Below are 71,413 nucleotides of genomic sequence, written 5' to 3' on the forward strand. Positions count from 1 at the left end.
TCCCTGACCTGAAGGGCCACGCCCTTACAAACACTAGGTGGGGATGCCTAGTCAGGCACCCCATTGGCGGTTGCCGCAGCCCGGGCACGCTGCGTTAAGGCCCTTTGGGCCTGGAGGGTGCTGCAGCCGGACAGGGTCGCCTCCCAGTCCTCTCGGGTGGGGTTTGGGATAGGGGGTAGGGATGGGTTCTGCTGGCAGGCCCACACCATGTGGTAGGTGTCCGACACCTCCCCACAGTGTGAGCACCGCCCGTCGAATTGAGGATTGAAGTTCTTTAGAGTTGCCGGGCACAGCATCGTGTTAGTGAGCAGGCGCAGGAGTACCCGCTCGTTGGCCTTCCCCAGCCCTTTGCAAGGAGTGGGAAGAGTTTGGTGGGTGGATTTGTTGTAATCGCATATTTCCTTAAAAGTGTAAACCGGATTTAAATCGGAGTCCTGGTCATCGTCGGGTCCCGAGGGAAACGCCCGGAGAGAGAGCGCGCGGGCGGCGGCGTCGGCTGCTTCGTTTCCGTGGAGGCCTTGGTGACCTGGAGCCCAAATAACAGATCGGTGCGCAGGATCGGAGTCTCGGCTACAATTTTGATAGATGCGATAAGCCAGGGGAGTAGCCCACCCTTGCTGGACGTTTCGACAAGCCCCTCGTGAGTCGATGATTATATATTTGGAGGAGGAGTCGGAGGCTGCCAGGGCGATGGCGACCTCTTCTGCGTGAATTGCTGACTGGGCCTTGAAAGTAAGGGCGTCTACTGTTTTGCCCTCGTGGACGACCGCGGCCGTGTACCATCCCTTGGGGTCCGGGCCGGAGGCGTCCACGTAGAAGACTCCTGGTTTATTCCCAATATGGCGGTCCAAGGCTTCCGCCCGCGCCTGGCGCCTGCCATTATGGTCCTCTTTGGACATGTTGGTGGGGAGAGGCCGCACGTGGAGGGCGCGTCTCCAGTGTACGGGAAGGCGGCATCTCTCCTCTGTGAATTGGGTGTGCTGGATGTGAAGTCGGGCTAGAAGGCGCCGACCTGACCCTGTCTTTGTGAGACGAGTGTATTGGTTGGTGAGCTGGGCCTCCCGAAGCTCCCTGAAAGTGTTCACCATCCCCAGTCCCATGAGGTGGCTGGTAGCCGTGGTGTAGGGCTCCGGAATAATTTCGACCACCTGGGGATCTTTAACGTGCACTGACATCGCACAGCACACGGGCGCCTTAGCGTTTTTCCTCCATAAAAACGGATCTGCCGCAGTCGGGCGCCATTTTCTTCAAAAACCAATTTTCAATACGCCCGCGTGCTGTGTGGTGTCAGTGCACGTTAATGATGCCCAGGTGGTCGAAATTTTTCCGGAGCCCTCCACTACGGCAGCTCTATTGTCTTTTCTTCTTTCAATCCGTCATTTACCCCTCCGCTTATGGCGCGGTTAAGGTGTCGGCCGATATGGGGGAAGTATACTGTGCCATTCCCATTCCCAAAAAACCAATTTTCAATTTCCGAACTTAGAGAAGGCGGGGGGAGGACACTACCTTTGCCTTTAGTTTACTCAGCAGAACCCTTTTTATGTTGCTTTTGTAGTCGCTGTTAGCCTCCAATATTTTTACTAAAAACCTTCTTGTCCTCGGGGCCATAGAAGCGCCGTTATGAATACGAACTGTGATAAGCAGGAGGAAATAGCTCCCGTAAAACTGAAACCAAAACGGGTATTTTCACCAGCTTAATAAAAGATCACGTGCTAGACTTCGAGATCTATTCTTGGCTGGTCTCTTGATAACGGTTTTCTCTTTCTGAAACAAAGAACTTGGCGCAGCTTTCACGCGTATCAGCACACCTTCGGTGGCCAGGCATGACGACTTCTCCAGTAGTACAAATGTAGCGCCGGCTTCGAAAGCAGTGAAGGTTTTCCAACTTGTGGTCAATAAGGTTCCAGTTCGCATGTGACAACACATTCCAGTTGGCGTTCATTCCGCTCGCCGCCACCGATCTTTCCCCTGTTCTCACTGTCGTGATGTACGACTGCGGAGACTGGGGACTTGTGCACGCCTTTCTTTAGTCCAGGTGGGCAAAGTGAAATTGATTTTTGAGCTTTTACGAGACCACCACATAACATATCAATAAATAAATTAATACATCATTCATTAATTCAATGAAATAAACACTCCGTTTATTTTTCGCGAAAAAAAAGGTGTCAGGAGGAGGAGGAGGAAAAACATTTATTCAGAGCACAAAAACTGGGTGGGTTCAGTACGAGAACCCATTGGTCGTCATCATAATCCGGCCCCTCTCAACCAGCGATTTCTGGTCCAGTGGGCTGTGGCTATGAAGGGTTGCCTCCCAGCGCTCATGAGTCGGATCGGGATTGCGGTCCAAGTCTGGGTTTTCTTGACATTCCCAAACCGCGTGAAAGAGTGTGCCAATTGCTCCACAGAAGGGGCAGGACGAATGGTAGGTTTCTGGGTACCATTTACTCATTAGGTAAGGATTATGCAGAGTATTAGTTTGTAGTCGCCTGATTGTGTGCTCTTCATATTTACTTAGGGTTTTGTGAGGAAGAGGATATTTCCTTCTTGTTATCTTATAGTACTCCGTAATTTCTGCGTAGCTTAGTAAGGTGACTTAGTAAGAAGCGAAGCACTGGCGGCCCTGCCGATGGCTATGGTCAGCATAGTCGGGTCCGCCGTGTGCAGAACGGTCTTCCGTCCTCCCAGGTCTTGAGGTACTCCAGGTCCCCCCGCTGGAGAGGGTCTGCCGTGCAGAAAGGGCGCATGAGGAGGAGAGAGGCCAATTGTTGAGGGTATGTAGGGTCAGGCAGGAGTGGGGAAGGAGGTATGACAGTGAAGGGGGCAATCAGCAGAGGTGGACAAATGCCCTCATTTTTACTTTTCCTCCCTCACGTTTGAATCCATTGCCCTGCTTCCCTCGCCCTCATTTAAAATGTTATTCGGCCGTCCCTCAGCCTCTTTACTAGAAATTTGCTGGCCTTCCCATCGTCGGCCTCCTTCGCCCTCACCCTCAAAAACAGCCTTTTTGAAACTCGAATTTTTTTTTGTAGTCGGCAACTTCCGGCGATATTACTGAGTATGATTATCAAACTTTAAGAGAAGCCCTCAAAGCACTATTGGACGTGCAGCTAGAGCTTATATTGCGTGCGTGCGTACACGGGCGCGCGCGCGCGTGCGTGTGAACGCGTGTGCGTGTGTGTGCGTGTATATGCGTGTATGTGTGTCCTGTGTGTTGAATGAGCTTAAGCAATCGACAAAACCGAGACAGTTACTAGTTGAGCCCCAAAATATCGCTCTACCTTTACTTCTGACAGGCGTGTACCGAATCATACAAGTGCCCTGCACTTACAAAAATTCAGTGTTATCTATCTGTTATGATCCATAGCGCAGCCACAAAACAGGGGACAAACACAAGCGTTAAACTTCCACTACGGATTTATTTGGTGCATACAGAATTTATACATGAAGAAAAGAACGATACTTCGCAGATTATAATAGAATATTTCAGATATAATAGAATATGTCAGATTAGAATATAATATATTCTTTTCTTCATGTATAAATTCTGTGTGCCCCGAATAAAGCCGTAGTGGAAGTTTAGCGCTTGTCTTTGTCCCCTGTTTTGTTGCTGCGCTATGGATCATAACGCATACCCACTAGCCCGAACCATCACCTTGTTAAGTTATCTATCTGCACTGCAAAAAGTATCACCGCGTTGTGTCTGGGTACAGAACCTAATGTACGCCAAGAATATATAGGAAACAATGCAGTAGCATTTACCACAAAGAATAAAATAATTGGTAAGCATAGAATACACTCAGAACAGGGAATGTTCGTAGGCCGCTTAATTACCATTACTAGATAATATTGCAATACCACTGGGTGCTTAATTTAACTATTTCTGATACCTTGCCATTTCTTGCGGTTTCCTGCATTCTCGTCTGATGAAGCTGCCAGGCGCAAAGATGAAAGATGATGAAGACCAAGCTTTCAAACTCCTTCAAGACAGACTCGCAGATTATGTTGTTGTTGATGTTGCACCAACAACATAACACACTTCAACGCGGGTACGTGACGAAGACGACGACATTGCAAGCACAGCTCGAAACTTTGTGCAGGCGGCAGGGTGTTAAGTTTTTTCCCAAATGATTTTTTTAGAAAAGCGTGAGAGCTGATCGACTTTAAACTGATGTAGCACTCCCTCTTGGTGATGAGCTCAGGCTTATCTCGCGTCTAGTGACCTGTATTTTTGCTATGTCTGTCGTGGCGTTTCCTGAAAGCTACGGAAATAATTTTCTTGATGTAAATATACTTTCAACGCAATTGAAAGTCATGCTTTAAGAAATCCTCTGGTGATGGCATAATGGTCTGAAGCATACGGCCAGCGGAATTGATTTTTTAGCGGCGCCACTGGTTCGGCTTCCGCTCCACTAATTATAAGTTTATTATACCGGCTTTCCGCTGCAGTGAGGTTCTTATGCTGTCGCTTAAAACAGAAGATTATTTAGGTCACTTGAATAAGAAACGAGTCGATGAAATGAAGCATTTGACCTGAATAATGGTAATCACTAAATCCCCGAGTCTCGAGTGAACGATTCGTGTGGTTGCCATTGTAGTGCCCAAGAACTTCAACTTTGTAATAATAATAAATGGTTTTGGGGGAAAGGAAATGGCGCAGTATCGGTCTCATATATCGCTGGACACCTGAACCGCGCCGTTAGGGAAGTTATAAGGGAGGGAGTGAAAGAAGAGAGGAGTGCCGTAGTGGAAGGCTCCGGAATAATTTCGACCACCTGGGGATCTTTAACGTGCACTGACATCGCACAGCACACGGGCGCCTTAGCGTTTTTCCTCCATAAAAACGCAGCCGCCGCAGTCGGCTTCGAACCCGGGAACTCCGGATCAGTAGTCGAGCACCTTAACCACTGAGCCACCGCGGCGGGTTCAACTTTGTAAAAAGCGGTTTTCTGTCCGCCTGAACCCTGCCTCTAGCACGCGGGCCACCTTGGTCACGTGACGTTGTGACGGCATCACAAGCTGGACACCGCATTTTGAGCGAACTGTCCACAGTGGCGGTTCAATTAATTATTAATCTCAGCAGTTTCCTCAGGAACAACATGGGTCACACAAGCCCCACCAATGGCAGCACCTGCCACTGCAGGGTAGTGACGTGTAGCTTAACCGGTGCACCTCTGCGCCAGGATCTTTCGAAACACAAGCTTGTCTTCTATAAGGTTCTTGCATGCAGTGAATCTGCATATTTGCATAAATACTTGGAATACATATCTCAAAGGTGGTGGTGGTAGTGGTTTTATTAAAAAAATAATAGTAAAAAGGAAGGAAAAGAGTTTTGCTAGCCCCGGCATCTGCCATCGATACTGAAGCACCTGAGCTGGGGCAGCGGAAATAAAGGACAGCAGGCAGAATGGAGAAATGAAATGAAAGAGGTGAGGGGACAGGAATAGAGGACAGGGGGAGAAGTAATATGTACAAACTATTTACACAATAAGTAATGTGTCCAGGTTGTGCGCGTGATTAGTTCATTTTAGAGGAATTAAATCACACACGCGCACAGCACTGTGTAGGTTACAACTGGAGTGGGGCGTCCAGTTATTAATCGTTCAAGGTAGAACTCGCGGAGCGTTCGGTCACTGCGTGTAACTACCTGACGGAGAACAGACGGGACGTCAAGCCCGTGTGTTCGAGGAATGCACAGAGGCTCACCAAAGTTCGCTCACGAGTGCGCGCACTGCCCTGCGGCCACAATAGCGTCTTGATGGAGTCTGGTAGAATGCCCTGCGCCCTATAGGCAGCGAGCATATCGCGACGAGCATCGGCGAACGCGGAGCAGCGAAGGAGCAGATGTTCTAGTGTTTCCACTGCACCGCATCCGTCACACACATCACTCGTCGCGATTCCGTGACGCACCCGTCGTTCCCCGGGCCACACGCAGCCAATGCGCGCGCGGAGGATCATTGCACGTTGCGCCCGTGTAAGTGCGCGACAGCCGGTGACACTGTCGATGCGCTCACCTCCCGCGATGCGTGGGTCGGGGTGCTGCTTTCGGAGATGGTCGTGAATGGCCGCACGCACGTCCTCCAGCGCAAGGGGCAGATCGCTGGCAGGTAGTTGGTGTGCAGCGGTCGCGAGGTCGTCAGCCTCTTCGTTGGCGGCGATGCCGCAGTGACCGGGCACCCACTGTGCACGCACGGCACAACCTCTCTGCACGAGGCGCTCGATGCGCGAGCGAATTTCCCGCACTAGTGGGGTACCGCGGCCGTTAGATTGCAGGCGGCTGAGGGCGGCGCGGGAGTAGCACAGCAGAGCACTCCTGGGCGGCGGAGGGCCGAGGGTGAGCAGCAGGTCCAGCCCGAGCCGGATCCCCATCAACTCCGCCGTGGTGGAGGAGCCCAGGAAGGTTGCGTGTTGCTGGCTGTGCAGTCGCAGGGCGGGGATTGTGGCCGCCGCAGCAAGGGAGCAGCTGTCGCGGGCCACTGAGCCGTCGGTGTACACGAGGAGATGGTCCTGGAGCTCCTCGTGAATGACGGCTCTGGCCAGCTGCTGCACAGCGCAGAGGGGTGTGCTCCGCTTTCCCGCGATGCCGACGATCTCTCGCTGTACCTCCGAGGCAGCAGGCCAGGGCGCGCAGGAGCCGTAGGGGGGTGAGCCTTGGGTCAATTGCTCATACTCGAGCAGCGCCGCCCCCATTCGTGAGCGCGGGTGCGAGCGCATACGCTGGAGCAGCGAGCCGCCGTCCGGTGCGCGGTGAAGCCGGTCGATGTGATTCAGTGCCCTGCGCGCTGCTTGGAGCTCAAGGGGCCACGCTCCTGCCTCGGCCAACGTTGCGGCGCACTGCGAGTTTTTGGGCAGGCCTAGGCACACGCGCAGGGACTTGCGGTGCTGAAGCTCGAGCTTCTTCCAGCACGGCTTGCGCACCGTGACGAGCGGCAGCGCATAGAGCACCACCCCCAAAGCTGCGGCATTGTATAGACGCAGCGCGGCTTGCTGCGAGATGCCCTGGCCTCGAGCGGTGAGCTTGTGCACGGCGGCGGTGATCCTCTTCATCTGCAGACAGGCCTTGGTCGCCGCGGGGCGGAAGGAAAGGCGCCAGTCGATGTCCAGGCCAAGGTACCGCACCGATTTACGCCAAGGAATCGGAGTCCCGTCCAGTGACAGTGGCGCAAGGTGCGCGCGCGAGCGCGAAACGCAGGCCATGGCCACCGATTTGTCCGCGCTCAGCGACAGACCAAGGCCGCGCAAGCTGGCACCGATAGCGGTCAGGGCTCCCTGAAGGCACCCCCGCACGCGGAACGCCTCGCCCGGTGGCCCCCGGCACCACAGAGCTATGTCGTCTGCATATATGGACATGTACACATGGTGTCGCCCGCTCGTGGGGAGGGAGGCCGGCACCACCGACATGGCCACATTAAACAGAAATGGTGATAGGACAGAGCCCTGCGGCACGCCCATGTCGACCGGGCGAGGCTTGGAGAGCTTACCCCCTACTCGTACGCGCATGGTGCGCCCGCTCAGGAAGCCATGAACGTATCGCAAAAGGCGCCCGCTCACACCAGCCCCCTCAAGCACCGCGAGAATTGGTGCGCGGTGAACGTTGTCAAAAGCGCCCGAGACGTCCAGTAGCAGCAGCAGCGCAACCTGGCCTGCTGCCCTGGCATGCTCCAGCGCGGTAACAACGTCCGATATAGAATCAGCCGTGCACCGCATCCCACGGAAACCCGTCTGCCGCTCGTCAAACAAATCAGCCTCCGCAGCCCGCTCGTTCAGACGCTGCAACGCCATATGCTCCATGAGCTTACCTGCCGCCGATGTTAATGCCACTGGCCGGTATCCGCTCAGCTCCGTAGGTGGGCGCCCTGCCTTTCGGATGGGACAAACGACCGCGGTTCGCCAATCCTCCGGTAGCTCCCCGCGTTCCCACACCAGGTTGATCTGCTGCAGGAGGATCTGTCGTTGCTGCGCATCCAGGTTTCGCAGCATTTGGTATGTCACCCCGTCCGGTCCGGGCGCCGAGCGGCGGCGGCAGCGCTGCAGCGCATTGTTCAATTCCGCCGCGGTGAACGGCGCATCACATGGACCTTCCGAGGCGACGGGCGAGGGACTGGCGTCGCCTCTGGGGCTCTCAGGAGCAGCTATGTTAGCGGCGTTTTGCGGGGCTGGGCGGCGCGAACCGATCGGCAAACCGCTCTGCCAATTCTTCAAAGCTGAGCCCGCTCGAGATTGCGAGGGCGGCCAGCGGTTGACGGTTTGCCTGTGGTTCGGTGATGCGCCGCAAGGTGTCAAACAGCCTCCGCGAGCTGACATCTTCCTCCATCCTTTGGCATAGTGAAGCCCACTGACGGCGGTATAGCTTTTTTGGCGTGGCGGCGCGCTGCTGCGTCCAAGCGGTTGTAGACAGTCCAGTCGGCGGCTCTGTCAGTCCGTCGCGCCCGTCGCTCTGCGCGATCTCTCTTCTCGCGGAGATTGAGCAGCTTCATATCAGGTGTGGGCTGTCCTGCCCTTACCTCTGCTCGTTGGGTGGCTGCGAGAGCGCTTCGGACTAGACTTAAAAAGAAATCTGCGGCAGTGGCCGCCGCCTCGTCGACCGCCCGCCTGAACGCACTCCAGTTGGTAATGGAGTAGGCACGTTTGGGGCGCGCCTCCATCGCAGTGGGTTAAATTAGGATGGAGTAATGATCCGAGCCCCAGAGAGATGGTGATCGGCGCCATGTCGCCTCGATGCCTCTGGATGCGAAGGCAACGTCGATGCAGGAGCCGGGTGATCCGCGTCGTCGAAAGGTGGGCTCGCCGGTGTTCAAAGGGGTCAGTCCCAGCTGCGTTGCTGCGTCTTGCAGGTCATCTCCACGCGCAGAGTGGCGCGCACTGCCCCACGCACTATGGTGGGCGTTAAAATCACCACAGATGATTTGGCGCGGGGCACAGCACGAAGACACAGCACGAAAACACAGCGCGTTCCACGCGACAACTGGACGCACATAAACACTGGCCACCGACGTGGCAACACCACCGACGCGCACTGTCACCACCACGCACTCCTGGGCGTCAGATGTCGCCGCCGCCGAGCCGACGACGGTGTGCTGGACGTCCTGCCGCACGTATATCGCGCACCTTGATTTCCCGGGGCAATGAGATGTGACACAACAGGGCACTGCAGCACAGGTGGGTCCCTCGCACGTGGTGGCTGAGTGGTAGCCAATGTAGCCAGGTAGCCGCATCTGGGGCTCCCCGTCATGTGAACGTACGTACGTCTCCTGCAGCGCGATAACTTCCGGCGAATCCTGTGCGATGCGAACTCGCATTTCGGCGTACCGCGCCGCAAGTGAGCGCACGTTCCACTGCAGGATGGATGGTATGCGGGAGGGAGTCCGGCGGCTAGCCATCATGCTGGCTTATCTGTGCGGGAGCACCCGCTGCTTCTAAGCAAGCCCGGTGTCCATCGGTGCCCTCCGGGAAAAGTGCGCTGAGGGCGCGCAACGCCAGCTTTAGGCGCGCGATCTCCGCGTCCCGTGCGTCAGGGGGCTGGCCGTGAGAAGCGGCTGCAGGCTCGGGCCGCGCTGTACGGGACGCCGGGCAACCGGATCGCCGCTGCCGCTGCCGGCGCTGCCGTTGCTTCTGTGTCTGCTGCTGCTGCTGCTGCTGCTGTTGGGGTGTTCCCCTGACGACCTGCGCATAAGAAAGAGCGCGCGGCGTCTGCTGATGTTGCTGGGCTGGGGCCGCTGTCTCAGCCTGGACGACGGCTCGGACAACCCGCCTGGACATCGGGGCCATGGATGTGGCCATTAAAGTGGCCACGTGACGCTCTCGCTGCCAGTGCGGGAACGCTGGGTCAATGGCTGAGTGCCGCCCCCCGCAGTTAATGCAGCGGGGCTTGCTCGCGCAGGTACCAGGCTCGTGTGGCCCGCCGCAGCGCGTGCATCGGGCAGGAGCATGACACACCTCAGTGGCATGCCCCAGGCTGGCGCACTTGGCACACTGGAGCGGCCGGGGACGGCAGGGGCGGACCGCGAGCCTGCGCTTGAATATGGTGATGAACGCCGGGGGTGTCGGCGCCGCAAAACGGAGAGCGAGTGTGCTGCCCGACAGAGACGCCGACACCATCGGTACCGTTGACTCCGCCGCCGCTAGCAGCTCCTCCGCCGTCCTGCGCCCGTCCACACCGAAGACCAGGCCGGAGCTTTGATTCCGAGGAGGAGGCTCTTTGGCGCAGACCGGCAAGCCGCGGATGACGGCCGTGGCTAGCAGGGCCTGGAGAGCATCGCTGCTCCCCGCGTCCACTGCCACCACATTCCGCCGCATGTTTACCCGGACGGCGAGGACGCCCGGGCGGGATCCGATCTCCTCGGCCAACTCCCAGCCCTGTTCCCTGGTGAAGGCGGTGCTCCGGTTCGCCGGCCGAAACAGCACCGTCCCCACCAGGCTGGACGGGACCTCCACGACAGCCGCGGCTCGCTCCAGGGCAGCTCTCCGACGCCGCTGCGCCTTGGTAGTGATAATGCGCCACGGGACCAGGCTGGCCCCAGCATCAGCGTCGCCGCTGCCTGCGGGGCATTGCCGCGGCGCTCCGCGGAGTTGGGCTCGCTCGCTGCCAGCAGACGAAGCCCCAGCTGCAGCCTGGTCTCGTGCAGCGGGATTTGGTGAGGTTGCACCCGTTTTTCTTCCGGACGCCGTCGCCCCACCAGCAACAGCAGCAGCATCAGCAGCAGGCTGGAGGTGGGCTCCATGGACCTCCTGCTGGGAAGGCCCTGCTCCTTCGAGTGTGGAGGGAGAGGGAACAGTGACGGTGGGGGGCCTTCGAGCTTCCCGCTTGGCCACCGCGATGTCCCTTTTGGTTTCCGAGTCCCTCTCCTCCTCGGACCCCGTTGAGCGTCGCCGTTTCCGGAGAGCAGACTCGTCCATTGGGGTGCACATGCTCTCCTCGGCTGCAGGTGTCCGCGGTGAGCCCGCAGCAGCAGCATCAGGGGGAGAGGGCATCACAGCCGGTTCCCCAGGAGCAGCAATGGCGGCAGGAAGCGCAGGGGTGGCCAGAAATGGCGGGGAGGGAGCCGCCATGGAGTTTTGCGTCTGGTGAGCTAGCGCCATGGCGTCCCTCAAGGCTAGAACGCGTGGGTCCGCCGGCGACACGTCCAAGGTCCCGATGACGGACTGAAGGTTCTCCGAGGTGGTGATGAGCGCCGCCGTCAGGCACCTCACCGTGTCCCGCAGATCAGCGATCTCGGCCTGCATTCGCCGAATGGCGCTGGACGACCTTCCTCTGGACGGCGTTCGTCTCCGTGATCGTGAGCGTGACCGGCCTGCCCTGCGTTGCTGATTGTCACCGGCGAACACAGGCCTTCGCTCGTTCACGGTGTCTGTGGCCTCCATGGGGAGACCCCGCAACGCCGCGAAGCCTTAGGCCCAGCGTCCGAAGGAGCAGAGAGCTAAAAAACACGTCCGCTCGCTTCGAACGCCCACCGAAGAAAAAACTTTCTCAAAGAAAAAAAGCCGTTTTTGTGCTACCTGCGCAAAGGCGCTCGTGCAAGCGACTTAATGCGGCAAAGAACGTTCGAAAGACATGCGGCGCGCTGGTGGGGATCACATAGCGGTGAAAAAATTACTGCATTTGCAGTTTTTTTACTACTTTGTCTGGGGATAGCGATTCTAATGCATCACTTTCATGGTCGAGCAGCTTAGAAATTTAATGAATTACTTCATAACAGTAATTTGGCACCACAACTAAATAATAGCTTCAGAAATTACTTCTTTTATTAAGGACGGCTGCCCTTTTTGTCGGCAAAGCTTTGCTCTCTTATATGCTGAATACGGCGCATCGAAAGCAGGAATGATAAGCGGGACGCCTAGGCCAGTGCATCGCCAGGAGTGCACGTGCTACGAGAGAGAGAGAAAAACTATATTGTTGGAGAGGAAGTCGGGGCACGCCCCTGGGTCTCCGCACGACCCCACTGCACTCAAGTGCTTATGTTCCTAAGGTCCATAACACTGGCAGCCCGGCCGGTGGCGATTGTCTGCACGGCCGGGTCCTCCGAGCGCAGCAGGGTCTCCCAGTCCTCCCAGGTCTTGAGGTCCTCTAGGTCGCGCAGGGGAGGGTCCGCAGGGCAGAGGGAGAGGATGTGGAGGGAAGAGGCGAATGGTTCTCGGCACAAGGTGCAGGCAGGAGTGGGGAAGGAGGGGTGATAGTGGGCTAGGTTCAGGGGTGAGGGGAATGTGTGTGTCTGTAGTTGCAGGCGCGATATCGCATCTCATCCGCAGAGTTTCGGGCCATCATAGAGGCATGAAGGAGCGCGACCTCTGTCGCCTCATTCATGCCATTGTCCTAAGCCGTGTGCTCTACACTACCCCATACCTAGAACTATCCAAACACGACATAAATACTTTGGATGCCTTGATCCGCAAGGCATTCAAAGTCGCACTTCATCTTCCCCTCAACACCCCCACAGACAAATTACTAGGCCTGGGCCTCCACAACACGATCGGGGAACTCGTGGAGACCCATCGACAGGCCCAATACATAAGGCTTACGCAAACCTCCATAGGCCGGTATATCCTGGACTCCCTCGGAATCAAAATACCGGCCAACGACCCAACCCTCCTTCCCATTCCTCGATCCCTTCACCGAGAGCTAGTCATCAAGCCACTGCCAAAAAATATGCACCCCTCCAACCATGAGCAGCGCCGCAGAGCCCGTGCGAAGGTCCTTCACCGAGTGTACGGCTCCGAGCCGGACGCCGTATGGGTGGACGCCGCCTGCACTGGTGACGAAGCAACCGCAGCCGTGGTGGACTGCTCTTCATCCGCCCTCCTCTCACTACCTCTCCCCCTGACACCACCCCAGAGGCTGCCGAGGAAGCCGCAATCGCAATTGCCATCACCCGCACGGAAGCCCAGTACATTTTACAGACTCTAAAACTGCAATTCTAAATTTTTCGCGGGGCCGAGCCCACGTCCCTGCTTTTGGCATACTGGGCTCGCCCGATGCAACCCCACCCCGCCATGTAGAGCTTATATGTGCGCCTGCGCACTAAGGGAATCCCGGAAACGAGGCCGCCAACCTTTTAGCCCGAGGTTCTTTAAACCGGATTCAGGTGGCCTCGGATCGGGGATTCGCGAGGGAACGAATGCACTCGTCCAGCGAGATGACGCAGGCCTACAGAGACTCGCGCCAGCTCTACCCCCCGCCCCACCCCTCCCTAGATAACAAAGACGCAACACTCTGGCGTGCTACGAGCATGTCTCAAGCAGACAGCGCATTTAGTGACTGAAGACGGGGTAGGAGAGCTCACAGAGGAGCTTCCATGGTTACATCGGCGAATGGCACAGGCATGTCTCAATATGCCGTTACCAGATGCGCGAGTGGACTGCCGGTGGACACCTCTGCCTTGCAGTGAATGGGATATGAAAAGGTCGAAATTATTCCGGAGCATTTTAATAGGACACTCGTTTCTCTCTTTCTTCTTTCACCATCACCTTCCTGCCTTCCCTTACAGCTTGAATGAGGTATCCACTGACTAATGATGCGGTTTATGCGCCATTTTCTTTCCTCAAAACCACTAATATGGGAAAGAGGCCGCCGCGAAGGGATGATAATAGGAAATATTACTAACAAAAAAAGATGTGCCTAGTGGATGCAGGTCTCCGGAATAATTTCGACCATCTAGAGATATTAACCTGCGCTAACATTGCACAGCACGGCGGCACGTTTTGTGTTTCGCCTCCATCGAAACGCGGCCGCCAAGTCTAGAGGATGCATTTGACTGAGGATGGCGGCGGCTGTGTTTGGATGGAAGCGAAACGCGAAGGCGCCCGTGTGCTCTGCGATGTAATTGCACGTTAACGATCACCAGGCGGTCGAAATTATTCCAGAGTCCTCCACTACGGCACCTCTTTCTTCCTGTCTTCTTTCATTCCCCACTTTATCCGTTCCCTTATGGCGCAGTTCAGGTGTCGCCGATATGTGAGACAGATACTGCGCCATTTTCTTTCCTCAAAAACCAATTTTCAATGCGCCCATGTACTGTGCGGTGTCAGTGCACATTGAAGATGCCCAGGTGGTCGAAATTATTCCGGAGCCCTCCACTACGGCAGCTCTTCCGTCCTTTCTTCTTTCACTCCCTCATTTACCCCTCGCTTATGGCGCGGTTCAGGTGTCGGCCAATATGTGATAAATTTTCTGTGCCATTTCCTTTCCCAAAAAGTCCAATTAATAATAATAATAATATTAATTGGTTTTTGTGGAAAGGAAATGGCGCAATATCTGTCTCATATATCGTTGGGCATACGAACCGCGCCGTAAGGGAAGGGATAAAGGAGGTAGTGAAAGAAGAAAGGGAGAAGGAGGTGCCATAGTGGAGGGCTCCGGAATAATTTCGACCACCTGGGGATCTTTAACGTGCAATCACATCGCGCAGCACACGGACGCCTTACCGTTTATCGAACCCGGCAACTCCTGATCAGTAGTCGAGCGCTCTAACCACTGAGCCACCGCGGCGAGTCTAAAAGTCCAATTTCCAATTTCCTACCTTCGAGAAGGAGGGAGGGCACTGCCTTCGCTTTGCATTTATTGAAGTTGAGCGTGTGACGGAATCCCGTCTGGCTGGGAGCGTACATTTGAAAAAAGAGGTCGGCGTCTGGTCGGCGTCTCTTGTTTTTTCAAATCCATTTATTGAACAGAACCCTTTTTTATGTTGCTTTTGGAGTTGCTGGTAGCCTCCAATGTCTTTACTAAAAACCTCCTCCTCGGGGCCAGATAAGCGCCGTTATGAATGCGAACTGTGATAAGCAGGAGGAAATAGCTCCCCTAAAACTGAAACCAAAACGGGTATTATCACCAGTTTAATAAACTATCACGTGCTAGACTTCGAGTTCTATTCATGGCTGGTTTCCTGATAATGGTTGACTCGTTCTGAAACAAAGAACTTAGCGCAGCTTTCACTTGTGTCAGCACACTTTCGGTGGTCAGGCATGACGACTTCTCGAGTAGTAGAAATGAAGCGCCGGCTTCGAATGCAGTGCAGGTTTCCCAGTTTTTGGTCAATAAGGTTCCAGTTCGCATGTCGCAACGCATTCCAGTTGGCATTCATTCCGCTCGCCGCCACAGATTTTTCCCCTGTTCTCACTGTCGTGATGTACGACTGCAGAGAGGGGGACTTGCGCACGCCTTCTATTTGCCCAGTGGTGGGGGGAGGTTTTATGAGACCACCACATAACATATATGTAAAAAATAAATAAATCATTTAATAATTCAATCAAGGAAGAAATCCGTTTATTTTTCGCGAAAAAAAGGTGACTGAAGAAAACGCCATTATGTTGCCGCTTGACAAAGCTCCAGTCACCCATCACCAATCAGCAGTGACGAACGGTGCTGTTACATGAAAAATTAAACGGAAAGAGAAGAAAAATAGGGAGAAACGTACATCAGAAAAAACTGGAAATAAGAAACAAACATGGAAAATTACATCAGTGCAGGGTGTTGGTTGGAGTAGCAGTATACAAAATTTATATGAACAGCTCGGTATTACGTTTAAGGAATAGTTGTTCAATGTCAAATTGTGATGCGTCCCAATATCGATTTATTATTGTTGGCAACGCAAGTTTTGTCGTCATTTTACCGTAATTAGTTCGTGATGATGAAACTAGCCAAGGTGATTAGGAAAGCAGTAGTTACCCAAAGATTATTCAGTGGCGCCAATTCAAAATATATCTAGGGAACCGTTACTGGGCCTTTCGTATGTCCAGAGTATTTTATGCACGTACATGTTTTGTGTCTTAATGATATTATGTGTATGAAAAAACTGTCGCTGTTTGTTCTGGGAATTCCACATTTTCAACTGCCCGGAGGGTTCGTATCTACAGAAGAGAAATGTTCTGCTTATTCGTAGGAGTGCGTTGCCTCATATTGAAACAAGAACACAGGTGGTAATGAAAAAGAGGATATTAAATCAATCGTTTTATTTCAGTTGAAAAGAAATGCGGGAACCAGTTTATTATTCTTACATTCCTCCTCAATTTTGAGAGATAGAGAGAGAGAGAGAGAAAAAACATTTATTAGCACCCGTCAAAAGGATGATGGGTATCCGAGGCGCCGCTCGGTCCCAGCCATGTCCTCCCCCTCAGCCGTCGACCGGGATCTCTTAGATCTCAGCAGCGGCAAGGGCGAGAAGGATGACTTCACGTTGTTTAGTTTCGTCCTCGTTGTGAAGAAGTTCCTCCTAGGACTCATCTGTTCGGTGAAGTTGTCCAAAGCTCGGACATATCCATACCATATGGATCATGTCCGCTATGCCGTCGCTACGTTTGCACCTGGGGTTGAAAATCTCAGGGTGCCACTTGCTATAAAGCTGAGGGTTAGAGAATACTCCGGTTTGGAGCTTGCGCCACGCAGCCTCTTCGTTTTTGGTTAGCTGCTTGCTTGCTTTTGGAAGTACCGTTCGACCTAATTTTGAGAGAAAGCAGTGGACATGATCATTCCAGGAAATATTTCCACTCTGTTCACATTCTGCCGGCGCCGATCTGCTGCCCAGCGGCATGACTTGACTCGTGAGAGAGCGAGAAAGACCACGTTTCTGCTTCGGATGCGCATTGCTGGTCTTCTTGGCCATTCGATTAAAAGCCCCTTTTGAGTCGCCCTACGTTTGTCGGCGAAATTGTGGTGGAGGTGCTCGGTGACGTCCTGTACACCCTCACCGCGAAGACAATTTTGACGCAGATCCCCAACGCTCGGTAACAACACCCGTACACAATGCGAGCCGCACCTGCGAGGTCTGGAATCTGTGTTTCAACCACTGACGAAGCCAGTGCGTACCATGACGTCCACTACTGGCAGTCAGACACGTCAGCCTTCCGGCACTGTCCCGCCGGTTGTACTCCTTACACATCGCTCGCCGCCATCCTTCCACGGCGATAGACTCGAGGATGTCACGGACTGGTTGGCCACCTTTGACCGTGTGGCTACTTTCAACCAGTTGAGCGACGAGCGAAAGCTAGGAAACGTGAATTTCCTGATTCAAGAGGCGACAAAGACATCGTTCGAGAACCATGCTGCTTCCTCTACCAACTGGGAAGCGTTCCACTGTGAGTCGCTCACTACCTTCAGCAAAAACAAACGAAAAGAAACCACCGAAATCGCTCTTCGCTCCACGTCAAAGCATTCAAACGAAAACGTCGCCATGTTTATGGAAGATATGACGTGCCACTTAACTCGTGTTGATCCTGCCATGCTCGAGGCAACGAAGGTACACCACCTGATGCGTGGTGTGAGAGCAGCTCTTCGCAGGCTTCACACGCGACCCTCCAAGAAACGTTGCTGACTTTGCGAAAGAAGCCACGGGTATGCAACGTTCCTTGCAGGAACTCAGTGCACAGTACGGTCGTCAGGAATGTGTTGCGACCGTCAACTACACCGCATCACTGCCAGTCGCCGGGGACGAGGCGCTCCGGGAGCTTCTGCGTAGCGTGATTCGCGAAAAACTGCGCAACCTCCGCTTACAAGCTCCACCTGGAAGTGTTGCAGCTGTAGCCGATGTCGTCCGGGACGAAATTGGGCGAGCGGCGCAGCCACCACCGGCACCGCAGCCGGAGCTGCACAGCATGAGCTACAGCGAAGCCCTACGGACGCCACAGCCGGAGCCGTACATCATGAGCTACAGCGAAGCGCCAAGGAAAACTGCGTCGACGCCGCATGCATACCGTCCTGCTGCTGAAATAATGCAGGGTTAACTTCCCCCCGTCGAGCTGCGGTACCCGCCCCTGTTCTACCAAAAGCATGCGGCGCACACCGAACAACCGGCATCTCTGCTACCAATGCGCGGAGCCAGGTCTTCTCCTCTGCAACTGCCCATACCAATGGATGGGCTTGAGAGGATTTCCACCAAGCGCACCTCGACCGCGTTATGATAAGAGACGGCGGGACATTGAGCAGTACCTGGCAGATCATGTGCTCCCCGCAACGACTCCTCGACGTCAGTCTCGGTTGCCATCTCCAAGGTGGGTTCCTTCGACCAGTCGCGCATCATCCTCTGGCCAATTCAGAGGCACGTTCCGCCACCGGGAAAACTGAAGTCGGCGTCCTCTGGGGGTAGGACGCCGTAGGTAGACAGTCGACAGCCTTCATCCGATGATCTGATGCGACCTGCTGCTGCTGTCGCGCGCTCCTGTCGTACCGTCAAGCTTCAGCTTGGGAGCCCTATTGCTCGGACAGCGCAGTGTCCTAACGACCCTCTCCAAGAGTAATGATTTCACGTGCTCTAGGTCCGCGTTTTTTGAAGAGCTGTTCATTCTGAACTTTCAGGTCTGGGAGTGCGACGATTTTTATCGAGCAGTCGTTTTCTTGCCGGCCATGTTTCGCGTATCGTGCTAGATGCCGGTGCTTTATTTCTCTGGCGCAATCGCTGTGAGGCTGTTGTGCCACAATGCCGCCGCCGTGCCCTTTTTCCGCGGCTGGGGTCCCTTCGTAGAGAGCTGTTTTTTCTTTGGGAGGAAGAGTTCTTTAGACAGTAATCCTGCCCATTCGAGTCCGTTTCAGACGGGCGTGTAAGGGTCGTTTTTCGGCCCGCCTGGTTCGTGTAGCAGGGTCGGAATTTGCATCTATTATCGCGTATTGTGATCACACAGTATAAATCAGCAAGACGGACATCCACATTAGTAAAGTTTCTTCTTGCTTTCTTCCGTTTGCTTTAACCAGGGGTGCGCCGTGCGAGACGGTTTTGTGAAGGGAAGGCTAGTACTTGTGGGGTTGCACCACATAAGGATATGATTTCTCTTTCTTGAGACATAGTGCATTGGTTTCCAAAGGCTGGGATAAACACAGAACTTTTATTGCTGAGACTGCTGCCTGGTATTGATCACCCGAATAACTAGGTCACTTACAGATACTTTAACAGAAACTTATGTGTGGCTTGCCAACAGTAAACCACATTGATGCTTCCCTCGGAGAATAGTGCTGCTCAACAAACAATTCACATAATATATTAAAGAGAGAGAGAGAGAAAGACTAAGGAAACGGCTGGGCGGTTAATTAGGCGACGTCCGGTATGCTACCCTACACGTGGGAAGGGGAACCGTTGCCCAGTTCTTGCTGGGTACACAGGGCACACACTGATAGAGCACAAGCTTGCACTCAGTCCTGTGTCCTTTAAGAAGTTGAAAAGTGCCTTCAAAGCTGTCCTCTAAGGCGAAGGCTTACTTGAAGGACCCAGAATCTTTGCTTCATTAAGAGGCCGACGATCTAAACGGCGGAGTGTTGCAGCCAGGAGGGCAATCTCAAGCTGAAACCGAGGGCCATTACAAAAAGGTGTCATTGTCCTGTCGCACCCACAAATCTCACACGCAGGAGAGTGTACCATTGCGATTAAGTGAGAGATGCATTTGTAAACGCCACTTCCAGCCACAGGCGACACAACAGCCTAGCATCGCAGCGGGAGAGGCAGGACGGCAGTCTGATTTGAAGTAAGGGGTCTAGGCGGTGCCGACGGCATGCGGAGTTTTCAGGAGAAGAACATGACGCTAAAAGCCAATTTCGGCTAAGCATTCGCAGATGTCTTGCTGCGTTGGTTCTTGTCAATGGTATCTGGAAATGTAGGCACTGCCGTGATCTGATCTAGCTGCAGTATCAGCTGCGTCGTTTCTGACAATGCCACAGTGTCCCGGTATCCCCTGGATGACGACGTTATGACCCTCGTCCTGCGACTGGTGTTGAAGAAGTCTTAATACAGCTACGAGTTAGTGGCGATCGCCATGGCGTAAAGCAGAATTAAGGCATTGTAAGGGTGCTTTTGAGTCGCAGAATACAGCCCTTTTTTGGGGGAGTTTGTGCACCGATGTACTGCACAGCCACATTAAGTGCGTCCAATTCTGACTTGGTACAGGTTCTCTGATGCGAAGTTTGCTGCTTAATACTGGTCTGTCTCGTAGGAAGGATCGCGACGTGGGTTGAACTTGTACATTAGACCGAGCCATCTGTATACACATAAGTGCGGTCAATCTATGCGAAGTGGAGTAGGCAGCGTCAACTGTTTAATGGCCGTTGTCGATAAGTTCAATTCTTTCATTGTGCCCGGAATTTTAAGGCGCACACTATGCTTCAGCAGACACCAATGCGTAGAGGAAAGCCATGCGGCCGGTGTGAACTGTGATGAAATGGACGATCGGTGGGCTGCTATAACCTTTGGAAACGCTGCTTTTGGTCTTGAACCGCAATTGACACAAGGTGGTGCTGGGGAATTCTAGTTAGATGGCATATGTGGATAAGCTGGGTGCCGAGGGTTATATACGTCCAGACTGGGTAGCCCTGGGCGCTAGCAATGGTAGCAGATGTTGATGCCCTGCAAGGGACACGCTGGCATGTGCGAAGCGCCTTATTTTGTATAGTCTGGAGGGCACGAAAATTTGTCTTGCATGTGCCTGAACGCACTGGTGTACATTAGCGCAAAAATCCCAAAAATAGTGCTCTGTACAGCTGTACTATTGACAGAATCGACGAGCCCCATAATTTCCCGCCAAGAAATCTGAGGAGGTGCGTGATAGAGATTAGCTTTTTCTTTACAAAGCCGCAATGCAGGCTCCATGATAAATTCAGGTCTATGATAATTCCTGAAAAACGCTGAGAAGCGCGGTAGGCAAGGGCATGGCCGTCAATAGTTAGCGGATAACGAGCCAAACTTTCCGCGTAAATGCCACTATAGCGCTCTTCTGGGCTGACACGCTCAGACCTTGCTTTCGGAGATAGGAAGAAGTTATGGTTGCTGCCCTCTGAAGACTTGCTCGCCCCTTGAGACGCGTCACAGAGGAGGCCCGGAAGCAGATGTCGTCGGCATACATAGAGATATGGGTTGGATTAGATAGGTACTCTGGGATAATTGTAAGTGTTAGGTTAAACAAAGTAGGACTGACGACTCCGCCCTGGGGCACGCTGCGGTGAGTGTAATGCACGAGTGTAAGCCATCTTCACACGTAATAAAAATATCTTTTTGGCCTGATAGCTTTGGATCTATTTATACGATAGAGTTTCTTACTATTAACTAGAGGTAAAGCAGGCGTGACGTCTAAGAAGTTTGCATGGAGCTTCGTCGAGGCCACTTGTACCACGATGGGCGCTCTAAGCATCATGGGGCAGGGAGCTACCGACGGCAGAACCACAACGTTTGGCCAAAAATAATGAAAAAACAAACGGTGTTCGGTAATTAAGAATGCCCTGGCATTCAATATCCTGTCTATAGTTTGCAACGAACGAGCAGAATAGCATGTAAATATAAAGGTTGATCAAAATAAGTGATGGCTTGCTCTCCCACTGGCCCAGCATGGCAAACTACAAAAGGCATAAATTCGTGCTTAACAGGCGCACTTTAAAATGTGTGTGTGTGTGTGTGTGTGCGTGTGTGTGTGTGTGTGTGTGTGTGTGCGTGTGCGTGTGCGTGTGCGTGCGTGTGTGTGTGTGTTTAAATATTGCTTCAACAATTTTAGAGGTTTTTCGTGACTTTTGAGAAAACAGAAACCTCTTGTTGGCGTCATGTCCTGTTGCATTTTCTCTACTATGGCTTTCGCATGCTATAGGTTCGAGCGGTGCGAGCCTAAGTCCAATGTCTTCTGCGCGCACTGCGCGCCATTCGTCGGCTGTTACTATGTCTTGGCGGTGCGCGTACGGACTTTGCGAAGAGAATCATAATGTACGAAGCGGCAACATGTAATACCACAAGTAACTGCCGGACGTTTATGTTAACAATTGCTCATTATCTTGATATTTCCGTGAATTCATTAAGTCGCGTCCGCGAACAATGGGAAGCTACCGCCCGGCTTCGAAATCAGCGGGAAAGTTTCAACTGCGGGTAATGTAAATGTCGCTTGTCGAAGTACTTTGCGCTTTTAAAAAGTAAGTGGCGGTACGAGAAAGGGGAAGTTGCGACAGTAGCAACTCGATAAGTTTAAAAATCACAAAAAAACATTGTTCCATTTTCTTGCCTGTAGGAGATGTGTTCACTGCACTTCGCAGGTTGTCTGAAGCTCACAAACACTTTTTTCCATTTCCTCATCTTTAGCGATTGTGTTCAATGCGCAGGTTCCCACGGGACAATCCAAACTTGCTTTCTGAATGGCTCCAACCGATGGGGCAACCAGACTTCAGGCACAACAGACACCAAAAACTGTGCTCGCTGACCTCAGGGCAAGCGATTTTAGAGCTGGGTGTCAACGCTTGCTGCATGAAGGCGCAGTGCCATCGCAGTTTCCACACCACAGTGGAGGCGAACAGGTTGGTATGCACACTCGCATATTTTATTGCACTTCATCCATTAGCGACCACACAACATAGAGAATAGCAGCGGCCTTATTTAGGTACACAAGTTCTTGGCTCGGCAAACTGTAAAATATGGAAGATAGGTTCACTGCTCAGGTGGTGAAGAGTAGGCACAATGCTAATCGGGAAGTGTGACGTACCTTACTTTAGTTTCCATTAGGGGGGGCATGCAAAATAAATATTACCACTGACATTTAAAATATTGAACATACTTTGCAGGTATTATACAGAGCGCTAGAGTTGTTCGGTATAACTAGACACTGCAATGTGAGGCATTAGACATTCGTATGCATGGATCACCCTTTAATAATTGTGTACGACCACTTAAAAGATTTAGTAAATGAACTTCATCTTTATGCTGTTTTGGTTTCGATTTCATTGACCGAACGATGACTGTGACGTCCACTTGATGTTTTGGTCATGTGATGCATTAGAAAAACTGTAATATTAATCACTGACAGGTCATTCTTTCTCAGTGCAGGACTTGAAAGAGCCAGGATGAAATGTCGTAGGGAATTAAGAATGCATATCAGTGAGCATATTACACTCTTTGTAGTGGATCACGTAACTAAAACACCAACTTTATGTCGCAGTCGTCGGTCAGACGATAAAACCGAACCAGATATAAGAGAAGACATTCAAATGTAAATTATTTAGCGACTGTAGGCAAATATCACCGGGTAATCCGTGCATTCTCTATTGGAAAAATACACTATACTGGGCATGTTGGTACCCGGCACCCGACATGATGGTGGATTATGGTGATGGGCAATGTTGGGTGCCCACCATATGATGGGTGGTGGGTATCATGGTGGGTGCCCAGCATAGTGCTGGGTACTGCTGGGTGCCGGGTAATGCACTGTTGACTGCCCAGCATAGTGGCGGGTGCTCGTGTGTGCCGGTTAACATGGGCACTGTTGGGTGGCCAGCATAGTACGAGGTACTGGTAGGTGCAGGGCATTATGGTGCTCATTGCTGAGTGCCTGGCATAGTACAATGTAGAATGCCGTGCATTGCTCAGGTGCAGCTTTTATGGCAGGCATAAACAGAATATTGAGTGATGGCCATAACCGAGCAAGCTGGGTAGCAGCACGACTGGCATACGCATGGTACTACTGCTGTATACTGTGGCTCGGCATGCTCGACGCCAGAAATTTGATGAAACAGCATGTGGAATGGGACTCAATAAAATTTTACAGATACCAGATATAATAATATTGAGAGACGCTCTCTAAACTCTATATGATGCATTAAACTAAGATTAAGGAGCACATTCACCTCATGATAAAGCATAAACTGATGCACTGCAACCTGCAGAACATAAATTATGGTGACATAAAAGGAAAAATATGGCTGTCTCCTTGGCCTGTTTGCAAACAGAGAAAAACAACCTGCTACCATCAAAGGTTTATTTGTCTGCAGAGCTTGTACGGCACAGCCGCTGGCTTACATAGATCTTCTCAAAAATACTTGTGCACTCACGCACAGCAACGCTCCTGGGACAGCATGGTGTGGAAAGGTCATCGATGTCTTGCCCAAGTCTGTAAAAGGGAATGAGGATGATCACCTACAGGAATGGCAGCAGTACAGAAGTATTCTTGCCACGTTATGTGTCCTTTGGGCTGCAATTCAGTAAACTACCACAAGAACTCATTCCCTCATATAGCCTCCGCAGTTAAGATGGGCAAGTACTATTTAAGGACGCACTGAGGACTCCATCTAATTTTTGTTTCATGCAAAAGCTGAGTCACGGACTCTGTGCCACTTTCTGTCTATGTTAATCGCATTTATTGCAGCCAACCGAATTTAAAAATGGGACATTTTTTCCCACTACTCAGTTTCCAGTTTCCATTTGTGACGTCAAGACTAAAAAAGACTCCGTGATGACTGTTTTGAAGTGAATGACGATGCACCGTACCTTCAAGCATATGCTCACAATAACTGCCATGAGGGCACCAGTTTGCTTGTGAAAACGACCACTGGTAGTGGTACCTGCATTTTATTAGACACTGGCTTCAAAACCTCTTTTCAGTGAGAGTAGGTTCCTTCAAATTAGAACGCAGGAATTTATCAATACAGACCATCATCATCAGCCTGACTACGCCCACTGCCAGGCAAAGGCCTCCCCCATGTCTCCCCAATTAACCCAGTCCTTAGCCAGCTGCACCCACTGTATGCCTGCAAACTTCTTAATTTCATCCCTCCACCTAACTTTCGGCCGCCCCCTGCTACACTTGCCTTCTCTTCGAATCCGCTCCGTTGCCCTACCAACATTTATTGATTTGTTTATGTTACCCCTAAATGCCCTCTACTGGAGCAGCTGGGATACCTTTAAATATTACATTAAACAGAGGAAAGATTAATAAACAAAATTAGCATAGCCAAAGGCAAGCAGGCCGCTACTCATAGCTATTTGTACCTAGCACAAAAATATGGATACTCTTTTCATCAAAAAATTCGTACTTCATCAAAATACAAAAATATGATTTCAAGTCAGTTTTCAAATGGAACACTTGTCGCAAAAAAATTTCCCTGCAAAGAGGTAGATATTCAAACAATAAACCTGAAAGCAAACTGAAAATATGTGGTTACCTTTAAAATCCTTCAAACCCGAGAAAAGAATCCTTTGGCTGCAGTGCATACTTAAGTCTGACTAAGCGTAACTCTAGTACTGTACACAGAATATAAAAAATCTGGTCAGGAAATCATTTATTTCTGCTTTAATTACTATGTAAGTATTCTACCTACGCACTATAAAAGCATTCAACCATTCGCTCCTTAGCTTGAGCAAAGGTATACACCAGTTAAGATGGCGAAATGGACTAGTTGGTAAGAATTCATACTCAAGTAAAACAGCGCAAAAAACACTAACACCGAGAGAACGTAAACCCAGTCCTGACTCGCAGTTTAATACACAACAGAAACTAATTTACAACCTCAAGATATGCAGTGCGGGAAGGTGCGCAATCCATAAAGGCCGCAACAGGACACATGTTCGCCGTCAGTGCTGCGCTAAAAATGCAGATTCCTTATATTAGTGAATGAAGAGACTGCTGATGAAATCACCTCCATTCCTTATATTAGTGAATGAAGAGACTGCTGATGAAATCACCTCCATTTCCCCTGATATGAAAGCCTTCTGACACTTCCCACATTAACTGATCCCAGTGAAGGAATATGAAAGAATAAAAATCTGATCCCAGCGAAGGAATATGAAAGAATAAAAATCTTCAACCTTATGCAACAATTTTTCTTTCATGCTTTCAACTACGCCGTTCACACGAGGCACAGTGCGCTGAAAGATGTGAACCTCTCAGCGTAACTACATAAAAAATTATCTTCCTGCTGCCCGCTGACACCACGGTGTCCGACTGATATAATATTGACCACAAAACATTAGCACCTATGGCACCAACAATGGCAGGTAGCCTGTGTTGTGCCTGACACCAAACTCAAGCGGTATGCAATCTTCCTTGGTGCGAGAAACCGCACATACGTTTACCTCTAACTCACATTGCGAAGGCAATGAGATAGCTCAATAAGGTAGTATGAGAGCAACCATGTTCCCTACCAGCCTATCCTGAGCTGGTGTCTTCACTTGGCCTTGTATCAAACCTGCACACACATATACAACCAGATCTTGTGAATAGCTGGTTATTGCTAATTTTTTAGACTGCATGGCAATAGCATATGGTGGTGGCAAATTCTACTGAGCATTTATCTGAAGTACGAGACATCACTCTTCATCAACTTCGAATATGTCAACAAGAAACTCAGGATAGGCACTTTTGTCCTCGGATAGTAAGCCTAGCAAACATGCCATGCTTTCCCCTCCATAAGAGCAACAAGGAACTGCAGTCTCCTCATCTGGCATTTTAACACTGAAGTCCAATCCCATGGTTTCCTTTTTGAAGGCCTTACAAACATGAAGTAGTTGTAACTAAACACTTCTAAGGCAAAGCCTTGCAAACTGCGCTAAATGTTTTGGTCCAAACACACAAAGAAAATATTACTCAGAATAGAAGCCACACCTAAGCCTGCACAAACTTCTTTCTTCCACACATAAAGGTCCTTCTGTTCCCTCACAAACATAGAATCAAGGTGAAATTGCAAAACCTTGGAGACTGCACCAACAAAAATACCGCAGTTGTGGCCAGAAGAGCTTTTGCACGAAGAAAAAGAAAGAAATGAGCTTGCATGCATTCAAGAGTGGTTCCTACCGTGAGGGATATTTCCCTTGCTTGTGTAGACCAAAACTTTGAGCACAGTTTTAAAGGCTTCGCCTTGCAGGTGTTTAGGTATTACTTCGTGTTTGGAAGTTCTGCCAGCCAGCCTAGACCCATAGTTGCAATGCTGCGGGTTATCAATGTGCAAGGCTGGGGATTAGATTTCAGTGCTGAAGCACCACATGAAGGGATTCAGTAGTTCCTTGATGTATGGCCTTTGTCAAAAATTACAGCCTGAGGAGTTTGCTTCCAAGCTGCATAACGAGGCCCTTGTAGCAACCTGGGAAGCCCTAGATTCCAAGGGGGTGAGGATGAGAACTCTTCTTACCTTCATGAGGTTTAGAAACCTGGTGATAGGTAATGAGACACACACCATGGCGAGAATCAGACTTCTTGGGCTCAAAATTTTTGAGAAAGGACGCATGTATGCAGGTGAGACCAAAACACATTTGCTGGGCGTATCACCCGAGGTCAAACAAAAAGCAAACTTGTTTTGAGCTTCACGGCAGCGTATTCAAAGGAGGTAAAGAGGGGTATTGTAGTCTTATGTTTCAAGTCAGTGCCCATGAGGCCTTGCCACTGTCAGACTGCCGCTAGCTTTGGCCTTCAGCATTTTTGGTCTGTATGATGAAGCCGGCAAGCTCACACCTGTTACCGCGTTGTGCCACGTGTGGACAGCAGAGGGAAAAGGATGAAAGTAAAAAAACAGCGTAAGCCTTTGTTCCATAGTGCTAAGGTTTTTAATCTGTCATCTAGACCAGTAACGTGGGAAGTGTGGACAATGTTTCATATAAGCAGAGGTGGAGATGACTGCATCAGCTTTGCCTCTGTGTACTTGTATGATAAAGGAATCTGCATGTCTGACCTGGTAATGTCAGTGAACACATGTCCAGTTGTGTCCTTTTGGTTTGCGTGCGGGTTTTTTCCACAGCCTGTTTTTTGGCACAATGATTTCTACAAAAAAGCACAATTCTGAAACGTTGTAGGGAGCAGAAAATATCAACTTGACATCATATTTTGCCACCATGTATTCTAGAATCTTGCCAATACTCTCCTAAGGGGCCGAAACATGGAGGGTAACGAAACGTGTTCAGCTTAAGTTTAGGACAATGCAGTGAGCTATGGAAAGAAAAACGATAGGTGTAACATTTAAGAGACCTGAAGCAGGCAGAACGGTGAGGGAACAAATGCGGGTTATTGACATGCTACCGAAATCAAGAGGAAGAAAGGGGCTTGGGCAGGGCATGTAATGTGAAATCAAGATAACTGCTGCTCCTTCATGTTAACAGAGTGGATTCCAAGGGAACGCAAGCATAGCAGGGGGTTCCAGAAATTTAGGTGGGCAGATGAAATTTTCTGGAATACGGTGGCAACAGCTGTCAAAGGAAATATATGGGAGAGGCCTTTACCCTGCAGTGGGCATAGTCAGGCTGATGGCAATGATTCAAGTTATGAGAGAATTTGCGTAATTATGGTTGTAGTAAACACTTTGATCCAGTTCTCTGCTCAGTTTTTCTCACACTGTTGGTCACACTGTAAAACTGCTTTTACACTGTTTCTACCACTGCTTGGAAAAGAGGCAAAGGGAAGAATCCTGTTTACTGTCTCGACTTGTATTTTACTGAGCTCAGCCTTTAGAGGGTATGAGCTTATGACACGGTCATTTAACCAGATGAGACTGCGAAAAATAAATCGCCATGACTTCTTTCAATATTCTAGAAATATGAGCTCAACATATGGTCCTGTTTAAAGGAGCACTAAAGAGGATTCTGAGCTCACCTTTTTGTGATGGGAACTCGATCTACACGCTGCAAGCTTTCTTAGAAACTTTGAATAGTCCTGTGGAGCTGATTTTTATATTACATCAGATGAAACGTCCCGTTTCCCACCTTTTTTGTTTCATTATAATTGACCAAGAGTAGGAGTCAACCAATTTGAGGAGTGCTTTCCAGTCAGTCACATGGTGGCTTGCCACTTGTCATCGGCGGTGTGATATGTAGTAATACGGGGAATGATTTGTGAATACAGTTCACGGAGATTTTTATTTCTGTGGGCCTAATTGGCAGCTATGCTGTCTGCAACTAAAACTATTCGTAGAAACCTGAAAGCAAAGCAAAAGCAAGAGCTGCCACGTGACTGGCTGAAGGCACTCCCCGCGCTAGTTGACTCCTCCTACTCGCAGAGGTCAGTTAAAAACAATGGTGGCAGCTAGGACATCTAATCCAATTTAACAGAGAAATTGGCTGCACAAGACAAAAATTCGAAGTTTCCAAGAATGCTCGGAGCATGTAGATAGAGTTTTCACGGCAAAAATACCAGCTCAGAATCCTCTTTACTACACCTTTAAAGAACTGCATTACATCTAAACATTTCACTTTCCTTGCGGCACTTCCAAAGCACAGTGGACGTGAATAAATACTGAGACTTCAGGAACAATCAAGGAAAGTTGGCATCATTTAACAAACCATTAAACCAGTAAAAGATCATTTATATATCTCACCATTGTTAAAATCTGGACATCACATAAGGCAATTGCTAGCTGTTTTGTGAATGTTGCTATAGTCGGATACATATCAAGAGAGAAGCAGCAGATACCATTCAAAGGAGGTGCTCCAGCCGATGACGTCGAACGATTTTCCTTATGCCATGGTTAATTTGCTTTCGTCTGGCTCCCCCTACGACGCCACCCTAGCAGGTCAAAGGGAATTAACCACATTTTGAGAATAAGTCCTCGCCATTGGCTGGGTGCAATCATTTGAGGGGCATTTGGTGCTTTGTTTTGAATTTTATCCAACTATATAATAATTTCAAGAAAGTTGTTACACCCTACCAAAAATCAAAACGTCAATCTTGCACAACCACAGGCTTTGAAATCTCAAAATTTTTTGACATTCACTATGCACCACTTTGGAAATTCCACAAGACGAGTGTCTCAGGGGTATAGATTCAAACTAGTCACTTGAATGCGACGTGTTACACTGATCCGCCTAGTATAGTGACAGAAAGAGCACATATTTATTTTCCGCATCCTTAACCTGTTGCACGGGTAAAGAACCTTCATCCTGTAATTCTGCTGTCGTCAGCACCTAACAACTTCACACAGAGCCGAGTAACATACAAGTCGAGTGCCTTCAAAAAGCAGGCTTCCCTTACCGCCTTTGCAGGCAGTGGCAAAAACAGAGCTGAAGCAGTGGTAGAAAGCTCCCAACAATGTGAAAGAGGCTGAACACATAACTAGATCAAGTATGTGGCCCTACCAAAAATAGTACACAACATTTCTCTTAGCCTCCAAAAAAGTGGTGGCAAAATATGTCGAGCTAGTGTTTTCTTCAGCATCCCCTCCACCCATATGCTTATTAATGGTCAAAATAAATGTTTTTAATTCTGTCATTCCCCTTGCATTTCAGTTAAGTTTGTGATTACTTAAGGTGGAGATGCACATTTATGTCATTGCTTGCTAATTGACAGACCTAAGGGTTCAACCATCTTCAAATTCCTTAAAACCATCACAGTTTATTACATTACTAAGAAAAATCTTATCCCAGCTTGTTTTTTGCGAAAAAAATTTCTATGCCAAAGCCGCCGTCTCAAGTTTCGAAACTCGTGTAACAATAAATAAATAATAAACTCGAAACAGGTACAAAACTGCGATTTTTCAATTTTTGATGTAATTTTATGTTCTCACAGTGATCATTACAACTACTTTCTAAGTTGCCTGCCAGACAAAGAAGCCAAAAAAATGTTTCAGCGATTAGAAACCGTAAGCACTAAGAAAAAAATTTCTTAATTTAAGTAAAGTAGCTTTTTGTGCCATATTAAGGTGTGAATTCATTGTGAGGTGATACTAGTAAAAATATGAAAGGTAGTAAGCTGCACATTACCATTGAATGCAATTTATTCTGGAGAGTGATTGAAGTAATTTTTGTATTAGGTGAGAAAACAGTGTTGAAAGCTGAGCACCGATGCCGAACCTCAACGTTGCTCTGTGCCTGCTCTTTACTGCAGTGCTCACTAGAGCCGGTTGCAAACCATATATAAGCAGTGCTGTAAGGTGCTTCAAATGGATGTTCCCATGTTTGTGGGTTGAAAGGCCTGGTGGCATGTTCATCCATGTTTGAATACTTGAAACAATTGGGTCACTGATTACGATGTAATTCTAGCATGCACAGTTGAAGTACGACTGACTTTCAACCGTAGAGAGAAACTGGGAGTGCGACACCGCCACACTTTGAGAACCGCTGCTGCCAAGAGACAGCTAGAACGGGCGAATATTTATTGTGCATGTACCTTTGCCATCAATTCTCCCCAGCTGTCAGCAGCTGTGCTTTGCGAAGCACGGTAGCCATCCACTCCCAGTTTTCCCTTAAGTGGGAAAGAGCCTGCACATGAAGACGATGTGATGAAACACTACTGATCTTTCCAAGGTGCTCTTTTATACCACTTAGTGAGTTCAATTTGTTTTTCTTGAATGACTTCAAGGAAGCAGAAGACAGCACCATCATTTCATAGTGCTTCTTGAATCTGTGCAATGAGGAGCGTGGCTGCAGCGGTCTTTGGTCCACATCTCCAGTTACCACGAGGGTTGACTTGATGCTTCTGCTTAGTGGCCATTTAATTTTTATTTTTTGTAACCTTGCCCTTGAGTAGACCTCTGTACTCCAGAAGATGAAAGCATTCAGGCCGAGCACACCACCTGCAGCATTGCTTAAACCTACACTTGCAGCTGGCTCCAGCATGCACTGCACTGAGCAGCAGGCAGGGAGCAATGCCACGGTAGGGCATTGATGCTGAACTTGCAGAATGATGCTTTTTAGAACAAAAATTAGTCGAATTAAACTTGTGATAATAAATGCGACTGAATGGTATTGTGCAGCTTACTACCTTTCTTATGCTTACCAGTACCACATCACTATGCAACTGACAGCTGAATATGCCACAGAAAGCAACTTTTCTCCAATTTAGGATTTTTTCTGGCATGGCTTAGGTTTTCTCATCGCTGAAACATTTTATAGGCTGCTTTGCCATTCATACAACTTTTGTGAGACCATAAAATTTGGTAAATAATTTCAAAAATTGATAGCTTTCCATCTTTTTCAGTTTAAAAATAATGAAACATGAAACAAATTAATTTCAAATTTTTGTAAGTGAAAGCATAATGTCTAGTCTAAAAAAATTGATAGTCATGCGTTCTTTATTAAGCCAAATGAAAAGTGATAGTGCATGCATGTGGTACTTCAGATATCTTTAGAACATTCACCTTTCCACTGTGCAGAAAACATATAAGATCATGCACCTGCATAGTGCTTCACATGTTTATGATGTGCATGATTGCATGTCTGCGCGAGCACATACTAAAAATAAAAAAACACTTCGCTATTTCATAATGCCCGCTGCCAGCCCAAAGTAGCCGATTCGATGGTTGAATTGAGAAAGAAGCTGCTTCACCAGCCGCATAGCAAGCATACGCACCATGAATGTAGTTCTGAGCTTTGCGGTTCTGATCTTGCTGTGTACAATGGCTGTACACAGCCAGAGTGCACAGAATGTCCAGCGAAAGCTTCAGCGCTGATGTTTGCAGCTAACCTTTCTTTCAGTTATCGCTTTTGCGCTGTTTTAACTACGAGACCCTTCGCACTGTCGGCTAAGCTCGTCATGCTGCCTTCTTCGCATCTCGACGCTAATGGCCCCATATGACGATATAGCGTTCCTCCAGAAAGCTCACGAGTACGCCACTCGCTATCACGGCTCAAATGTACAATGGACATTACCACGTGTTTCTCGCTTTTCTTACACGTATATCTATAAGTGTTGTTTTCTGGTTAAAATGATGTAAGTGCTTTCATGTGATCCTACCTTACCAGTCTAGACTGACTTAGTATTTCCGTTTAGTGCCCTTTAAAGATGGGGCCACAGCACAATTTTTTTTTGCAAAAACAAGCTGGCTTCTAGTAATAGAATAAACTATATGCATTTTTAAAGGAAATCGAAGATGGTCGAACAAAATCTGGGTCAGATGGCTTGGAATGACCCAATTTCAAGTTTATAAACTAAAATACACTATCACAAAGTTATTCAGTCTTGTCACATGTCAGCTGCACAAAAAACATGCACTGACGTCTCATCAACTGGTGCCTGCTGAAATTGCTATTTTTGTGTTGTGTACCCAGATATCTCATCCAATCCACTAGATACATCATGATACTTATGTTAGCACACTTATCAGTTGTGTTACAGGCAGCACCTTTCCCACAGAATGATGTATGAAGTCTTCAGCATACTTTTCTGTGAATACATCAAAGTGAAGGGATAAGGAAAGGCAGCTGCTCTACAACACAAGAATGCATAAATAATCATGCACCACAGGTCTTTTCTCCTCCAACAGCACCAATAACCCAAAGTGTCATTAAAAACTTAAGGTGCTCTTTGAGTGACACGAGAAAGTTTTACTGGCTGAAATGAAACAGTTATGGTATTAGTGTGGCCACACCTGGATGTGCAGGTAAAGCAGTCAGACCCCATGACACAGTACAGCTGTGCAACAAGCAGGCAGTGATATTCTTGCTCTCTGCAGTAAAAAATGAGATAAGAACATCATCATATGAATCAGAAGCATTCAAAGCAAATAAAAAAAATATAGACACTATACCACATGCAAAATGGTTTTGGGGCGGTTGGTTCAGCATTTTCAAAAACAGCGCTCGAAGAGACAGACAGAAGGATGAGAAGCACTACACACATTGAAATGAATTAACAGAAGAATTTTATTCATTAAGCATTACAATATACACAATGCAGAAAAAAGAGCCAACAATCAGTCCCATCACATGCTCCATCATTATTTTCATCTTTCCCCTTCCAGAAATACCCTTTGTTTCTCTAGAAGCGATAGCAATGCACTGCTCACGCATGTGTCTTTATAATCAAAGATTATATGCAATACAGTGATAGTTGACTGAAACCGAGATGAAAAAGCACAGGAAATTAATGAGCGTAAAACAATGTTTGATTATAAAGACACATGCATAAGTAGCACCTCCCTATCACTACTAGCAGAAGAGGCATTTTTGGAAGAGGGAAGATGAGGGTAACGATGGAACGTGACAGGACTGATTGTTGACTGTTTTATCTGCATTGAACATCTTGAAATGCTTCATGAATAAAATTTATTTGCCAGTTCAACATAGCGTGTGCGTCATCATCATTCTGTCCACATCTTCCAGCATTGCTCAGAATAATATATACCAAAGCTGAAGTACATCCAGCGCACGAGGTTTTCCTCTTGGGTTAGCCCATACAAAAACTGCAACTTTTTTTTGCTTTTCATCCCAACATTCAACACACTGACCGCTCTCGCTACGCCAGGCAGCCTGCAGACTGTCCTTAACCTTTTATAAGGTACAAGCTGCACGCATGTCTCCCCATGGCCGGTCTAGAGGGGAACGTGTTCTCTATTTCTTACGGCCTGTGCAAAGCGGTCTGTTTCTGCCTCTTGCCACATCGCGGTGTGGTCGTCACTGCTTCACCGCTGCAACCGCCATTCACGCGGGAGGAGAAGGTTCCTGATAAGGTTCCTGAGTTTTTCCTGATACTTGCTAACACATTAGTCATTAGTATTCCATCGAGGTATCGATACAGGTCTCTCGTTTAAGGAAGTTGTGAGGTATATGGGGGGTAAAATAATTCAGGACACGTGAAAAGTGATATCAGCGTAATGAAGTATTATATACATTGCCCCGCAATATTTATTTGACAGTCAAATGTTAGTGTATGTGAGTCTGACTATGCTCTACAAGTATCGTCTCAAGCCAGCAGCCAATAATGGTGGTACAGGATTTACCTCTTGCACGTTGCGGACACTTTTGCCCCCGATGGTACATTTTCATGAGGTGAGCTTCAAAACTCACTATCTGAGTTTTCCGTTTCTTCCCCTTAGCATTACGCATCATTTAATCATGGACCATGAGACGTGCAAGAAAATCATCAGAGTACTTCCTTCTGGATGAGGAATGAATGATTCCTGCTTTTAAATATTTTCACTGAGCACATTTTGTGATGAATCTGTGCGCATGTGGGCTGCACTGAAGACGCGCAGGCTCAGCATTCTGTTTTTTTTTTAAATTTCAGTGTTGCACTCACTATGAACCAGTGGCCGACAGCACGAACCAGGTGAATGCCACCCACCACCGCAGATACAGGCAGGGAGCAAGCAGTCGGGTCTTGACGTCTATAGCAAAAGCAGACGAAATAACTTCTGGAGAAAAATTCCCATTGCTTCTGCGGTGATTGTAAAGGCCGTAGGAAGAGTGAAGTGGTCCCCTTGACACCAGCTTAGCCTGATATGCCTAAAAATGGTAAAAGTGCATTCAGAATGGTTCTGAAAATCCAATGACATCATTTTCAAGCCGTTTTGACCACACGTTTTGTAGAAGAATGGTGAACACATTTGCACCAATGACTTCGTTTCTTTCAAAAAGACCTCAAATGCGATGCCTATGTTTTATCTACCTATAAGAACACTTGCAATATATTTGAAGATTGCTTCGAGGCAGTTTACTGATTGAAAAGGCTGAAACTGTCAACAATTTATCAAATTTATTTTCCCACCAGTACGGGCCACATCAAACTGAACAACTATAACCCTTATTGATGTACTTCATGTCTACCCCTCATGTATTAATACCCTGTAATGGGGCCTTTGAGTATGAATATATAAATAAACAAGTAAATACCCATGCTTGTAAATACACACAGAACACCAGGGGGACCATTACCAAAAGAGAAAAACATTCTGAGTGGTTTGTTTTATTGTTAGGTAGTAATGAGCACGTAAAATATGTTATGTAATGTATCATATTCGTTTGCCGGCACTTGAAGCAAAAGGAACGCGAATCCCCGAATCCTACAAAGGGCTCAACATTTTTCACATACTGTAATGGCTGAAATGCAATTTGTTTAAATCAGTATGATTATCCAATGTGTACTGAAATCCAAAAGCTTATTTAAATGCTGTCCTGAAACAAGCCATAAAATAACACTTTGCCGGAATTCACGCGCTCCTTTTCATTCCATACAACTCACAAAGTTTACTTTTACGAGGAGGCAAGACCCGTGCTGTAGGCTCCAAAGTGGATGCAGACGATCCGCATGCGACGAGCCACGATCCACCTGCGAACACTCGTTATTAGAGAGCATAGTGATATAAGAAATGAAAGAATGTGTCACAACATTGATTCCCCTCAGTTATGAATAGAGAAAAAGAAAAACTAGGATATTTAACGCAATCAGCTCCCCTAAAATTGCAGTCTGTCAACACAAGTACTTCTGTTATCATGACAACTGCCAAAACCTGTTAAAGCACCAAGTAAACCCGAGAAAAATAAAGGCAGCACACACAAAATGCGAGCATGAGTGAAAGGATTCAGCAGGCATTATTTACGCATTGTAACACGCAACAGAGGTGACGCCCTTTATATTCCAATCATGATGAAAATTTACAGAAGGAAAAAGACGCAGAAACACAAAAAGCTTGACAAATGAATGTTCAATTTTTAACAGTGATTAGCAAATGGTAGACAAACTTGCGCTGAAGCTTCTCCACATACTAAAAGCCTGTAAAGAGAAGCCCATTCCTGTATAATTTGGCATTCCTTTTGCGTAAAGAACCACACAGGAGAACTGAATGGACATGCTCCGAATTATAATGCATCTTTTCAGCTAATGATAAGGATTGCAAGCGAATAACTCTCCGAGTTGCACAATCGCAGCATTTCAAAGCTGGCCTGCAAGTACTCTCGTTGCCGCTTACTTTTGCACTAACTGAGAAATTTTACATTGTGCAAAATAAGCGCACTAAAGTTTCCGTGCAACGGATTCGCAACAGGCATGCAGCATATATTATAATCGGCGACAGCTTTCTGTGGCTGCGAAGCAGAAAATACGAGCACGAAACGCCGGCTCTCACAAGCGCGCTGCACGCACGCGCTCACGAACCAACGACGCAAGCTTGTGAGCCGGCGGTGAGTGAGTAAAAACTTTATTGAAAGAAAGTGTAGATTCGTGGTCAGTAAGTGAGGTCCAGACCATGTAGGTCTCGTACCGCACAGGCCCATTCGACAGCCTTGACTTGCGTGCCTCGGTCGTCGCTGACCTTTACTGAAAGCCACGCGTCAGGTGAGGGAGCAGCCATGAGATCTGGGGGTGGGGGATGTGCTTTACAGTCCCAGATTATGTGGTCTAAAGTAGATTTTGCACAGCATAAGCGGCAGTTAGGGCTGGAGGTTGTAATAAATATGTGCGAGTACACATTTGGGTTGGGGAAAGAGTCGGTTTGTAGTCTTCTCCACGCCACCTGCTGCTCCCTTGAGAGGGAGGGGTGCGGCGGCGGGAACTGCCTACGTGCGAGTCTAAAATGGGTGGTGTGGTCGTGATAGGAGGTTAGCGCTTCACCGGTTGCCTCCGGGTTCAGACTATTTTAGCCTGTGATACTTTAGTGGTACAGGCAGGAGCTCATTGGTTTACGTTTTTTTATGGCAGCTCCACCATATCTTTGTCTACTGCTCGGCCGGCTTTAACTCGAGCTTGTGCGTTGGCGGCCTCGTTTCCGGGGTTTCCGGCGTGCGCCGGGACCCATACCAGGTCAATGTCTCTGAGGAGGGATGTGTCTAACATTTTCCAGGATATTTCTGGCCGTGAGTGAGATGCGGCCTTTGGCAAAGTTCGAAATGGCATATTTGGAATAGCTAACGATGGTTGTAGCGTCCGTAAAGGCGATAGCAGCTGCAATTGCAGCTTCTTCCGCGGTTTCCGCGTTCTTGGTAAATACTGTAGCGGCCATGAGTGTAGTGGCCGGGTCCGGGTCCTGAGGATGAGATACCCCACAGATGGCGAATCTGTGGGTTCTGTCTTGGTAGTTGGCTGCATCGACGTAGATGACGTCTTGAAGACTCTGCAAGCGTCGATGCAGAGCTCTGGCTCTTGCTTCCCGCCGACCCTGTTGGGTTTGCGGGTTCATGTTCTTGGGTAGAGGTAATATTTTTATCTTTTTTCGGAAATGGCTAGGAACGGGGCCTGGATGGTCCGCCATAGGCTCCCCTTCGATGCCAAGCCTGTCCAGGATGATTCTGCCCGCTGCAGTGCTGGAGAGCCGAGCAGTCTGTGTTGTTAGGTGGGCTTCCTTAAGTTCAGAAAAGGTATTGTGTACGCCCAGGGCGAGGAGTTTCTCGTTGGCTGTGAATTTAGGAAGGCCCAACGCCGTTTTGTATGCATGCCGTATTAGGGTATCGATCTTTTGTTCTTCTCCTTTCTTGAGATGGAGATATGGGAAGGCATATGTAAATTTGCTGATGACGAATGCTTGAAGGAGTTTGTATAGGTCGTGTTCCTTCATGCCTCGTCTCTTGTTGGCGATGCGCCTGATCATGCGCGCCACCCGGTGTACTGAGCTTTCGAGTCTCCCCAGTGCAACAGTGTTGCGGGAGGTGTTGGAGATGTGGAGTCCTAAGACCCGCATGTTCTCCACTTCATCTATGTTCTTGCCTTGGATCTTAATGTTGATGGGGATCCTGTCTTCAGGTTTCTTGCTCCGCCGTACGATTAGGAGTTCTGATTTTGGTTGGGAACACTCGAGGCCGGCTCTCCTTGCCTCCAACTCAACCGTTTCAGCCGCTGCTTGGAGAGCTTCTTCAATTTGTCCATCGGAGCCGCGGTTCGTCCAGATAGTTATGTCGTCTGCGTACAGAGTGTGATGGATGTTTTGAATTGCGTTGAGACTGTCTGGAAGCTTGATTAAAGCCAGATTAAAGAGGAAGGGCGACAAGACTGCTCCTTGTGGTGTCCCTTTGTTACCGAGCCTGATTGGGGTGGATTTCAGTGGTCCAACGGTGATCTCCACCGTTCTATTTTCTAGGAAGGCTTTAACATAATTGTACGCCCGTTCGCCTGGGTTGAGGTCGGCTAGGTGTTTCAGAATGGTATTGTGTGACACGTTGTCGAATGCCTTTTTGAGATCGAGGCTCAATATTGCTCTTGTGTTCTTAATGCAGGGGTCGAGTATGTCACGTGATTGCTGGAGCATGACGTCTTGGGTGGAGAGTCCTCTTCTGAAGCCCACCATGGAGTGTGGCATGAGGTTGTGGTCTTCGGTGTAGTCCCGTAATCTGTTCAGAACCACGTGCTCCATGAGTTTCCCGAGACAGGATGTGAGGGAAATGGGTCTTAGGTTGTACACGTTGAGTTTATTGTTGGGTTTTGGAATAAATGTCACTCGGGCATGTTTCCAGCTGCTGGGAATGATTCCTGTCTCCCAGCATACGTTGAAGTAATCTGTGACTGCAGTGGCAGATTTCAGGTCCAGGTTACGGAGGACCTTATTCGTAATCAGATCTGGTCCTGCCGCTGAGGTTGTTCTAAGCTGGCCCAGCGCTGCCCAGACTTCTGCATCACTGAACGGCTCGTCCAGCTGCGTATTTGGTTGTCCCGAATACTGTGGGCTCGTTTCTCTGTCGTATGCGGTATTTAGGTATTTGTCCCTGAGGAGGTCCAAGAAGTAGTGTTCGTCCCCGGTGTGTTGATGGATGACTTTAGCGAGCTGTCCTTGCGCAGCCGACTTGGACTGTGTGGGGTCGAGAAGGTGGCGGAGCAGGTGCCACGCCCTCTTACTACCCAGTTGTCCGTTCAGGCTGTCGGGAAGAGCTCGTAGCTTCCGCTGCATAGTCACTCCTTCAGAGGCAACTTCACAGAAAGCTGCATCCGAGTCTATAGAGAATATTCTTACTTAGAAAACTCCGTTCGTGACGAAGTCAACGGCACCGAACCATTGGCGCAGACATCGGCACAAGACCTGCTACACAATGAGCACATTCTAACACATAAGAAGCACATTAACAACGTCCATGCACTGCGATTTCAAAACTGAGACTGCACCGACTTCTTTGCGACGATCTAGAACAAAGGGGACACTGACGGGAAGAAGCTTCGTCGGCTGCCGCTGACCCTGTTTGCCACGTACGGCGCGTTTACAGCGGTACGCGAACCTACACTCTTCTGTGGTTACATACGTGCACGAGCCACACTACAATGCAGGATGGTACTGCACAAAACACTGAAAACCCGTCCTCATTACACCCGCGCAAATAGCGGCGCACGCCATAATAGACGGGAAAATAACGTCGACGGTATAGTGACGGAGGTGACGAAGGCCTCTGGCTGGCCTGGCCCCCTGCTGGGCAAAAACGCGATGCTGAGTTTCAGTTTCGGTGTTTTGCGAAACGACTGGTATTTCTTCGCGACGGGCACAGGGAAATTTTACACGCAAACTTTTGCAGGTATTCTACCGCTTTGGAGGGCGCAAAATTGCCAGCAGCAACTAATATCGCGAGGAAAAGCTAACGATGCAACGATATTTTTATACTTGGATGGCGGTTCAGAATTAATGCTTGAGGAAACAGTGTCTTGATAGATAAGCAACGCGAATTCACGCGGTACGAATTCTGTCTACTATTTCGTTTGCCCTGCGGCTGTCTCCGTCTTCTGTCTCTCTTTTTTCTTGGGGGGAGGGGTTTGCGATGCATCTATTGGGATGTTTAGTGCATTACACAGTATCTTAGCTGCCGTCCCTACGTTATAAAGGCGAGCCGTCGTTCGAAATTATGTTTTCGTAAGCCGCAAGTAGAGAGAGTGTAGAAGTCAGCGTCGAAGTGGTAGTATAAAGACCGCAATTCCTCGAATGCAGTCAACTCGCGTGTGCCATGCAGATATCCAGCTCGAGCGCAGCAGGTTCAGATTTGATGGCGTTGCCAATTACACGATCGCTAGCTGCCCTGGCTCGGTGTGTGCCGGCTTACCTGCCAGTCGGAATTTAACACGACACACCACCGCTATGGGTGCCCGCATGCCCAGTATCGTTTGTTCTGTGCCCACCTAACCTCCCAACAATTTCTGCTCCCAGCATCAAATGCGTTCACATGGCCACCATCGTGTCCGACATGCCCAGTTAGCTTCCCAACAAATGTCCGGCATTGCCAGCACGTTCCAGTATGGAAGTCTTTCTTCCCGGCATGCCCGGTACTTTCGCGACCATGTCCATTATGAATGCCAGCATAAATCATGCTGGTTTTTCCAACAGGGTCTCTCTACTTGCGGCTTACGAAAACATAATTTCGAACGACGGCTCATCTTTATAACGTACGGACTGCAGCTAAGAAACTGTGTAATGCACTAAACATCCCAATAGATGCATCGCAAACCCCTCCCCCCAAGAAAAAGAGAGAGAGAAGACGAAGACAGCCGCAGGGCAAACGAAATAGTAGACAGAATTCGTACCGCGTGAATGCGCGTTGCTTTTCTATTAAGACACTGTTTCCTCAAGCATTAATTGTGAACCGCCATCCAAGTATAAAAATATCTTTGCATCGTTAGCTTTTCCTCGCGATATTAGTTGCTGCTGGCAATTTTGCGCCCTCCAAAGCGGTATAATACCTGCAAAAGTTTGCGTGTAAAATTTCTCTGTGCCCGTCGTGAAGAAATAACAGTCGTTTCGCAAAACACCGAAACTGAAACTCAGCATCGCGTTTTTGCCCGGCAGGGGGCCAGGCCAGCCAGAGGCCTTCGTCACCTCCGTCACTATACCGTCGACGTTATTTTCCCGTCTATTATGGCGTGCGCCGCTATTTGCGCGGTTGTAATGAGGACGGGTTTTCAGTGTTTTGTGCAGTACCATCCTGCGTTGTAGTGTGGCTCGTGCACGTATGTAACCACAGAAGAGTGTAGGTTCGCGTACCGCTGTAAACGCGCCGTACGTGGCAAACAGGGTCAGCGGCAGCCGACGAAGCTTCTTCCTGTCAGTGTCCCCTTTGTTCTAGGTCGTCGCAAAGAAGTCGGTGCAGTCTCAGTTTTGAAATCGCAGTGCATGGACGTTGTTAATGTGCTTCTTATGTGTTAGAATGTGCTCATTGTGTAGCAGGTCTTGTGCCGATGTCTGCGCCAATGGTTCGGTGCCGTTGACTTCGTCACGAACGGAGTTTTCAATGTAAGAATATTCTCTATAGACTCGGATGCAGCTTTCTGTGAAGTTGCCTCTGAAGGAGTGACTATGCAGCGGAAGCTACGAGCTCTCACCGCCGGCTCACAAGCTTGCGTCGTTGGTTCGTGAGTGCGTGCGTGCAGCGCGCTTGTGAGAGCCGGCGTTTCGCGCTCGTATTTCTGCTTCGCAGCCACAGAAAGCTGTCGCCGATTATAATATATGCTGCATGCCTGTTGCGAATCCGTTGAACGGAAACTTTAGTGCGCCTATTTTGCACAATGTAAAATTTCTCAGTGAGTGCAAAAGTAAGCGGCAGCGAGAGTACTTGCAGGCCAGCTTTCAAATGCTGCGATTGTGCAACTCGGAGAGTTATTCGCTTGCAATCCTTATCATTAGCTAAAAAGATGCATTATAATTCGGAGCATGTCCATTCAGTTCTCCTGTGTGGTTCTTTTCACAAAAGGAATGCCATAATATACAGGAATGGGCTTCTCTTTACAGGCTTTTAGTAAGTGGAGAAGCTTCAGCGCAAGTTTGTCTACCATTTGCTAATCACTGTTAAAAATTGAACACTCATTTGTCAAACTTTTTGTGTTTCTGCGTCTTTTTCGTCCTGTAAATTTTCATCATGCTTGGAATATAAAGGGTGTCACGTCTGTTGCGTGTTACAATGCGTAAATAATTCCTGCTGAATCCTTTCACTCATGCTCGCATTTTGTGTGTGCTGCCTTTATTTTTCTGGGGTTTACTTGGTGCTTTAATAGGTTTTGGCAGTTGTCATGATAACAGAAGTACTTGTGTTGACAGAGTGCAATTTTAGGGGAGCTGATTGCGTTAAATATCCTAGTTTTTTTCTTTTTCTCTATTCATAACTGAGGGGAATCAATGTTGTGACACATTCTTTCATTTCTTATATCACTATGCTCTCTAATAACGAGTGTTCGCAGGTGGATCGTGGCTCGTCGCATGCGGATCGTCTGCATCCACTTTGGAGCCTACAGCACGGGTCTTGCCTCCTCGTAAAAGTAAACTTTGTGAGTTGTATGGAATGAAAAGGAGCGCGTGAATTCCGGCAAAGTGTTATTTTATGGCTTGTTTCAGGACAGCATTTAAATAAGCTTTTGGATTTCAGTACACATTGGATAATCATACTGATTTAAACAAATTGCATTTCAGCCATTACAGTATGTGAAAAATGTTGAGCCCTTTGTAGGATTCGGGGATTCGCGTTCCTTTTGCTTCAAGTGCCGGCAAACGAATATGATACATTACATAACATATTTTACGTGCTCATTACTACCTAACAATAAAACAAACCACTCAGAATGTTTTTCTCTTTTGGTAATGGTCCCCCTGGTGTTCTGTGTGTATTTACAAGCATGGGTATTTACTTGTTTATTTATATATTCATACTCAAAGGCCTCATTACAGGGTATTATTACATGAGGGGTAGACATGAAGTACATCAATAAGGGTTATAGTTGTTCAGTTTGATGTGGCCCGTACTGGTGGGAAAATAAATTTGATAAATTGTTGACAGTTTCAGCCTTTTCAATCAGTAAACTGCCTCGAAGCAATCTTCAAATATATTGCAAGTGTTCTTATAGGTAGATAAAACATAGGCATCGCATTTGAGGTCTTTTTGAAAGAAACGAAGTCATTGGTGCAAATGTGTTCACCATTCTTCTACAAAACGTGTGGTCAAAACGGCTTGAAAATGATGTCATTGGATTTTCAGAACCATTCTGAATGCACTTTTACCATTTTTAGGCATATCAGGCTAAGCTGGTGTCAAGGGGACCACTTCACTCTTCCTACGGCCTTTACAATCACCGCAGAATCAATGGGAGTTTTTCTCCAGAAGTTATTTCGTCTGCTTTTGCTATAGACGTCAAGACCCGACTGCTTGCTCCCTGCCTGTATCTGCGGTGGTGGGTGGCATTCACCTGGTTCGTGCTGTCGGCCACTGGTTCATAGTGAGTGCAACACTGAAATTTAAAAAAAAAACAGAATGCTGAGCCTGCGCGTCTTCAGTGCAGCCCACATGCGCACAGATTCATCACAAAATGTGCTCAGTGAAAATATTTAAAAGCAGGAATCATTCATTCCTAATCCAGAAGGAAGTACTCTGATGATTTTCTTGCACGTCTCATGGTCCATGATTAAATGATGCGTAATGCTAAGGGGAAGAAACGGAAAACTCAGATAGTGAGTTTTGAAGCTCACCTCATGAAAATGTACCATCGGGGGCAAAAGTGTCCGCAACGTGCGAGTGGTAAATCCTGTACCACCATTATTGGCTGCTGGCTTGAGACGATACTTGTAGAGCATAGTCAGACTCACATACACTAAAATTTGACTGTCAAATAAATATTGCGGGGCAATGTATATAATACTTCATTACGCTGATATCACTTTTCACGTGTCCTAAATTATTTTACCCCCCATATACCTCACAACTTCCCTAAACGAGAGACCTGTATCCATACCTCAAAGGAATACTAATGACTAATGTGTTAGCAAGTATCAGGAAAAACTCAGGAACCTTCTCCTCCCGCGTGAATGGCGGATGCAGCGGTGAAGCAGTGACGACCCCACCACGATGTGGCAAGAGGCAGAAACAGACCCCTTTGCACAGGCCGTAAGAAATAGAGAACACGTTCCCCTCTAGACCGGCCATGGGGAGAAATGCATGCAGCATGTACCTTATAAAAGGTTAAAGACAGTCTGCAGGCTGCCTGGCGTAGCGAGAGCGGTCAGTGTGTTGAATGTTGTGATGAAAAGCAAAAAAAGCTGCAGATTTTGTATGGGCCAACCCAAGAGGAAAACCTCGTGTGCTGGATGTACTTCAGCTTTGTTATATATTATTCTGAGCAATGCTGGAAGATGTGGACAGAATGATGATGACGCACACGCAATGGTGAACAGGCAAATAAATTTTATTCATGAAGCATTTCTAGATGTTTAATGCAGATAAAACAGTCAACAATCAGTCCTGTCACGTTCCATCGTTACCCTCATCTTCCCTCTTCCAAAATGCCTCTTCTGCTAGTAATGATAGGGAGGTGCTACTTATGCATGTGTCTTTATAATCAAACATTGTTTTACGCTCAATAATTTCCTGTGCTTTTTCATCTCGGTTTCAGTCAACTATCACTGTATTGCATATAATCTTTGATTATAAAGACACATGCGTGAGCAGTGCATTGCTATTGCTTCTAGTGAAACAAAGGGTGTTTCTGGAAGGGGAAAGATGAAAATGATGATGAAGCATGTGACGGGACTGATTGTTTGCTCTTTATTCTGCACTGTGTATATTGTAATGCTTAAGGAATAAAATTCTTCTGTTAATTCAGTGCAATGTGTGTAGTGCTTCTCATCCTTCTGTCTGTCTCTTCGAGCGCTGTTTTTGAAAATGCTGAACCAACCGCCCCAAAACCATTTTGCATGTGGTATAGTGTCTATATTTTTTTATTTGCTTTGAATGCTTCTGATTCTTATGATGATGTTCTTATCTCATTTTTTTATTGCAGAGAGCAAGAATATCACTGCCTGCTTGTTGCACAGCTGTACTGTGTCATGGACTCTGACTGCTTTACCTGCACATCCAGGTGTGGCCACACTAATACCATAACTGTTTCATTTCAGCCAGTAAAACTTTCTCGTGTCATTCAAAGAGCACCTTAAGTTTTTAATGACACTTTGGGTTATTGGTGCAGTTGGAGGAGAAAAGACCTGTGGTGCATGATTATTTATGCATTCTTGTGTTGTAGAGCAGCTGCTTTTCCTTATCCCTTCACTTTGATGTATTCACAGAAAAGTATGCTGAAGACTTCATACATCATTCTGTGGAAAAGGTGCTGCCTATAACACAGCTGATAAGTGTGCTAACATAAGTATCATGATGTATCTAGTGGATTGGATGAGATATCTGGGTACACAACACAAAAATAGCAATTTCAGCAGACACCAGTTGATGAGACGTCAGTGCATGTTTTTGTGCAGCTGACATGTGACAAGACTGAATAACTTTGTGATGGTGTATTTTAGTTTATGAACTTGAAATTGGGTCATTCCAAGCCATCTGACCCAGATTTTGTTCGACCATCTTCGATTTCCTTTAAAAAATGCATATAGTTTATTCTATTACTAGAAGCCGGCATTATAAAATAGCGAAGTGTTTTTTTTATTTTTAGTATGTGCTCGCGCAGACATGCAATCATGGACATCATAAACATGTGAAGCACTACGCAGGTGGATGATCTTATATGCTTTCTGCACAGTGGAAAGGTGAATGTTCTAAAGATATCTAAGTACCACATGCATGCACTATCACTGTTCATTTGGCTTAATGAAGAACGCATGACTATCAATTTTTTTAGACTAGACATTATGCTTTCACTTACAAAAATTTTGAAATTAATTTGTTTCATGTTTCATTATTTTTAAACTGAAAAAGGTAGAAAGCTATCAATTTTTGAAATTATTTACCAAATTTTATGGTCTCACAAACGTTGTATGAAATGCAAAGCAGCCTATAAAATGTTTCAGCGATGAGAAAACCTAAGCCATGCCAGAAAAAATCATAAATTGGAGAAAAGTTGCTTTCTGTGGCATATTCAGCTGTCAGTTGCATAGTGATGTGGTACTGGTAAGCATAGAAAGGTTGTAAGCTGCACAATACCATTCAGTCGCATTTATTATCACAAGTTTAATTCGACTAATTTTTGTTCTAAAAAACATCATTCTGCAAGTTCAGCATCAATGCCCTACCGTGGCATTGCTCCCTGCCTGCTCCTCAGTACAGTGCATGCTGGAGCCAGCTGCAAGTGTAGGTTTAAGCAGTGCTGCAGGTGGTGTGCTGGGCTTGAATGCTTTCATCTTCTGGAGTACAGAGGTCTACTCAAGGACACGGTTACAAAAAATAAAAATTAAATGGCCACTAAGCAGAAGCATCAAGTCAACCCTCGTGGTAACTGGAGATGTGGACCAAAGACCGCTGCAGCCACGCTCCTCATTGCACAGATTCAAGAAGCACTATGAAATGATGGTGCTGTCTTCTGCTTCCTGGAAGTCATTCAAGAAAAACAAATTGAACTCACTAAGTGGTTTAAAAGAGCACCTTGGAAAGAACAGTAGTGTTTCATCACATCGTCTTCATGTGCAGGCTCTTTCCCACTTAAAGGAAAACGGAGTGGATGGCTACCGTGCTTCGCAAAGCACAGCTGCTGACAGCTGGGGAGAATTGATGGCAAAGGTACATGCACAATAAATATGCGCCCGTTCTAGCTGTCTCTTGGCAGCAGCGGTTCTCAAAGTGTGGTGGTGTTGCACTCCCAGTTTCTCTCTACGGTTGAAACAGCCAGTGGTACTTCAACTGTGCATGCTAGAATTACATCGTAATCAGTGACCCAATTGTTTCAAGTTTTCAAACATGGATGAACGTGCCACCAGGCCTTTCAACCCACAAACATGGGAACATCCAATTGGAGCGCCTTGCAGCACTGCTTATATATGGTTTGCAACCGGCTCTAGTGAGCACTGCAGTAAAGAGCAGGCACAGAGCAACGTTGAGGTTTGGCATCGGTGCTCAGCTTTCAACACTGTTTTCTCGCCTAATACAAAAATTACTTCAATCACTCTCCAGAATAAATTGCATTCAATGGTAATGTGCAGCTTACTACCTTTCATATTTTTACTAGTATCACCTCACAATGAATTCGCACCTTAATATGGCACAAAAAGCTACTTTACTTGAATTAAGAAATTTTTTGTTAGTGCTTACGGTTTCTAATCGCTGAAACATCTTTTGGCTTCTTTGTCTGGCAGGCAACTTTGAAAGTATTTGTAATGATTACTGTGAGAACATAAAATTACATCAAAAATCGAAAAATCGCAGTTTGGTACCTGTTTCGAGTTTATTATTTATTTATTGTTACACGAGTTTCGAAACTTGAGACAGTGGCTTTGGCATAGAAATTTTTTTCTCAAAAAACAAGCTGGGATAAGATTTGCCTTAGTAATGTAATAAACTGTGATGGTTTTAAGGAATTTGAAGATGGTTGAACCCTTAAGTCTGTCAATTGGCAAGCAATGACATAAATGTGCATCTCCACCTTAAGTAATCACAAACTTAACTGAAATGCAAGGGGAATGGCAGAATTAAAAACATTTATTTTGACCTTTAATAAGTATATGGGTGGAGGGGATGCTGAAGAAAACACTAGCTCGACATATTTTGCCACCACTTTTTGGAGGCTAAGAGAAATGTGTACTATTTTTGGTAGGGCCACATACTTGATCTAGTTATGTGTTCAGCCTCTTTCACATTGTTGGGAACTTTCTACCACTGCTTCAGCTCTGTTTTTACCACTGCCTGCAAAGGCGGTAAGGGAAGCCTGCTTTTTGAAGGCACTCGACTTGTATGTTACTCGGCTCTGTCTGAAGTTGTTAGGTGCTGACGACAGCAGAATTACAGGATGAAGGTTCTTTACCCGTGCAACAGGTTAAGGATGCGGAAAATAAATATGCGCTCTTTCTGTCACTATTCTAGGCGTATCAGTGTAACACGTCGCATTCAAGTGACTAGTTTGAATCTAAACCCCTGAGACACTCGTCTTGTGGAATTTCCAAAGTGGTGCATAGTGAATGTGAAAAAAGTTGAGATCTCAAAGCCTGTGGTTTTGCAAGATTAACGTTTTGATTTTTGGTCGGGTGTAACAACTTTCTTGAAATTATTATATAGTTGGGTAAAATTCAAAACAAAGCACTAAATGCCCCTCAAATGATTGCACCCAGCCAATGGCGAGGACTTATTCTCAAAATGTGGTTAATTCCCTTTCACCTGCTAGGGTGGCGTCGTAGGGGGAGCCAGACGAAAGCAAATTAACCATGGCATAAGGAAAATCGTTCGACGTCATCGGCTGGAGCACCTCCTTTGAATGGTATCTGCTGCTTCTCTCTTGATATGTATCCGGCTATACCAACATTCACAAAACAGCTAGCAATGGCCTTATGCTATGTCCAGATTTTAACAATGGTGAGATATGTAAATGATCTTTTACTGGTTTAATGGTTTGTTAAATGATGCCAACTTTCCTTGATTGTTCCTGAAGTCTCACTATTTATTCACGTTCACTGTGCTTTGGAAGTGCCGCAAGGAAAGTGTGAAATGTTTAGATGCAATGGAGTTCTTTAAAGGTGTAGCAAAGAGGATTCTGAGCTGGTATTTTTGCCATGAAAACTCTATCTACATGCTCCGAGCATTCTTGGAAACTTCAAATTTTTGTCTTGTGCAGCCAATTTCTCTGTTAAATTGGATTAGATGTCCTAGCTCCCACCATTGTTTTTAACTGACCTCTGCGAGTAGGAGGAGTCAACTAGCACGGGGAGTGCCTTCAGCCAGTCACGTGGCAGCTCTTGCTTTTGCTTTGCTTTCAGGTTTCTACGAATAGTTTTAGTTGCAGACAGCATAGCTGCCAATTAGGCCCACAGAAATAAAAATCTCCGTGAACTGTTTTCACAAATCATTCCCCGTATTACTACATATCACACCGCCGATGACAAGTGGCAAGCCACCATGTGACTGACTGGAAAGCACTCCTCAAATTGGTTGACTCCTACTCTTGGTCAATTATAATGAAACAAAAAAGGTGGGAAACGGGACATTTCATCTGATGTAGTATGAAAATCAGCTCCACAGGACTATTCAAAGTTTCTAAGAAAGCTTGCAGTGTGTAGATCGAGTTCCCATCATAAAAAGGTGAGCTCAGAATCCTCTTTAGTGCTCCTTTAAACAGGACCATATGTTGAGCTCATATTTCTAGAATATTGAAAGAAGTCATGGTGATTTATTTTTCGCAGTCTTATCTGGTTAAATGACCGTGTCATAAGCTCATACCCTCTAAAGGCAGAGCTGAGTAAAATACAAGTCGAGACAGTAAACAGGATTCTTCCCTTTGCCTCTTTTCCAAGCAGTGGTAGAAACAGTGTAAAAGCAGTTTTACAGTGTGACCAACAGTGTGAGAAAAACTGAGCAGAGAACTGGATCAAAGTGTTTACTACAACCATAATTACGCAAATTCTCTCATAACTAGAATCATTGCCATCAGCCTGACTATGCCCACTGCAGGGTAAAGGCCTCTCCCATATATTTCCTTTGACAGCTGTTGCCACCGTATTCCAGAAAATTTCATCTGCCCACCTAAATTTCTGGAACCCCCTGCTATGCTTGCCTTCCCTTGGAATCCACTCTGTTAACATGAAGGAGCAGCAGTTATCTTGATTTCACATTACATGCCCTGCCCAAGCCCCTTTCTTCCTCTTGATTTCGGTAGCATGTCAATAACCCGCATTTGTTCCCTCACCGTTCTGCCTGCTTCAGGTCTCTTAAATGTTACACCTATCGTTTTTCTTTCCATAGCTCACTGCATTGTCCTAAACTTAAGCTGAACACTTTTCGTTACCCTCCATGTTTCGGCCCCTTAGGAGAGTATTGGCAAGATTCTAGAATACATGGTGGCAAAATATGATGTCAAGTTGATATTTTCTGCTCCCTACAACGTTTCAGAATTGTGCTTTTTTGTAGAAATCATTGTGCCAAAAAACAGGCTGTGGAAAAAACCCGCACGCAAACCAAAAGGCCACAACTGGACATGTGTTCACTGACATTACCAGGTCAGACATGCAGATTCCTTTATCATACAAGTACACAGAGGCAAAGCTGATGCTGTCATCTCCACCTCTGCTTACATGAAACATTGTCCACACTTCCCACGTTACTGGTCCAGATGACAGATTAAAAACCTTAGCACTATGGAACAAAGGCTTACGCTGTTTTTTTACTTTCATCCTTTTCCCTCTGCTGTCCACACGTGGCACAACGCGGTAACAGGTGTGAGCTTGCCGGCTAAATCATACAGACCAAAAATGCTGAAGGCCAAAGCTAGCGGCAGTCTGACAGTGGCAAGGACTCATGGGCACTGACTTGAAACATAAGACTACAATACCCCTCTTTACCTCCTTTGAATACGCTGCCGTGAAGCTCAAAACAAGTTTGCTTTTTGTTTGACCTCGGGTGATACGCCCAGCAAATGTGTTTTGGTCTCACCTGCATACATGCGTCCTTTCTCAAAAATTTTGAGCCCAAGAAGTCTGATTCTCGCCATGGTGTGTGTCTCATTACCTATCACCAGGTTTCTAAACCTCATGAAGGTAAGAAGAGTTCTCATCCTCACCCCCTTGGAATCTAGGGCTTCCCAGGTTGCTACAAGGGCCTCGTTATGCAGCTTGGAAGCAAACTCCTCAGGCTGTAATTTTTGACAAAGGCCATACATCAAGGAACTACTGAATCCCTTCATGTGGTGCTTCAGCACTGAAATCTAATCCCCAGCCTTGCACATTGATAACCCGCAGCATTGCAACTATGGGTCTAGGCTGGCTGGCAGAACTTCCAAACACGAAGTAATACCTAAACACCTGCAAGGTGAAGCCTTTAAAACTGTGCTCAAAGTTTTGGTCTACACAAGCAAGGGAAATATCCCTCACGGTAGGAACCACTCTTGAATGCATGCAAGCTCATTTCTTTCTTTTTCTTCGTGCAAAAGCTCTTCTGGCCACAACTGCGGTATTTTTGTTGGTGCAGTCTCCAAGGTTTTGCAATTTCACCTTGATTCTATGTGTGTGAGGGAACAGAAGGACCTTTATGTGTGGAAGAAAGAAGTTTGTGCAGGCTCAGGTGTGGCTTCTATTATGAGTAATATTTTCTTTGTGTGTGTGGACCAAAACATTTAGCGCAGTTTGCAGGGCTTTGCCTTAGAAGTGTTTAGTTACAACTACTTCATGTTTGTAAGGCCTTCAAAAAGAAAAGCATGGGATTGGACTTCAGTGTTAAAGTGCCAGATGAAGAGACTGCAGTTCCTTGATGCTCTTATGGAGGGGAAAGCATGGCATGTTTGCTAGGCTTACTATCCAAGGACAAAAGTGCCTATCGTGAGTTTCTTGTTGACATATTCGAAGTTGATGAAGAGTGATGTCTCGTACTTCAGGTAAATGCTCAGTAGATTTTGCCACCACCATATGCTATTGCCATTCAGTCTAAAAAATTAGCAATAACCAGCTATTCACAAGATCTGGTTGTATATGTGTGTGCAGGTTTGATACAAGGCCAAGTGAAGACACCAGCTCAGGATAGGCTGGTAGGGAACATGGTTGCTCTCATACTACCTTATTGAGCTATCTCATTGCCTTCGCAATGTGAGTTAGAGGTAAACGTATGTGCGGTTTCTCGCACCAAGGAAGATTGCATACCGCTTGAGTTTGCTGTCAGGCACAACACAGGCTACCTGCCATTGTTGGTGCCATAGGTGCTAATGTTTTGTGGTCAATATTATATCAGTCGGACACCGTGGTGTCAGCGGGCAGCAGGAAGAGAATTTTTTATGTAGTTACGCTGACAGGTTCACATCTTTCAGCGCACTGTGCCTCGTGTGAACGGCGTAGTTGAAAGGATGAAAGAAAAATTGTTGCATAAGGTTTAAGATTTTTATTCTTTCATATTCCTTCACTGGGATCAGATTTTTATTCTTTCATATTCCTTCGCTGGGATCAGTTAATGTGGGAAGTGTCAGAAGGCTTTCATATCAGGGGAAATGGAGGTGATTTCATCAGCAGTCTCTTCATTCACTAATATAAGGAATCTGCATTTTTAGCGCAGCAGTGACGGCGAACATGTGTCCCGTTGCGGCCTTTTTGGATTGCGCACCTTCCCGCACTGCATATCTTGAGGTCGTAAATAAGTTTCTGTTGTGTATTAAACTGCGAGTCAGGACTGGGTTTACGTTCTCTCGGTGTTAGTGTTTTTTGCGCTGTTTTACTTGAGTATGAATTCTTACCAACTAGTCCATTTCGCCGTCTTAACTGGTGTATACCTTTGCTCAAGCTAAGGAGCTAATGGTTGAATGCTTTTATAGTGCGTAGGTACAATATTTACATAGTAATTAAAGCAGAAATAAATGATTTCCTGACCAGATGTTTTATATTCTGTGTACAGTACTAGAGTTCCGCTTAGCCAGACTTAAGTATGCGCTGCAGCCAAAGGATTCTTTTCTCGGGTCTGACGGATTTTAAAGGTAACCACGTATTTTCAGTTTGCTTTCAGGTTTATTGTTTGAATATCTACCTCTTTGCAGGGAAATTTTTTTGCGACAAGTGTTCCATTTGAAAACTGACTTGAAATTATATTTTTGTATTTTGATGAAGTACGAATGGTTGGATGAAAAGAGTATCCATATATTTGTGCTAGGTACAAATAGCTATGAGTTGCGGCCTGCTTGCCTTTGGCTATGCTAATTTTGTTTATTAATCTTTCCTCGGTTTAATGTAATATTAAAATGTATCCCAGCTGCTCCAGTAGAGGGCATTTAGGGGTAACATAAACAAATCAATAAATGTTGTTAGTGCAACGGAGCGGATTCGAAGAGAAGGCAAGTGTAGCAGGGGGCGGCCGAAAGTTAGGTGAAGGGATGAAATTAAGAAGTTTGCAGGCATACAGTGGGTGCAGCTGGCAAAGGACTGGGTTAATTGGAGAGACATGGGGGAGGCCTTTGCCTAGCATTGGGCGTAGTCAGGCTGATGATGATGGTCTGTATTGATAAATTCCTGCGTTCTAATTTAAAGGAACCTACTTTCACTGAAAAAAGGTTTTGAAGCCAGTGTCTAATAAAATGCAGGTACCACTACCAGTTGTCGTTTTCACAAGCAAACTGGTGCTCTCATGGCAGTTATTGCGAGCATATGCTTGAAGGTACGGTGCACCGTCATTCACTTCAAAACAGTCATCACGGAGTCTTTTTTGGTCTTGACGTCACAAATAGAAACTGGAAACTGAGTAGTGGGAAAAAATGTCACATTTTTAAATTTGGTTGGCTGCAATAAATGCGATTAACATAGACAGAAAGTGCAACAGAGTCCGTGACTCAGTTTTTGCATGAAACAAAAATTAGATGGAGTGCTCAGTGCGTCCTTAAATAGTACTTGCCCATCTTAACTGCGGAGGCTATATGAGGGAATGAGTTCTTGGGGTAGTTTACTGAATTGCAGCCCGAAGGACTCATAACGTGGCAAGAATACTTCTGTACTGCTGCCATTCCTGTAGGTGATCATCCTCATTCCTTTTTACAGACTTGGGCAAGACATCGATGACCTTTCCACACCATGCTGTCCCAGGAGCGTTGCTGTGCGTGAGTGCACAAGTATTGTTGAGCAGATCTATGTAAGCCAGCGGCTGTGCCGTACAAGCTCTGCAGACAAATAAACCTTTGAAGGTAGCAGGTTGTTTTTCTTTGTTTGCAAACAGGCCAACGAGACAGCCATATTTTTCCTTTTACGTCACCATAATTTATGCTCTGCAGGTTGCAGTGCATCAGTTTATGGTTTATCATGAAGTGAATGTGCTCCTTAATCTTAGTTTAATGCATCATATAGAGTTTAGAGAACGTCACTCATTATAATTATATCCGGTATCTGTATTATTTTATTGAGTCCCATTCCACATGCTGTTTCATCAAATTTCTGGCGTCGAGCATACCGAGCCACAGTATACAGCAGTAGTACCATGCGTATGCCAGTCGTGCTGCTACCCAGCTTGCTCGGTTATGGCCATCACTAAATATTCTGTTTATGTTTGCCATAATAGCTGCACCTGAGCAATGCACGGCATTCTACATTGTACTATGCCAGGCACTCAGCAATGAGCACCATAATGCCTTGCACCTACCAGTACCTCGTACTATGCTCGCCACCCAACAGTGCCCGACATGTTACCCGGCACACATGAGCACCCGCCACTATGCTGGGCAGTCAACAGTGCATTACCCGGCACCCAGCAGTACCCAGCACTATGCTGGGCACCCACCATGATACCCATCACCCAGCATATGGTGGGCACCCAACATTGCCGATCACCATAATCCAACATCATGTCACGTGCAGGGTTCCAACATGCCCAGTATAGTGTATTTTTCCGATAGGGGAGTGTAGAAGTCAGCGTCGAAGTGGTAGTATAAAGACCGCAATTCCTCGAATGCAGTCAACTCGAGCGTGTCATGCAGATATCCAGCTCGAGCGCAGCAGGTTGATTTAATGGCGTTGCCAATTACACGATCGCTAGCTGCCCTGGCTCGGTGTGTGCCGGCTTACCTACCAGTCGGAATTTAACACGACACACCACCGCTATGGGTGCCCGAATGCCCAGTATCGTTTGTTCTGTGCCCACCTAACCTCCCAAAATTTTCTGCTCCCAGCATCAAATGTGTTCACATGGCCACCATCGTGTCCGACAAGCCCAGTTAGCTTCCCAACAAATGTCCGGCATTGCCAGCACGTTCCAGTATGGAAGTCTTTCTTCCCGGCATGCCCGGTACTTTCGCGACCATATCCATTATGAATGCCAGCATAAATCATGCTGGTTTTTCCGACAGGGTTCGATTGTCGAATACAGCGTTTGACAGAAGAAAGCGCGCAATAAAATTAGGTGTCTATGGTTCTTTAAAGATGTGCGGCAATGCAACACAAGAAAGTTGAACACTCATGTCTTTCGCTTCCAGGAAGCACTGCAACCCAATGGATGTGCTGACACGGTCTCACAGAGAGAAAACACACCACCATCATGCCTAACAGACCAGCCGAAGGCTGCAATCTCTGGGCCCTCAGCAGAACAGCCATCGGCTGTAGAGCAAGAGCACGCATACAGCCGAGAAATAACCGAGGACAGGGTGAAGCTGCTGAAGGAAACTGTTACACCTGCCCGGAAGAAAATGATAGTGCTGCACCGCAAAATGGCCAGATACGAAGAAAAATGTGCAGAAATCCAGAATATCATCAGGAGATGAAGCAGAGAATTTGCTTTCACAAGAAAATGTAAAAAAGTTTGCAGAGTTTCGTAATCTGCCACAAGAGATTTTAAAGGGGTAGGTGGAAAATGCAGCAACAGAGCAGTCCTGTCGCAGAAGGTACACTGATGAGATGAATTTTCTTCCACATTGTACTACTATTCACCACGGGCGTATGCATACTTGCGTACACTGTTTCCTATGCCCAGTGTACAGGCTATCAGGCAGTGGGTGCAAGTTGTCTGCGGCTTGCCGGGCTTCACTGCTGAAGTTCTCAAAGACTTAAAGGCCAAACGTGGGCAAGAATCACCGAGGAAGCGCCTGTGGCCCATTGTACTTGTTAATAAGATATAAGAAAGGCTTGTGAGCTTGATGCTTCCAGCGGCCGTCTCATGGGTTGAGTAGACCTAGGACACTCTCCGGAAAATGTCAATGATGCGCCGTTAGCGACAGAAGCGCTTGTGTTCATGGTGATTGGCAAAGCAGCACCGTGGAAGATTGCATTTGGCTATTTCATAAATGCGGGTTCCTCTGGTGAAGTTCTCAAGAACTTTCTGGTGGACTCCGTACACTGCATAACAGTGTGGGCTGACAGTAGTGGCTGGTCCATCAGCAATCATGCAATGACCTGAAGACCTTTTTTCTTCACCCAGAAATTGAGCAGTAAAAAATTATCATGCTGTTTGATGCCTGCCCCGGCATAAAGCTGCTCCGGAATCTGCTTGGTGACAAAGGTGATGCGGTCAGAAGCAGCTATGGGTAAAAGAATACTACATTTTAACGATGAGAAAACCTAAAAGTGTAATCAGTTGTCCACAAAAAAAAATTTGGAGGGCACATAAATTCCGCCTTTATTATTATGACTCGACAGCGTTACCGACTCTCTCCTGCAGCTCCTATAACAGATCCTTGGATTCGTACATGTATTTGTGACTCGTTCAATGACTAATCTCTTCATATGTGCCTCTATTTTGTCACACATACTTATTACCATACAGTCATAAATTACAATATTATGTTAATGCCCACTCGACATAGATATAAACCACCACTTCGACAAAGCTGCGCAAATGTGCCCGTGGTTTAGGGGCAGAGTGTCTGACTGGAGATTTCAAGAGACCTGGGTTCGAATCCCATCTACTGCGAACTCGGGCATGCCATGTTGTCTTTAGATGCCACCAAACTTGTTGACTGATCATTGCTTGCCCATATCTCCTGGCAACTACGAGAGGCATGGCCAGGGTTTCTTCGCTCACAATGTCGGCAACAACGATGCTAAAATTTTATTTGCAGAACGGGACCCTTAATGTAGTCGTGTTAAAAAGCCCATGCAATGCCTCTACAAAATGCATTAAATTGGCTCCTGTTCATAGGTCGGTACAAAAGCTAAAGCTACTCACAAAGCTGCACTCACAGAAGATGCAGATTAAGGACAAAAATTATTGTGGGGAATGAAAAAAGATTGAAAAATAAAATGCCCAGCCCGTGGTAGATTAAGTACAATGAGGAGAAAAATAATTATGTAAATGATTAAGTATAAGGAACCACAGTCACATCAGCCTTGGAAGTTCGAAAGATAAAAGACCGCCATGTGAAAGCTCTTGACTGTGATATGCCTTAGTTCAAACGTCAGGCCAAGGCTAATAGAACATATATCGTAAAGACATTCTTGGGATGGCGTTGCGCAAACGAAAAGACATACACAGCAAAAGTAGACGATGGATAGAGCGCAATCTATCAACTGGATTTATTGCTTTCACAAAAGCATATAAATGAAGAATTTACACGTGCAAAAGAAGGGGGGTGGAATAAAAAATAATGGAATGACAAGTCAAGTCAACAAAGGTCAGCAAGAGCAATGGAAAAAATTCTTTTCCCTAATATATAAGGTTACCGAGGTATCGCCAGCACGATTGTCGCCTTTTTCATTGATGTGGAATGCTTCTAAAGGTTCGCGGGCTATTTTGTTTTTACTCTTGCCAAGAATCTTAGTGTCTTTGAGCAGCAGATCACAACCAGGACATGAAATGCAATCAGCAGGCAAGTTCGCCCCTTCTCTTTTTCGTATAGACAGACCATGCTCCCCTACGCATTCATTGCTGCAGGGTCCAGTTTGGCCGACATCCACGCATCCACTCTTGAGCGGGATTTGATAGACCACGCCCGTAGCACACTCCACAAACTAAACAGCTTGTTTCTATGTCCATGCGCTTTGTGGGTTTCCTTCCTCGGTGATCCTTGGGCATAACCCAGCAAGCTTTTTTGGGGCCGAAACAACCTCCAGAACACCATGCCTGTTTTACCCTTTTCTAAATTGGCGACTTTGTGCATGTAGGACACCACCGTCAGATTTGTACTCTGCAAGCGCTGAAGGTCAACGCTGCACTTGCGTTTCTTTATCTTCTGGACATGGTTCTCGGCTAGCGCTGTGATGAGCGAGCGGGGAAATTCGGCTGAAAGTGTCCTGGTGATCTGATTATGAAATCTGGAATGCGTTTCGTGCTGGCATGATTTCGTTAAAGCTGGTTCTAGGCACGAGTTTGCAATTGCTCTTTTCACAATCTTAGCATGTGCCATATCTTATGAAAGTAGCGCTTATTGCGCTCGAGGAGCATATTTCCAACAGACATCATGCTAGCGAAACTGCAAGTTAATGTCTAAAAACTGCAATGTACCGTTAGTTGGGAAATCGTACGTGAAAACTAAACGTTGGCTATATTGTGTAAAAAGAGTTAAAACACTGCTATCTGAATCACTGCAGATCAGAGTTTCTTTTTAAAAGGCTCGTGCTTTTAGAAAACGCCACACCACGGCAAAAATTTCACGTGCCTTTGCGACGAAAGTGACCTTGTTTTCGAAAAAACAAAAGTGATATGGTTATTACTTATGGCCCGCTACAATCATCGCCTAAGAGTAATAGAGCTAGTTAACCAGGTTCTCTCACATCATGATGGCTGTTTACCAATATGCCTCAAGAGAAATGCATACAACAGGTGTATCTTACCAGTACTCACCTACCGGGAAGAAACCTGGAGGCCAAAGAAAGGGGTTCCGCCTCAGAGAGCCATGGAACAAAAAATGATAGGCGTAATTTTAAAAGACCGGAAGTGAGCAGAATGGTTGGCAGAAAAAACGCGGGTTAATGATATCCTATTCGAAATCAAGAGTAAAAATAGGCTTGGGCAGGTCATGTAATGCGAAGGCAAGATAAACACTGGTCCTCAAGGCTATCGAACTGGATTCGAAGAGAAGACAAGCGTAGCAGCTGGGGCCGCAGAATGTGAGGTGGGCGGGTGAAATTAAGAAGTTTTGCGGGAATATGTTGGGTACAGCTGTCAAAGGACAGGGTAACTGTAGAGACAAGGCAGAGGCATTTGCCCTGGAGTGAACGCAAGTATGTCTGATGATGATGATAATGAACCGCCTTACCTATAATTATGACTCACTTTTCACATACAGAACGTATCCAAGCTCTCTGAAAACAAGGAAAAGCATCTGACCATCCATCTCACCATGAGTTTTCGTGCCTGTCATCTTGTTAGGCCTGTAAACCGATACCCTACGCCCCTCCTCCTCATGCTACTCCCCAAAACATATCTTGGCTATGTGCCTACCGCCGCATAAGTACTACAGTGCCGCAGATACCATCTCCAGAGCTCAAAAAGCCCGTTTCTAAATATTCTGCGTCCACTTTGCTGAAATAGCCTTTATTTTTTATATCTTATGTGCAATGCATGGAATTTGTTACGCCGCAGAAAATCAGTTCAAATTTAAGATTACCTATAACCGTGAGTCCACTTCTTTCTCAATACACATACATTTGTTATTGCGAAGGTTTGTATTGCTCTTCGGCAACGAAGCTCGGCGTCGACGTTGGCCAGCAGCAGTGGCGCCCAATATCGCAGATGATGTCACCATCACAAAGAAATCTAAAGTTACTTCCGAAGACGCAAGGAATTTAACCATGCACTTTCAGGTTTTTAGGCGAGCACGCAAACCCATAGGCAAGCAAACTTTGTTGCTTCGTTACATACAAACGTGAACCTGGCTACACGTCGTTCTACGACTGCATACTAATGAGCATGTGTGCCATTACAAATTGGCGGTGGTTTGGCTCTGGTTAAACCTGGAGTGACGCGGTAGCTACAGCTGGCCGAGTGGAACTTGCTCAGTTGAATTTTAAAGTCAGTCTTTCATTGCTGTTTCGCTGGGCATGCCTTAATCTTCGTCACACTTGACACGCCGCATGAGCACAGGTGTGACAGCTCGGTTTCGCCAGCGCCGCAGGCAGCAGCAGCTGCTCCGCACCACGAGGCTGGTCACGTGACCATCGAGGCGACGAACCACGTGATCAGCCACAGCGCCGCGCCGTCGGCAGCTGCTCCGTACCACGTGACCATCCACTTGACAGCGTGGCGGCACATCCCCTGGGTGGCGACGCAACCACAGCGTGACTGTGCAGCAACAGGGTCGCGGCGGCGCCGCCGCCACGTTGAAGGCTCGAAATGCTACCGTAATGTAGCTATCGCTATAAAAAGAAGAGAACAAGGTTAATTGTAAGAAAATAAATGTCGACAAGAACCAATACTTTCGCATTCACAGTACATAAGTAGTACATTAGCAGATGACACAAGGTTGACACGAGTGTGCCAGTATACGTTTAACACTGGAGAAGTTATGAAAAAACTAGGCCAATGTAGACCGATGTCTAGAATGGCACAGCCAATACTGGCAACCAGGGGGAAATTCTTGTCTAATGTGGCCTGTAATAGCCATTTTTCTAAAATGGTACAGCCAGCAATGGCAAAGAGTGGAAGAATTGTGGATAACGTGGCCCATGATAGACATATTTTGATGATGGCATCGCCAGTACTTGAAACGCATTGGAAAACCAGGGCCATCATTGTACGGCTAGAGAGTCGGTCAGCAAATATCAGATGCTCATTGCAAACTCTGGGCCTACTTACGGCCATGCTTTGAAAACGGATATCTAATATTGGCCCACTGTAATGTGCAACCTAGGTTAATACCTACGTTATATGGGGAGAGACACCAAATTCTAAGCTTGTACAAACACTGTAATACGTTTCCTTTGCATGTGAGCACCATAGGAGCCAAGTATTCAACTCAAGGGAGGTCTCGAAAATAGTGAGTTTAATTTTAAAATTTGTGAAAATGCTCGCTCTTGGAAATCCGACCCATCGCTAATGCATCAACATGACGCAGGGACACAGAATAAAACAAATCAGGTATTTGTTACGTCATTTCACAGTTTTCTGACGTACCGGACAAAGTTGTGCGGTTTCGCGGCCTAGCAACCTTGATCGCGAATCTCTTTTCCTACATGCTCACGACTGCAGCTAAGGACCAAGGAGTCAACTCATGCTTTTGTAGCGAGTCCGCTAGTCACGCAGTCCTGCTTGCGTCTTAGTTTACGCGCACAGTGAGCTTCTGTGCACACCAATCGCCAGGCTTCAGGTTTCGTGCTTCGTTGAATTTTGCCTTAGCATGTCTGGCATCGAAGCGGCGTCGCATAAATTTTCTCGGGATGCCGCGCAGCGGCTTGCCTCCATTTTTTGTGCGTGGAACTGGGTGCCACTATTAGAATCCGAGCAAACATGCTGTGTTATATGCTGGCTACACTTTGACAGCTGCAGCTACGAATGCCACCCGCCATACCTCGTTGGCTTCGGCATTCGAGCAATACGTTTCCCGAGGCCTGATGGTAAGTTTCTGACTTCACCTTTTCTTTTTTCCCCGCATCCTCGGGCCACAGTGAACGGACATCTTTAATATTTTGGAGCAGTTGGTTCTCTGGAGATAGTCATCGCCGGTACTTGGGGTATTTTTAAATTGCAACATTATTTAGGGATCAAGGAAGTATCGAAAGAGGAGGAGAAAAGTTTTTGCAGAGGAAAAATTTAAATGTTCAAATCGATCAGTGGGAGTAACTCGAGCAACAGTGGTGTTTCAAACGGAGTAACCTATAGTGTGGGAATACCGATGAGCAGCTTTCGTTAACGGTATGTACTCATTTTTAGAGATGTCTCGATATATACAATATGCGAAGCCGGCAGTATTTCATTATGAGCAGTAAAACAACCTGAGACTGAATGTTCGTACCTTTAGCCCATAGTGATAACTTTTTCCTGTAGAAAGTGCCTTCAGTGGATTCGTATTAATATGCTGATATACGTCCGAAAAGAGGGTAAATGTTATTAATGCCATTCACGGCCAAGCGCTTCGTGGGACAGAATAAAATGTTATCATTGACTGTGTGCCAAATTATCCAGGGAGCAAAAAAAAACACCACAGTGTTCCACGTCAATGCATTTTAAAGTCGTGAATTAACAGAGTTTTACGATAACACAAGAAGCGCAGACACTGGTCCGTGAGGCGCACGCAGCGGAAAGAAAAATTGGGTCCTCAGCACTAAAGCAAAAACTTGGAGTACGCTTAAGCTTTGTCTTTAAGAGTGGAAAGCGACAGCGTGTTGAGCCTTGCCAAGGAGTCCCTCAAACGGAAATGCCTGTCTCAGATATCTTGGTGGACACCCGAACAGCGCCGTAAGAGAAGACAAAATGAAACGAAATTTGGTTTTAAGGAAACTAAACGACGAACATGCGGGGTAGGCCCCCTTCATGATAATTTCCGACGCGCGATAACGACGACTACAAACTCTACTACGATACCGACGGCTTTACGACTTAACGAGCTGTATACGCTTTCGTATAAAATATTCCTGGCAGTTCATCATGGCTAAGCAAGCAATAGCGATAGGTACACGGTGTTTGCATTTGCAGGCCGTTTCCAGGGACCTCAAAGCGCGATTCTGGTGTCCACTGACCCAAAGATGCAGTTATGCGCCTATCTTTTCCTCAATACCAACGGAGCCTAAACCTTCTCTTGGTTTAGAGAAAAGGAAAGCCGCATAACTGCCTCAGTTTGTAAGAGGACGCCATCGCCTAACCACAGAGCGATCGAGGTGTCCACTGGCCTATTGAGCCAGTTCCACTTGCTAATCGAAGGCTTCAAATGCACAGACAAAGCTGAATATCTGGATGGTGGTGATGAACCACTTTTATTGATGTGAAGGAAAAATATAAAGAAAAATACGCAGACACTTTCTGGGCGGGCTTCAGGCTGCCGGTTGTGGCGTCAAGACCGTGCCTAGTCGCGATGTGCTCTGCCCAGGTCACCTGCCAAAGTTGGAGATCCTGCTCAGTTCTGGACATAGCAGCCTGCCACTGCTCCTGACTGGTTAGGTGCCAAGAGGCAGGGTCAAGTGTGCTGGGTAGGAGAACAGGATATGAGCATATACGCCTCTTGGGCTGTCACAAGCGGCAGGCCTGTGGGTACGTCTCGGCGTGGAGGACAGCAAGACGTCCGGGAGTACAATAGGCGTGGGCCTGAAGGTGGTGCCACATTCGCTGGTGGTGCTTGGAAAGGGATTTGTGCGGAAGGGGGAAAGTACGTGAGGACCGTGATGCGCGTATCCATTCCAGGCGGGGGCAGACTTGCTCGGTCACTCGAATCGCGAGCAATGGAATTAGCCGGAAGGAATAGAAGGTGCTCCGGATGGAAGGTACTAAGACATTTCATAAGGTGATGAGTTATGCATACCTCATAGATGGAATGGAAAAAGTTCCATCCGAGTTTCTGGTGGTAAAGTGGCAAGAGGTGTATTAGACACTCATTGTAGACGTCATAGCAGGCAACCCTAAATTATATCGCACTTTATTCTTTAATAATGAGGTTAGGATAGCTCCCAAGATTTTAACTATTACAGATACGCGTCTCGTTGTAATCTGAAGTTTCCAGCTGGCCATCAGTAACAGTCATATCAGCTATTACATTCTAGAAAGTGGAATTGCTCTCTGCGCTACGGGGTTGAACAAATTTTGGTAATGTTTCGGTGCGTAGCGCGCAGAGCGACGCTCACCAGTGAACGTCACTTCACAAGGCAGGTGCCGCATCACCTTCTCTGCCCCGTCTGTGCTGGAGGAGAGGGCCTGCATGCAGTGAGCAAAGCTGTGCACCGTGACGATAATTTCCGAGAGAGAGAGAGAGAAGGTCATGCGACACATGTGACTGGAAGTAAAGCGTTTTCATGGGCGTCGCTGTGCGTGCACAATAGGCACGCGGTTTTCGAAATCCGCGAGAAAAGGCTCAAATTTCTTGAGCCTCAGCGAACGAGGGGAATCACATTTGCAAAACTGTGAAAGTTGATATGGCTATTAATAATGGCTTGTAAGGAATCTCTAAGTGCATTCATGCGCCTACTGTAATACTTAAAATATTTTATTAGAATTGAGTTCAAGAGGTCAGTATACATAATTAACCATCGTCGTGCGGCCGCCATCATTGGTAGAGTTGAACCTGCTTATATTTGGACGTAAAGGGACCTCGTTACTTCTACCTTATAGCCAGTTCTTTGTTATATCAGCTGGTGACCCTGACCTCAACTATTGCATGACAACCGGCTACCCTGTCACCGTGCACAGTGCAACAAGACTTCTGTGGTTCAGTCTGCACCCGAAGTGTACTGGCATCACGGTGACCAGCGTACTTGTCTGTCCAAAAGAATTTCTCGCAACGATGCGCGCATGCTGTGTTGTCGAATATGAGTGCACCCGAACGCGGCGGCTGCGTTTTTATCTAGGAAAAACGCTAAGGCGCCCGTGTGCTGTGCGATGTCAGTGCACGTTAAAGATCCCCAGGTGGTCAAAATTATTCCGGAGCCCTAAACTACGTCACCTCTCTCTTCCTTTCTTCTTTCACTCCCTCCTTTACCCTTCCCTTACGGCGCGATTCAGGTGTCCAACGATATATGAGACAGATACTGCGCCATTTCCTTTCCCCCAAAAAACCAATTATTATTATTATTACTGAATATGTCAGCGTAGTCAACACGCCGTCTTTTGTCCTGCTGCCCGCTTAGGCTTCAGCGCCTTGAAAATTGGGTGACGTGACATGCTGCACAGCGGGTTCACAGCTTTAAGACTAAAGGAACCAGCGCAAGGAGGAAACGCGTGATGGACTTTCCGGGGATAACCTAATGTTGATGATGGGTCGATAGGCTAAGTGGGACTCCGTGGTTTTACTTTTGGATGCTAATAATATCATGCCCTTTCCTATCCGACAAAGGCAAGACATGCTGCGTACTCAAGTTCCGGAGATGGGCGTGCTGGTATCAGTTTTTTCGCACCGAAGGTGACTGTTATTAGGAACAAGCGGTCCGTGCAGTGTTCGCTTGAGGCGGAAAGAATTTTGCATATTCTTTTGAGCGGCGCACGACACAACTAGATACACCCTGTAATTTCATTTTGCCCGTATCGTCGAATCTGAACGGAACTGCTGTTTACCGTTACGAATCGAGTGCTCTGGGATTTATCTGGGATTCGTTATATCTCCTCGCAAGAAAATTTTATTTCGTTAAGCTAGATTTCGGTTACATATCGGTTTCTATTGGAACTTTTAAGTGAATATCTATTCATTTTTAATATCAATTACATCGTCATATTCTATTTCGTAATAGCAAGTTTTCAATCTAAGACTTTCCAGAAAAAAACACCTTTTTATTTCAAAAGGTGCATATTAAAATATCATTGGCGGGCTTCAGTGCAGCATTCCGCAATTGGGAACAGTCCAGCATGAAAAACTACAGGGGCCCGTGCAGTCTAGAGGGCACCTGAGCACGTGAACAGACCTCAACATCGTTTGAGTCATTTAAGAGGTGACCACGCAGGGAGAGAGAATAACCTGCCTTTCCTTTCATTCCTGGATCTTCCTCCTACCGCGAACAGAAAAAATGAAAAGGAAAATTGTTTTTTTGGGGTAAGGAAATGACAATGTATCTCTCTCACATATCGTAGGACACCTGAAACGTGCCGTAAATGAAGGGATAAAGGATGTATCGAAAGAAGAAAGGAAGAAACGGGCGTCGTAGTGGAGGACTCCGGAAATGTTTAATGTGGATTAGCTCAGCTATTCCAGGATATACAAAGCGAAATATGGCGGCGTTCACTGTTCATTGGCATTGGCGTTGACTATGTTCTAGACGGCGATGGCTCTGATGAAAGGAACGGCGCATAACTGGCTCCCTGGGTATTCGGATGCCTCATTCGTGCTTTGGGGTGTTGATAGAGAGATGTGGCCTGAATGCATTAGCGCGGACAGCGTTGTGGCTGACATGCGGCACTGCAGCAATAGCAAGGCCGCAGCGTTCATTTGGTGATCAATCACTCGCGATCAACCCTTAACTGCATGCCACCTCCAAGGGTGGCAGGGAGGGTGCGCTGCCCATCCAGTGTGCGGAACGCAACCAAAGCAGGCTTTTGCAGTTGTACACCAAACACGTACATGAAAGCGAGATTGAGGTCTCCACAGACCCACGGAGCCTGTTGTGCGCCTCTCCTTTCGTGAAAATGAACGGCCTTTGCAAAGCTATGAACGCCAATGACCTGCATGAACGCCGTCGGCTCACTTGTTTTCTTTGGTTTTTAAGGAAAGGAAATGGCACAGTGACCGTCTCACATATCTCGGCGTACACCCGAACCGCGCAGTAAAAGAAGGGATGAAGGAGGAAGGGAAAGAAGAAAGAGAAAAAGTGAAAATTGAAAGTTGGATTTTGAGGAAAGGCGCGGCGGAACACCTGTGGCTCGGTGCTACTAGTGGATGCGCAGTAGCGACTAGTGAGAGAGGGAGAGAGAGAGAAATATCCGTAGCCAGGCGCGCGTTGTGTCGTTATGCGCCTCCTCAGAGCACCGCCACAGCAAAATCGCAAGTTCGCGGCCAATAAAGCTTTCCCTTTAATATTTTCGACCACCTGGGGACCTTTATTGTGCACTGACATCGGACATAGTGTGCATCACCTTCTACCCCTATCCTTTCTTACTATAACTCTCCCCTCTTTCTTTCTCCCCTCCATGTTCTCTCCCTGTCTTTTTTATTCTTGCTAGTCGCAGCTGAGGTGCTTCTGGTTTCGATGGTATATGCCGCGGCTAACAATAATTGGTTTTGGGGGAAAGGAAAAGGCGAAGTATCTTTTTAAATATCGTTGGACACCTGAACCGTGCTGTAAGAGAAGGAATATAGGAGGGAGTGAAAGAAGAAAGAGGTGCCGTAGTGGAGGGCTCCGAAATAAATTCGACCACCTGGGGATCTTTAACGTGCACTGACATCGCACAGCACACGGGCAACTTTAGCGTTTTGCCTGCATAAAAACGCAGCCGCCGCAGTCAGGTTCAAACCCGGGAACTCCGGATCAGTAGCCGAGCGCCCTAACCACTGAGCCACCGCGGCGGCTATGCCGCGACTAGAAACATCTTTTCCCTCCATTGTTACTTTATCAATAAATAGCCACTAACAACAACACACTGACGTCGTACAGCACCTTTTGCGTTTCACGTCTGCGAAACACGGCCGCCGGTGTCGGGTTCGAACACAGGTACACCGAATCAGTAGCCGAGCGCCGTAACTTCTGAGCCACAACAGCTCCTATCCTCGTCCGTACAGGGGGAAAAATAAAAATTGATTTTCGGGGAAAGGAAATAACGCAGTACCTATCTCACATCTCGCGGACACTCATACCGCGCCGTAAGGAAATGGATTAAGGAGGGAGTGAGAGAATAAATGAAGAAATAGGTGCCGTAGTGGAGGCCTCCGGAATAATTCTGAACACCTGGGGATCTTTAACGTGCCCAGACATCGCAAAGCACACGAGCACCTTTGCGCTTCGCCTCCATCGAAACGCAGCCGCCGCCGTACTGGCGGCGTTTTTTTTTTACTTTCAGTATTATGTAAGAAAGCAGGGAGTATCGAAAGAGGATGGTGGTGGTAGTGGTTTTATTAAAAATAATAGTAAAAAGGAAGGAAAAGACTTTTGCTAGCCCCGGCATCTGCCATCGATACTGAAGCACCTGAGCTGGGGCAGCGCAAATAAAGGACAGCAGGCAGAATGGAGAAATTAAATGAAAGAGGTGAGGGGACAGGAATAGAGGACAGAGGGAGAAGTAATATGTACAAACTATTTACACAATAAGAAATGTGTCCAGGTTGTGCGCGTGATTAGTTCATTTTAGAGGAATTAAATCACACACGCGCACAGCACAGTGTAGGTTACAACTGGAGTGGGGCGTCCAGTTATTAATCGTTCTAGGTAGAACTCTCGGAGCGCTCGGTCACTGCGTGTAACTACCTGACGGAGAACAGACGGGACGTCAAGCCCGTGTGTTCGAGGAATGCACAGAGGCTCACCGAAGTTCGCTCACGAGTGCGCGCACTGCCCTGCGGCCACAATAGCGTCTTCATGGAGTCTGGTAGTATGCCCTGCGCCCTATAGGCCGCGAGCATATCGCGACGAGCATCGGCGAACGCGGAGCAGCGAAGGAGCAGATGTTCTAGTGTTTCCACTGCACCGCATCCGTCACACACATCACTCGTCGCGATTCCGTGACGCACCCGTCGTTCCCCGGGCCACACGCAGCCAATGCGCGCGCGGAGGATCATTGCACGTTGTGACCGTGTAAGTGCGCGACAGCCGGTGACACTGTCGATGCGCTCAGCTCCCGCGATGCGTGGGTCGGGGTGCTGCTTTCGGAGATGGTCGTGAATGGCCGCACGCACGTCCTCCAGCGCCAGGGGCAGATCGCTAGCAGGTAGTTGGTGTGCAGCGGTCGCGAGGTCGTCAGCTTCTTCGTTGCCGGCGATGACGCAGTGACCGGGCACCCACTGTGCACGCACGGCACAACCTCTCTTCGCGAGGCGCTCGATGCGCGAGCGAATTTCCCGCACTAGTGGGGTACCGTGGCCGTTAGATTGCAGACGGCTGAGGGCGGCGCGGGAGTCGCACAGCAGTGCACTCCTGAGCGGCGGAGGGCCGAGGGTGAGCAGCAGGTCCAGCCCGAGCCGGATCCCCATCAACTCCGCCGTGGTGGAGGAGCCCAGGAAGGCTGCGTGTTGCTGGCTGTGCAGTCGCAGGGCGGGGATGGTGGCCGCCGCAGCAAGGGAGCAGCTGTCGCGGGCCACTGAGCCGTCGGTGTACACGAGGAGATGGTCCTGGAGCTCCTCCTGTACGACGGCTCTGGCCAGCTGCTGCACAGCGCAGAGGGGTGTGCTCCGTTTTCCCGCGATGCCGACGATCTCTCGCTGTACCTCCGAGGCAGCAGGCCAGGGCGCGCAGGAGCCGTAGGGGGGTGGGCCTTGGGTCAATTGCTCATACTCGAGCAGCGCCGCGCCCATTCGTGAGCGCGGGTGCGAGAAATCGATATAACGGAGGGAAAAAGGAATGCAATTTGAACTGCTTAGCTTAAGTGACTTGAGCAACTTTGGTGTTCCAGTGCAATGACTGCCGGCAATGAAATCGTGCTAAGATATGCCTGTTTTGGCGGCAAGGAATGCAGCCTAATCTCGACAAAAGCGGTAACCTCCTTGAACGTTCATCTAAAACAAGTGGGTGTGCTGTTAAAATTCAGCTGCGTATCGTATCCTCAATGCTACAGCTTTATCGCAGAGGACTGGCACTCGAATGAAAAGCGCGCTACAATCCGGCCTTGCGTGTCAGCGCCTCACGTGCGTGTGCATGCATGATGATCCGCGCTGGGAAAATCATTTCTTTCATGAGCCAATCACGAGGAGATATATGCGTACGGCTCTGCTCAGATATTTTAAGTATTTGTGGAAATGACGCAAAATCTCTCATATATCGGCGGACATTTAAACCGCGCCGTAAGGGAAGGAATAAAGGAGGGACGTAAAGAATAAAAGAAGAAAGAGGTGGTGTAGTGGATGGCTCCGGAATAATTTCGACTTCCTGGGAATCTTTAACGTGCACTGACATCGCACACCACACGGGCGCCTTTGGCGACGAGAGAATCAGCACTCGCCTCGATCGGCTGCCGAAAGTGAACTGTATGCCCACATGTATGCCCGCAGAGATGCCTCGAGCGCTTGCTCGTGAGAGCTTTTAAAGGGGCTGAGACGGTTTCCCTCATAAATGGTTGGTTGGTTGGTTGAGGTGTTGAATGCTACAGCTGGGGTTAGCCTTGATTATCTGCCGGCAATTGCTCCACCGCAGCGTCCCTTCGATATTAACAATGCCGCATCTACCCCGCTAAGCGCAAAGTCTTATATTAGCACACATTCTCTCCCGTAGTCACCATTTATGCACACAATCAATCCACACAGTTCACATCACAGTCCACTCCAGAAGTCACCATCTATGCACATATTCAGTCACAGTAGAACATAGGCCATTCTAGTGCCACACTCCATACACACATTCACTCACAGTATAAAGTAATCCACTCCGGAAGACACCATATACGCACACATTCAATCACAGTAGGCCATAGTTCGTTCCTGTTGTCAACATTTAAAAACAAGATCCGTGTTCTGCAGAAATGTTAAAAGAAGGCGTGCAGCCTCCCTTCTGCATGTCTGGTTTCCACTAGGGTAGACAATGTCCTGAACTATGCTGTGACGGGTTCCTGTCTTCTTGAAGGACGCACATACATGACGTTCCGCGTTATACTCTGGGCAGTACATAATATAATGTTCGATATCCCCGCACACACCACATAAAGAGCAGAGCAGAGACGATGCTATGCCGGTCTTATGCATCCATGCAGGAGTGCGAGCAGAGGCCATGCGAATTCGATGTAGAAGAGCGCCTGAGATCTTCTCAGTTCCTTGGTCACACATGGCTTGTGGGACGCACTCCACAGGGTACTGAAGTGATCGAGCACCGTTTTCCTGCAGAGAATTTTCCCATCTTGAGGTACTTTTTTGATGGAATCCTTGAGAGAGCTTTATGGGCGAGACTGTCTGCCACCTCATTACCGTTGACTCCTATGTGAGAGGGCGCCCACTGTAAATGTAGAGTAAATCCTCTGCTGTGAAGATTCTGCACCAAGAGCAGAGAGCTTAGAGACAAGGCGTCAGTAGGGAATCCGCGCTCTGACCTCTGAAGGGTAGATTTTGAATCAGTTAAGATGACAACAGGTTGAGCCGGACAAGACCCTAACTTCCGTAAAGCCGCCTCAATAGCAACACTTTCTGCCGTTGTGGAGGATACGACAGCAGTACAGCGTACGGACCACTTACACTCCAAAGAAGGAATGCAAAAAGCCGCTGCGCTAGCTTGTTTGACCTTGTCCACAGAACCATCCGTGAATATTTGAAGATTGCAGGCATAATCTGTTTCCAAGTATTCCAGTACAAGCGAACGCGTTGCTGCCAAAGGAGAGCTGCGCTTTGCGCTCACATGGGGAATTGTGACCTTACAGCCGAGGGTCGGAAAAGACCAGGGGAGTTTCAACCGTTTCCTTTGCCTTCGGGCATTAATGCCTAAAGAACTAAGAGAATTGTGTGCCAAGCAAGCCTTCGACTCATATCTCTTGCAGAGCCGCTGGAGAAGGGATCGCCCAGCTACCGTCTCTCCTAAGCGGTCAAGATGCATTAATAGTCTATCAGAAGCAATAAGGCTAAGAGATTTCGATAGGGACTTATGAAGTACTGCCTTATTCGCAGCCGCTTGGGGAACTCCAATAGCTCTTCTTAGGCCGTTTCTGTGGAAAACTTCGAGACACTCAAGTTGTGATGCCGAGGAGGAAATTAAAGGTAATTGATACATTATCCGGCTGACCACCAGCGCTTCATGAAGTTTGACCATTGAAGAAGGATGGTTTCCCCATTTTTCACATGCAATTCTACGGATCACATTGAGACGAGAAGATATAGATGATACAATCGCGTCTACAGCTTTTTGCCACTGTAGACGGGAGTCAATGATGACGCCCAGGAAACGCGCGTGTTTGAATTGACGGATGCAAGAGTGACCGAGGTCTATCTTCAACCGCGCTTGACGTCTCCCTACACCTGGAAACAGAATAAAGCCGGATTTGTCCACTGACAGAGACAATCCCATACCATGAAGGTAAGCTTGTGCCGAAAGTACAGCCTGTCGAGCTATCAGGGCTAATCGCTTGTGTTGGTAGCCAGT

General features: G+C 47.5%; 3 long non-coding RNA genes across 4 annotated transcripts; 1 reads left to right on the forward strand and 2 right to left on the reverse strand.

Moving 5' to 3' along the window:
- Positions 1–23,719: 23,719 nt before the first annotated feature.
- LOC144100879 (uncharacterized) lies at positions 23,720–34,770 on the reverse strand. The gene is made up of 4 exons (XR_013307880.1): positions 34,639–34,770; positions 32,990–33,067; positions 25,848–25,891; positions 23,720–23,817 (listed from the first exon to the last, which is right to left on the reverse strand). It is a non-coding gene; the product is annotated as an uncharacterized LOC144100879 (long non-coding RNA).
- Positions 34,771–34,779: 9 nt separating this feature from the next.
- Positions 34,780–39,650, reverse strand: LOC144100884 (uncharacterized). The gene is made up of 3 exons (XR_013307881.1): positions 39,493–39,650; positions 35,581–35,667; positions 34,780–34,844 (listed from the first exon to the last, which is right to left on the reverse strand). It is a non-coding gene; the product is annotated as an uncharacterized LOC144100884 (long non-coding RNA).
- Positions 39,651–41,193: 1,543 nt separating this feature from the next.
- Positions 41,194–53,835, forward strand: LOC144100889 (uncharacterized). 2 transcript variants are annotated; one of them, XR_013307884.1, is made up of 6 exons: positions 41,194–41,527; positions 42,469–42,555; positions 43,292–43,497; positions 45,055–45,132; positions 51,674–51,717; positions 53,702–53,835. It is a non-coding gene; the product is annotated as an uncharacterized LOC144100889 (long non-coding RNA). The 2 variants fall into 2 exon arrangements; XR_013307885.1 differs by lacking the exon at positions 51,674–51,717.
- Positions 53,836–71,413: the final 17,578 nt, after the last annotated feature.

This window comes from Amblyomma americanum, chromosome 1, assembly GCF_052857255.1.
Source record: "Amblyomma americanum isolate KBUSLIRL-KWMA chromosome 1, ASM5285725v1, whole genome shotgun sequence".
Taxonomy (NCBI): Eukaryota; Metazoa; Arthropoda; class Arachnida; order Ixodida; family Ixodidae; genus Amblyomma; species Amblyomma americanum.